This window comes from Patagioenas fasciata, chromosome 14 (assembly GCF_037038585.1).
Source record: "Patagioenas fasciata isolate bPatFas1 chromosome 14, bPatFas1.hap1, whole genome shotgun sequence".
NCBI classification, from domain to species: domain Eukaryota; kingdom Metazoa; phylum Chordata; class Aves; order Columbiformes; family Columbidae; genus Patagioenas; species Patagioenas fasciata.
This window is the reverse complement of record NC_092533.1, coordinates 7354054-7406380: the sequence shown is the minus strand read 5'-3', so window position 1 is coordinate 7406380 and position 52327 is coordinate 7354054. Positions and strand designations below refer to the sequence as shown.

The 52327-nt window shown below is 42.3% G+C and overlaps 1 protein-coding gene across 4 annotated transcripts; it reads right to left on the bottom strand.

Annotated features, from left to right (window-relative positions):
* Positions 1–6834: 6834 nt before the first annotated feature.
* On the bottom strand, positions 6835–51655 carry RNF130 (ring finger protein 130). 4 transcript variants are annotated; one of them, XM_065848796.2, is made up of 9 exons: positions 51442–51655; positions 51080–51364; positions 42752–42946; positions 29372–29622; positions 25949–26020; positions 25419–25501; positions 18542–18638; positions 17332–17536; positions 6835–7710 (listed from the first exon to the last, which is right to left on the bottom strand). In XM_065848796.2, the coding sequence occupies exons 1-9, from the start codon at positions 51512–51514 to the stop codon at positions 7601–7603; spliced, it is 1371 nt and encodes a 456-aa protein (XP_065704868.1). In that variant the 5' UTR covers positions 51515–51655; the 3' UTR covers positions 6835–7600. The 4 variants fall into 4 exon arrangements, with proteins under 4 accessions (XP_065704868.1, XP_065704866.1, XP_065704865.1 ...); XM_065848793.2 differs by lacking the exon at positions 6835–7710 and adding exons at positions 12210–12402; positions 15217–15310 and having other exon boundaries at positions 51080–51478; XM_065848794.2 differs by having other exon boundaries at positions 51080–51479.
* Between the last annotated feature and the right edge of the window lie 672 nt (positions 51656–52327).

Below are 52327 nucleotides of genomic sequence, written 5' to 3'. Positions count from 1 at the left end.
CAGATCTCCTGCGGGACCTGGTGGTGCTTTCACCTCCCCTTTGAGGAGACAGGAATTCATTTACCCTTTTTGCTGCGAAGCACACGCACTGCTGGGCACCACCAGCATCTCAGCCTTGGCGAGCCAGCCCGTGACCCCTGGGAGAGGGGCCCCGGCATCCCTCTCCTGGCATCCAGCTCCGTTTCGGTCCCTGTTTCATGGCTCCGGAGCCCATGCAGGGCTGGCGATCAAGTCTGCTGATGATCTCTGCAGCAAACAGGAGAGATGGAGATGTGGGTCCTTCTCATCTGTTGGCCATGAAGCAGCTTCCCAGTAATTTGAGTTGCTATTCTTGTTTTAATAACAATTAGAGAATCTCCCTGCAAACTCTGAAAGTGTTACAACAGCAAAAAACGTTGACATCTGCCATCTCTGGGCTTGTTGCCCAGGTCCCAGGAAGGCGGGAATGCCGTGTTTTCTTTAGGCTGTAAATCCTTTAACCCTGGGATGATCTATCTTCGGTGTTAGTGTTAGCCCTAATCCCGGTTGGAGCCTTTGTATACAACTGTAATATAAATATTTATTAGCTGGCTGAGCTTTCCAGGCTCTGCCTTCGCCCCGCTGCATGGCTCTGGGAAGGGTTTGAGCACCGGGAGAAGGTGCTGAAGGACCCTTCCCTGTGCCGCTACCTCTGCTCCTGCTTGCTGTGTGCCATCTTTCAGGCGGCAAACACTGTGGCAACATGGATTAGTGTCTCCTATGTATTCATAAGCCACTTTGAACCACGAGGCCCTTTTAATGGCCTGATATTTCTAGGCACTAGTACAGCAAAACACAACAATATTTAATGTAGAGTGAGAAAAATCCTCTCTGAAGATGGATCTTTTGACAATGTTCTTCCACATTGTCTTGTAAGATATATATAAGATATACTGGAGGGACTGGAGTCACTGGGTGATACTCTCGTCCTCTTGTATTTTGACACACCAAGCTCACAAACTCCATATTTTTAAATTGCTTTTTATTGAAATGTAGTACATTAGCGAACCCTAACTAACTGGTATACACTATTAACATATTGGCATATACCACATAACTACGATACAGTGTTGTACTTACATCAAAACATGTCAAGAAGTTCTGCTGCTGTGAAGCTACAATTCCCCGGGGGCTGGGGAGGTCTGGCTGCCGGGAGGCGCCGCAGCCCCCGCTGCCCTGTGTCCCCGCAGCGTCCCCATCACTCGGCCAGACCCTGGGAGCTGCTGGCGGTGTTGGGTTACGTGGTCTGCAGTCCACCTCGCAGCAAGCCAGTTCAAACAGACTTTGCGTTTTACACACACGCCTTTTTTTTTTTTTCCTTTTTGTCTTGTTATTTGCTGCCGTCTCCCAAACCCAAAGGCTGGGGTGTCCCCTCTCTGCTGGAACAAAATGATCCCGTTTTGGTGGATGCTGTGCATAGGTAGCCATGGCCTCGGGCAGGTGATCCCAAGTAGGCACGGTCATACAGGGAAGCTTTTAGTATTTAACATCCACTTGCAAAGTGCAGCAGGGCTGACCAGATAAGCAGAAGAGCGATGCTATTAATCAGTTTGCTCAGAAAGGTTATTCTGCTTTATAGGACTAGCATGACAGATCTTACCAGTGTTGGGAGTAAAGCCTACACATATGGGGTGGAAAAAGTCTACCTGCTGAGGTGCTGGCAACTGATTTTTTATTCCTTTTTTCCTGTAGTACCTTCCTGTGCACACACAATGGAGCCCGGGCGGGCGACAGGCTGGGACGCTGCAACGCTGGCTGCGATGCAGGAACCACACGGATCTACAAACAGAAGCTTGGCTTTAACGGCCCCAAACGTCCCATTAAACTTTCCTGGCTTGAAAGCAGAGAAGAGCGTCAACTTTATTTTCAAGCCCAGATTTTCCTATGCTGGAGCACGGGAGGGTTGTTGAGCTCTTTTCTTTAGTATCTCCCCTAATGCTGCCCGGGTATGTGCAAAGGCTGAGGGTAGACACAGGCTTTACTACCTGGCACAGCCAGAGGGTGTTACAGGCACGGCCGTGGTCGATCAAGAGCAAATTTAGGCATCAGATGCCATTACCACAACCCAGCAGAGCTGCTCTGTTGGGAATTAGCGGCTCTTGTTCCCCGAGGGGTTCTGGCCACTGAAGACCAAGTCAGAGCCAAGCAAAGATGAGCCTGGGAGCACAGGGGGAGCAGCAGAAAAAAAAGAGGCAAATGATGCAGCAAACACACACAGCTCTGGGTGAAGATTAAAAACCGTCCTGCTCCTGAGGGCTCAGCCACAGGAGCTGCAGGCAGTGCCAGCAGAAGAGGGAACAGCCCATGCCTGGCAGGACAGAGGGAGCCTCCATGTGCACGTCCAGCAGATTTTTAGGCTGTGAAACCCCAGCCGTATGACGCTAGCTCACGTTACACCTCAGCCTTGCAATGAAATCACTCTGAAGAGCCTCAACTTTCAGCAAAACCCTGTGTACTTCTTACTTTGCAGGAATATTAATACTTAATTACAACTCGTAAGGGAAAGGACTATTTTTCAGTAACACCTTCTACCATGCTCAGACACCCTGGACATTATTGGCATAAAAAGAACATATATTTAGACAGTATTGCACAACCTACACATCCATCTCTGTTCACCTGGGCACCTCCATGAGGCTAGTGGGCTGAGGACCGAAAGGATGCTCCGTGAAGGGATCCACAGAAGGAGCATCACACAGCAACAGCCCATGTCCCACCCAGCCTGCTCCACACTCCCACAGACCGTGATGCTGGTTTGGAGCGATGAGTGCCCTTCGAGGGGCCGGCTGGCACGGTGGTGGCACGGCGCTGGGGAAGATGCTGGAGGCCAGGTGGATGGCAGTGCCTGCACAATGGGGACCTTCGCCCAGCTCTTGAGAGGAGGAGGAAACCAGTAGTAATCAATGAGATGAAGGGCAGAGATTAATTGGGGAGGATAAAGAGTGTCTGGGAATGTTACAGGCTTTTAAAAAGAGTAGATGAACAAAAGGATCAAACAATAACATAGAGAAAAGTTGTCAATTAGTGCTGTTTTGAAAGACTGATATGAGCAGCTTTCACTGCTCTCCCGCCCCAAGCACCAAGAAAAACTGACGGGCCCCTGCCAGGTCGGGGTTTTGGCCAACAGGTTGGGACATCAGCGATGGGGGGTTACACAGCACCATGGCCCTGCACCAGGAGCACAATCCCATCCATGCTCTTGTCACTGCAGCCCATGAGGAAAGGGTTGGGGGTACGACATTTTCTCTTGATTATTTCAAAGACATTGGAAACAAAGTCGAAATGAGCACCAGCCTGCAGAAGTATAGTACACGTCTCCTGATTTTCCCTCAATCTGATTAATTGGAGCACCTCTCCCTCCGTCACCCACTCCCCCGCTCAGCGGATTGCACCCAGCGTGCCGGAGCACTGGCCGCCCTGACAGCAGCACCCTGTGCTGCACCAAGGCTGGGGCGCAAAGGAAAGAAATCAAACATATCTTTAAATATAACAACACATATGCAAGCTGTCACAGCACATCATTGCTCTTCTGCACGGCCCAGGTTGAAAAATTAGGTCACATATGGATGTGTAAGACAGGGTGAAAAAGGAGCGAAAGCTTCACTTGTGAAGTTCAAGGTGTCTCTGCCCTGAGCCCTCCTGCCCTCCTCTCCCCCACTGCAAGGGGGGCAGCAGCCCCTCTAGGTACCCCACCGTGCCTTGCTGTGCGCAGTGCCATGCTGCTTTCTTCATTGTAAGAACCACATGCATGACTATCAGCTACGCAAAAAAAATATACATGTTTTTAACAACTAAGTCAACTCACTCCCTGGAAGTCAGGCTGCAGAGCTCAACCCTGGTGCCTTCATCCCTCAGCTCACACCTATGACTGGGCCCTTATCTCAAACCTAAACCCGGCTGAGTCCTGGAGGCTCAGCCTGACCCTTGGCTCCTGCAGACCTCCCTCTGCTTTTCAGGAGCTGGTAAAGCTCTTGGCTCTCCCAAACCTTTGCATTGTTTTACATGAGTGTTTAAAGAAAACAAGATGTGTAAAAGTCTCATAACATGGTCCTAAACACATTCATTTAACTATTTGTGGTCTGTCTTTGGCTTATGTCGGATATCTGGCTATTCCTATAGCATCCTGAGGTGCCAGGGCAAGCATCCCAGAAGCAAGGGGACAATACAAGCAGATACCAACACAGGAGCTCACCAGAGGGAGGAATTGTGAGTGTCGTTAAGTAAATTTTAACATGCTTCAAATTTAATACTTAATATTAGTAATATAGGTAAAAAGCACACTTACAGTCTGTTTTTCTCTTTTTTTACTGGCAATTATCCTCTAAGAACACAAGCAAACCTTGATTTTACAAATATCTTACGGGAACATGCAAAACTTTCATTGAACAAGAGGCTGGGAAAGAGGAGGTGAAGTGCTGGGGTTTAAATAGTTTAGGGAAGCACTTGGAGATAAAAGCTTTTTTTTTTTTTAATATGTAGAAGTCATAAAATTAATGTTTTCTGTTAAAAAGCACTTATTTTAAACCTTAAAAATTATTTTCCAAGTTACTGGCACTTGCAGTTCTTGGTAGATTGCAGTATATTTTACTTCTGTGAAATGACTCAACCATCCACAGCACCACTGCAGCAGAACAAGAACAACGATGCTCAACAAGCTTTTTTTATATACTGATTAATATTAAAAGGAAAACCTCAAACTTACCAGCACAGCCCAGAAAAAATACCCACGTTGTTGTGCTGCCTCCTCCCCATCCTAAACATGACTAAGTACAAGAACGTCTGTGATAGCACGTCCCAGCACGCATGTAGGGATCAATTGTTTGAACGAGCTTTTAATGTCTCCAGTGTTGCAAGATTTTGTAAAGCCGGGATGTCAATTATAATCGTCAGCTCCCTTATCCAAGATGCTACATGAATCCGTTTTTAAATCACTATGCCAGACCCTGATCTCCACAGAGCCAACCCTTCCTTCCCCCATTAAAACCAAGATGTTAGGTCAGGAATAAGGAGCTTTAACAAAATATAAATGACATTAATTATTATTTTGTCTTTGGGGGCTTTGTACTTTGTAATGTTTGTCTTAATTTCCATTTGTTTTCTGGCTTTTCTGTATACTCTGGTACACAGCTGGTGCAAACGGTCTCAGCTGGAGCTGAGAAACCATCACTTTTGTTTTGGTGCCAAAACGGTGACGTTCCCAGTGGCCTTGGGGCAAATCCCCGTGTCAGGCTGAGGCAGCCCCTCCAAGAGGGGTCTGCTGGGAACATCCATGGCCTGGGCAGTGCTGCGAGGGGCTCGTCCCACCCAAAACCCACTGGCAGGGGCTCTGCACCCAGCTCTAGGCTCTCGTGGCTGTCCCGTGCTTGCTGGAGACACCCAGATGTTTTTGTATTTAACCATGAACAGCCAGGTGTTTGCCAGTTTGTTGTAACTGACTGCCCACCACGGATGAAAACAAGCCCTATAACATCCTGGAGAGATGGTGATTTTTCTCTTGGGCGCTTGTTTTCAGAAGTGCCCCGCTCTCACTCGTCTGCCCGCTGTGAGCTCGCACATGTAATTGCAAAACGGGGGTTGCTCAACCAGCCCTTCTGCCGCCTCCGAGCCTTGTACAGGCTTGAGCTCAGCTCAGCCAGGCTGGGTCTGGGAGCTCTGCCTGGGCTCGCTGGCGCTGCTGGGAGCTGCCCCCTTTGCACGTCTGCGAGGGGAGGAAGGACTGACCGCCACCTGCGCCCGCCACCAGCCGGCCTTTCTGCCACCAGCCGGCCTTTCTGCCACCTCCGCTTCTGCTTTGTAGGAGAAAGTGGGTGTTAAAATTGTGCTCTTAAAAAGTTCAGGGTTGAAGCATATTTCTAGAGTGAGCTGAACGGCAATGAAAGTGCATTTGGTAAGTATAAATGTGGGTATTACTTCACATCACCCACTCTCGAATTATCAGATTAAATAAAGCTGATGCACAGCAACAAAAGTCAAAGCACGCTCGGCAAAGAGGATCGTTATTTCCTCATTTTACAGAGCTGGGTTTTTCTTTTTCTCTTAAACATCCGTGTTAAAGACACGGCTGAACCACACTTCAGGTAAGGATATATGTCAAGCACACTGCTACACAATTAAAAAACATAATAAAGGAGGGGAAATTCCCCTGCTTGTAGCAAAAGCGGATGAAATTAAAGCACGGTAGGGTATGTCTTACCTTTCTTTTTGGCTTAACTGATTTCTCAAGATGCCTATACAGAAGGTGAAGCTTTGTTTCACATTACAAGGCCATAAATGCATTTCTACACCTACAGTAACTCAGACTGCAATGGAGAAAAATCCAAACATTCATTAAACAGCTATTCATTGTCCGCTAGGAAAAGGTGGAGCAGCAGCACTCGCTCCTCCACATCTGCTCATTTGAGGAACGCTGTGGACGACTTAACCCCAGCAGTTCCTCTCTCGCTCTCCCTTTCTGCATCACTCTTTCAGAAGCTTCCAAATCATATTCATTTCCCCACCGCTTTTGTCACATGCCGGTAAAAACTGACTTTTCCTGCGGAGTGTCAAAGCAGTTGCCGCTTTCCTTTCTTCTGCTGCTTTCTGCATTCCCATTATTGATGCCAGTGGGAAAGGGCACAGCTTAGAGAATGTGTTTGTTATTTAATTGTTGCAGATCTTGACGGGAGAACGGGATAAGCAGCTTACGTCTTTTCTTCTCTGTGTAATGCCAACATGCTGGCTTTTAAAAAACCTCAGTGAAAAATTTGGTGGATTCTTTTAACCCCACCCCCCAAGAAAAAGTTAAGTGAGAAAGAAAGCTGATTAGATTCCTGCATATTTCAAAAAGTCTTAACGGTTTTCAGGTAGATCAAGTGCTGGTTCTGTGAATGTCCCCTCTACGGAAAGAGACTTACTGGACTTGAGCACGCGGAAGGACCAAAAGTATATTCTGTGTATTCTTCTCCTGCTTCAGTTGAACCAGAGGAAAAAAAGCATCAAGTTCCTTGCAATCTTTCTGCAAATGCAGGTCCCCTCTGGAGCTTTAACGTCAGACTGGCTTGCTATTGTCCGGGTTACAGGGGTTGTAGGAAACTCAATGCACTTATAAAGGTCCCTTTCAGAAGGGGCTATTTCACAGTAAGGTTATGGATTGACCGAGATACACGAGTGCTTTTACCAGTCACTGGCCATCTCCTCTACAACCAGTTTCCTTTCCAACATTGCCCAACCATCTGGACAATTAAAAAACCGGAAACAGCAGACGCCTATGAGAGAGACGCCTTTGCAGTCCAACACAAACTCTTAGGACCACCGTTAAAACCTCTTCTGCTTCACCGCGGCGGGACCGACACAGCTCCCCATGCTGTTACTCAGCAACTTCCATCAGACAATCGTGCTTGCGCGCAACTCTTTGTCAGCTCAAAGATGCCACCCTCAGAAACCACCACAGCTGGTCTTCGTCTTTGCAATCGAGAAGGTGGGGTCGTGTTCTGGAAAAAGCAGCTCTTCTTCAGACAAAGGAGATCCATGGAAAGAGTACACAACAATAGGAATGAGAAATGAAAACAACGGAAAAAGGGCCAGGAAGGAGCACGGATTCCTTTCAGGTTTTGTTCTCGTCATACATGTCCAAGGCAGGCTCGATGGCTGAGAACTCGCTCTCGTAGACCAGGCTTCGAGGGGACAGAGAGTTGCGATGGAAGAAGTGACTGCCTACAAGAGGTAGAACAAAGTCTCGTTAGGAATACACGTGAACAACACAAGAACTGAGCAAAGCATCCTTGTACGCAGGTGCCGACCGCAAATACAGAAAAAAGTGCCACCTTTTAACTCAAACCAGCAACAGCCACATTAAATAGTTCACCTCTGTCCATGTGTTCCCCTGCCAGCTCAAAGCACCTGCTTTCCACATGTATGAACAATCCCACTTCAGACGGCTCTTTCAGATAGAACAGGTCAAGCCTGAGCAAGGCTGGGGCAGGCCGGAGCTTCGCACTCGGCACTTGCTGTTGATTTACAGCCTTGCAAATCTGGCACGTGCGTTCTCGAGACACCCAAAAACCTTTGGTGGGTGCCCAGGTCCCTGTGCCGTGCTCCAGCACAGGGCTGAAAGGAGCAGGCCGAGCCAGGATGTCACCAGGCATCGTCCCACCACTGCTGCCGAGAGTCTGACTCCTCCAGAGCTCAGCAACCTCCATCCCCCCAGAGTCACCTCCATATTTCCTTACACAGAACCAAAGGAGATCCAACTTTCTCCAAACTGGTAACACCCCAAACAAGCACCAAGAGGCTATTGATAGAGTGAGGAATGAAAGTCCATTTTTGTTCCTCGGTGGGAGTTCAACCTGGTGTTCCCGCAGCTCTCCAAGGCCACAGACGTGCTTTGCGAGGAGCCCAGCCCTGCTGGTGTACACACAGTTCTCTCTGAACGCATCTATCAGATCAGGCCCTCGGCCAAAACGTTTCATTACTCAGTTTCTCGATCCCAGCGGGGATTAGCTGGGAGCAAGGCAGCTCAGAACACAATACACCAGGCAGCCAAATTGGAGCCAGGTGAAAAGCTTCCAAGTTCATGGAGAAGGCACCCAGCAAACCAAGGTACCTCCAGTTTCAGGCATCAGTGGAGCAAGACACTTATGGGACCGCAGCTTTAGCCCTGGCAGGATTTAGATGCTTAAATCCTCCTTCTTCCTTTGCCAGATTTTGAGGCCAGCCTATGCCCTTCGGAAATCAAGAGCTTGACTTTAAGAGCTTGAAATAAAAGATACGAGGGAAGAAGAATTTAGCCGCTTCTGTCTGAAACACGTTTTCTCCTTCCCCACTCACCCAAAAGACAGAGACTCAGAGAAGAAAAAACGAATGTTATGGGTCAGGGTTGTTTGATTTTCAATGACCAAATCTCAGTCTGCTGTTGAAATAAGCCATGGATATTGAATGTTTCATCTCCCTTTCTTCTACCCGCTGAAATGTCACATACTGAACAGCCAATGCTGAAACAAAACAAAGAAGATTCTACAAGCTTGGTGTTGCTCTTGTTTTTATTACACAAAAGTCAAACAGGGGATTAGGAAGCAGACAGCCCAGGCAGTCATTTCCTCTGTGTGCGCCCAGACTTCCACTCCAGCAGATCCGAGGGAGAGATTTAATCAACAGGCAGACAGGTCATCTGATAAGAAATTTTAAAAATTAATCTGGAAAAAGGCACTATATATCCAACACCTCTACAATTCTTTACTGTGATGTTTTCTTGTTTCTTGGCAAAATAAATTCAAGCCACCCACCGCCAGGGAGCCTGCATGTTTCCATACAGACCCAAACCTCTTGGCTTTCGCACCACTCTTGGGACACATCATCCATTCTTCTTCTAGATGTCTCTCTCCCCAGGCATTCAGCATAGCCTGCCCAGCGCTAACACCCAAGTGCTCTCATAACTGGGTCTGAACCACTGCCCACAATTTACAGAAACAGAGTCAGCAGGGCATAGCGACCCAGCTACGCTCATCTTAATGCAGAAAATTGCTCGTGTTTGTTTAAAAACATGGCACCAGCCCATTTACTGAATAAATCTATTTTAAGGACAACTAGAAACATCCACAGTTCCAAATTCAGCTTGTGAATCTGTTCTTCCTATTTTGCACTTCCCAAGAAAGACCAAGATTTATCCCTTCGGTATGGAAAACAAATGGGAAGTCTGCATTCGGTTTTCATATATGAAAATGAATCCCTCAGTACTCTCTGCCAATGTTCTTCGTTATTATACTTACAAAGAACTTTTCCAATAACTTGTACTGAGTCTGAAAATAAACATACTACACTGGCACTGATCTCCACCCCTACCACAGGCACAACACCAAGGCCAAAAATCAGAGACAACAACAATGTCATAGCATTGCAGGTGCATCAGGACTAATTATCACCTGGTGCTCTTTCCACTGGCAAGTGTTTTAATGCCCTCAGCCTTTGATTAAGGCCACAATCGGTACCTCCACAGCTCCTCCGACACAAAAACTTAACATGGAAATCCAACCAGAGCATTTCCTAACTCAGACAATCTGTTCCAGACACCCTCTCAGTTATTAACAACAGAGCAGGATCATCTCATCAAGCATCTTTTCCTTGAAGCCAGCTGTGCAGCAAGGCACTGCTGCTCCCTCCTGAACTATACCCTGTTATACTCTCTCTAAAATATATATATATATATATAAAAATATAATATTTTATTGGCCAAGCCCTGGCTTCTTTTTCACTCATTCTTTATGTATGGGTATCTAAAAGCATGGTGGGCCACAAAAACTTTGAGAATTTCCTTCTTGTGTCTATCCAGAGTCAAAAAAGTGAGTTTCTGGGATGGTGCAGAATATTTCATTAACAGGACAAACTCGCACTGCTAGACTGACCTGTAATTAGCCTTGCAGATACTGTGTATTTTTGCTAACACTTTGTTGACACAATTGTTAGAGGCTCAAAAGAAAGATTAAAAAAGATGGCCCTGCGTTATTTACATCCCCTACAGAGGGAAATACACTAGAAGCTCTATCAACCATTTTGTTCCCAATATCAATCAACTGCTGCTGCTCTGTAGAAGCAACATGCACTGACCCGTTTGTGGTTCACATCTGGGTCACCAGGCTGCTCAGGCTGGCCCTGCACCTCCCTCCAACAGCTTTAAAAAGCACTTAGGGATTTTTGTTTCAGGAGACAAGCACAAACCCACCAAATTTACTATTGCTGTTGAGAGACGGGTGAAAAAAATGTCACCCTTTGTTTCATAGCCTGTACCCTAAATCATGCTCTAATCACATTCCTCCATTTCTGGCAACACCACTCGGTTGACAAACACGGTATTTTACACGGAGACCATTGTCAGACACGGGATGGTTGAGGCTTTCTTCTCGTCATGTGTAAATCCAATGGGGTTTTCCAGTCTTTTGAAATGCGCTTACTGCTTTATTGTTTTCATGTTTCTTTCAAAATTTCACAAGGACACGCTGAAAAATAATTCTATTAAATGTACTGAAGCTATCACATAATTCATTTCCTATTATAAAAGCTGCCTTCTCAGCTGAAGCCTGCTGGACAAGAATTAAGCAACTATTTTAATGTAGACTCTGGCTGTGTTCCTAAGTTCTAAAAGTGCCTATACATAAAAATAAAATTTAATTAAACCCCCTATTTCCCAGTACATAAAAAAGTAAATCTTACAGCAGAATTGTTTCTCTCTGTTGATTTAATTAAATTAGAAAACATTAAGTTTCAAACGTCTACATCTCGATAGGAGGACAGCAAAAACAACCAAACGCAGAACAGGTTTTAACTTCTATCAGTTATACTTTCATTACCGATTTGTTGCCTTCATCTCGCTAACTCAAGCATTAGCGTTTGGCTGTGAATCAGATCCGCATGTTTTAACCGAGTGTTGTGAAATTACTCACACGCTGCTTGCATAAGTGAACCTGCGTGAAGCAGCCGGAGCGAGGACGGTGCTGAGATGTTTTCCCTCTGCCTCCGCACCAGCAGCAAAGCCGCAGCAAGAAGGGACATGTTTGCATAGAGTTTCCACATCACTGTAAAGACCATTATCCATTTTTCATGGTCTGAATTTGAACAAAAACTACCCCCCCGTCACTAACATGAAAGCTTCACGGGGGGGAAAAAACACCTTCTCACTTGGTATTAGGAAGGAAGAAGTGGTTTAGAGCAGCTTCACTTCTATCAGAAGGAAGGGTGGGGTGAAAGCAAAAGTAAGAAGAGGTTTATGGTTTGTATGTCAAGAAAACAACATTGCAAACCTTCAGTAATGCCTGACCTACGACAAAAACCACAGTGCAGTCCTTCCAGTGCGACAGAGGAGCATTACAGGAGGAGAAACGCAGAAAATGTTTTGATTTCAAATGAACTCTCAGCTGGATTCAAGGTAAACCCGTTATATACTAGAATGCTCAGCCCAGCTTTTTTCCCTAACAAGCTGGTCTGGAGCGCTTGACCATAATACTCTCGGTAGTCATTCCAGCACCAGGTGGCATTGTGAGAATGGCACAGCATGAGATTGCCACTTGGTAGCTCGAGTGTCCCAGAATGAAAGGAGAAAAATACAGATTTGCAAAGATGAAATCATTCAAAGGAAAGAAAGCACTTTATAAAATTTACAAAAGCCTGTCCAACTTAAGTACTGACACAGAAAGTCGAAGAAGAAAAATAAAATTCTCCCAGAATAATATTTCATAATTAAAGTTTTTATTTCTTCACTTTTTCCTTAATACAAAGCTTCGGCATCAGCAAGTTTTATGAAAAAATAGAATGTACTAAATAATTGCTCGTGCTGCATGATCAATAAATGATGCATAAAAATAGGTGTCTCCATCCAAGGCAACCGGCCGGAAAGCGTTTCTTCAATACCATTCTGCTCTGTGGGGCAGACAAAAAGGAACAAAATATTTATATTAAAGGTAATACTGCCAATACTAAAAAACAAAAAAAAAAGCAAAACAACCTGTAAAAGTTAGTGAGAAATGACTACTCATACAGGGCCAGAGCATTAAAAGAGGTTTGTACATCATTCCTACAGGACCAGTAAAACATCCAGGACGGTCAGAGGTTTGAGGACTTTGAGGAAATTCCATCTGCTACTGAAAACTTTCTCTAAGTGGTGCTACTCAACACCTGGGCTTTTTGGACATTAAAACACAGTTATACAGTAATTTTTGACCATTCCCTAAGAAATAAAATGTGTTTCTTTTGTTTCTTTAGATCACTACCTAAATTATTTAATAGTAATAGTGCATGAATACTATGACACCAAGAGAAAAGCAGCTGGTTCCCTATTTTCTTATCACTTAGACAATGTTTACTTCTATCAAGAACTATTTAAAAATGCATATGTGTGTGTATATACATATGTACAAACATACGTATACAGTCAGATATATATATACACACACACACTCCAGAACTATTGCTCTAAATAAAATGTTTAAGGTGCGGGTATGACAGAGAAAAACAAAAGAATCAGGACATGTTTTTAGGTGAGTTTTAATGCAGAATATTTGGTACCTTTTACTTGCATCAACACATTATATGGCCTCATTCTTGCTACTTTTGTTTTCTGATAAGAAAAACCCCTCGGCTTCCTCTTGAAATGCTACCATAACAAACGTAGGGTATGCCAGCATTGCTTTTTATATACAGAACAGTATAAAAAGCAGGTATGCTGTTATGACATCTAATGGAAATCGCAGTGAGAGGGAGCTGCCACATATCTGGCATGACACTCAGCACAGGAAATGCTTTGTCTGGCACTGGGGAACATAAAGTGTCAACGAAAACAATAAATCTAAGCATTACTGTCACACGCACATTTTAAACTGTCTACAAGGGGTAGTTAAACCCAGCAGCACTTGTGGAAGCTGTTTAGATCTCAAAGGACTCAGCTGAAAAGCTGCTGAGGTTAAAGGCTAAGGTAGGTACCTCAGTTACCTAAATAAGTGATTTTTGGCAGCTCTGGTTTCTGTGGTTCCTACTTTTCTTAAGTTTGCCTCAAAGAATACACTTGTATACGCTCGCATTTCCATTCCTATTGCTGGGGAAGGAGTTCTCCTTACATCAGCATGCCCTGTGTTTGTGCTGGGGGAGCATCACTGTGAAAACACTTTGCTGCAGGCCCCATCCCTCTGCCAGCGCACAGAAGCTTCTTCTTCCAGTAAAAACAGACTCAGATCCCACTGAGCAGAAGACAACAAAAGAGAAGAGTTGCAAGGCGAGGCAGAAATGCAACTGCTATCAGTGCCCACATCTGGACGATACCACACGGGCTGCGGTTCCTTTGTCTTCTTCCTAATGATGTGGAAATGCCCAGAAATGCAGACGTTTCCCTTTCGCAACTCATCTTTCCCAAGCTATTTTTTGGTGTAGATTAACTCTATTCAGCTACAGCTATGTTGCCAAGTTGCTGATTGATTGTTGCAATTTCAAGATTTTGATAAATGGGGAAAAACAAATCAGGAGATTTGATAGGGCTATTTGAAGTACTAAAACTTTTCTTCATTACACACCCTTTGGAATTAGTATCTGAAAAGAGGAGGAAAGGGCGATTTGCCAATTAGTTGTGATTAAAGGCTCCTGACGGCCAAAACCTCTAAGAATGTATTATAGCTCCTCCTGTAGAAGATTAGCTTGAGACTGCCTAGAATTTTACACTGGAGACTATTAGACATGTTTCCATGTTATAGAGAAGGACACCTATACTTAGTTCATAAAGCTCCATTTTGAAGCTGCACCTGAGACTGCCTTTGAATCTCACCCCACTTTTGGTAAGAGATCAACACATTTAATAGAAACTCAGCTGTGTCAAGATGTTTGGAGACGAAGAAAGATGTTGACACTTTCCCTCCCCAAATAAATTATGATTAAATCATGAGCCCAGATGTTCCGTACACCTAAAATGAAAATAGGTAGATGCACCTAGTTAATGTATCCATGGAACAGATTTATATTTGCCTACACACAGAACTATTAAAAAACCATTGAAAGTCATGTGCTAGAGCCATTTCTTGTCCAGCCTGTCTGAAGAGAAAAACTGGAGTGTCTACAAAAATTAAGAAAATGTGGATGTCTAAGCACTGCTTTGACTGCAATTCTTAAGCACACGCAATAAGAGGATAGATCAGTCCGCTCTGTTCACTTGAGACGAAACACTAGTGTAGTCATTGCTTTCATCTCTCCCTCTCCTATAAGCAAAAAGTTAGTTTTCTATTTAAAGACCATTTTTTCTCAGCTGAAAGTGTGCCAAACAGAGAGATTTTATCTTTTTCTTTAAATTTTTAATATGAAGTTTGACCAAGAAATTGAGGCGAAAACTCTCAAAAGCAACTGATGATGGTAAATTCTGGCTCTGCCAGGCAAGTTTTGAACATGGGGATTTAATGGCAAAAAATCTAGTATTTCCATAGACGGTTTATCAAGCACTGAATATAAATATTCTCTCTTGTTCTTGTTCCATATTGTCACTTGGCAAGGAGATTTCCTCAGACAATGCAGCTAAATGTAAATGAAGATCTTACCCTGGAACCTCCTGTTAGCAGAGATGCTTATATTTGAGAAAAGCATGAAAGGCATTTGACACTTTGAAAAACCCATTTTTCCCCCTTGTCTGTTCTCTCGGTATTTGTTCCCAATGTTGCCCATGACACACACCCACCAGCAACATATAGAATATTTACTTACTCATTTGCATTCAAGCTAGCTGTGGCTTTGATGATCATGTAGCAGAGTGTGAGGGCACTGAGGAGGCCAAAACTGGCAATAATAAACCATTCTTCTGTTGACAAAGGAAAGGGAGGAAATCACTCGTGGGAGAAGGCTTATGTCAAAGCGACGCCAATATTCCCCTCAGACACCACTGGCGGGAGGCAAGAGGCTTCTAAGCCATGAGTGGCACCAGGAGGTGAAGCAGAAGGTTAGGCCAGAGTTACTGCCGGGACAAGGCTAGCAAAGAAGAAGCGGAGAGAGGTGTGGAAGAAAAGCATGGCACAACAATATTTCCTGGCTGAGCCCAAGGGTTAGCGATAAAGGAAGATTGTTTAACGATGTCAAGTGAAATGCAGGAACAAGGGAGATGTAATGAAAACTCTGTCTGCCCCCAAGTTAGAAAAGGTTGTCGGAGCTAGTTTTAGATTTGCTGAGATGCAGCTCTTCACATAAACATTCCCAATATACAGTCACAATTTGTGTCTTTGCCCCCTTCCTCCTGAATAAATGCTATAGTGTTACTTTAAAAAAACCCAACCAAACAAAAAAATAGGATCACTTTTCAACAGTAAAACATAACTAGAGTTTTCCATTTAATAGATGGGAATACAACATGGAAAAATAATTTTAACACTGTTGTATACATACAGACACATTAAAAAAATAAAAATAAGGAAGGCTATTAAAGAATGTTCACTATTCAAAGTTCTCCCTCCTCAAGACCAATTTGGCACATAGTAATGGATTGGAATACAAACACTTTTGCTGAATATAGCTTTTGGTTTAACTCTCATGCATCAAAAAATGCATGTGCCATCCATAAAATCCAAACATTTGAACAGCCCTTTCTAAAGCTTTATTTTATAAACACTGTCAGAATGAACTGTTCCTGATTATTTCTTGCTCTACCCTGGCATCTCGTCTGTGCAAGAGCAGTGTGACAGTAAAAATACCTTCTGCAAAAGCAAGTACTGAGAAGTTCCAGTTAAACTACAGTTTTCCCACCCATGACACAAAGCAGCGCACCGACAGACTTGGTCTCTGTTCAGCAGAGCCAAATACAAGACGAATTGGATGTCAAACACTGCGTGACAAAGCGAGTTACTGGTTTTGTAAAGAGCCTAGATTTTGTATGCGGATTTTTCCCTTTTTCCATTTCCGCATGTGAACTATGAGTTTCATAAGATTATTTTTAATGAGACATTTAATTTGCTACAGCGTCTAAAGAAACACTCTAATGGACAGTATCAGTTATACTGCCTCTTATACATACATGAGCGGCAAACAGTGTCACTAAGTTCAAAATCTAGATCATAGACGCACGTAAGCAGAACAGGAGAAAATTAGAGTGTTGTACTGCATGGGTTCTATTTTTGCAATTCAGCCAGAAAAACAACCATTCATGCGTCAAATTCAGACTGTACAGCATATCAAAAAATGATCTAATTCCACACATACTGTATTCATTACAGTGCTATTATACACTAAAAACGTCAAGTAAAATCCAGCGAGTAGAAACTTCTCACGGTATTCTTACGGATAAGAGCTTGCAAGCAGTGCAGGAACAGTTTTCTGATGTCATAAAGCACTTGGACAACACTGAAATGTTGTTACATCAAATACTTCTTTTTAATTCACAAATTTTGTACAAAAAACCGTCCGCTAAGAGACGTCAGAATTTCAGCAGTAACGTTCTCAGGGGAACAAACGTCTGCAAAAATAATAATCCACTAAAATACTTATGTTTGTATAAATTATTACATGTGAAGTATTCTGAAAGGGTTTTGGCAACCCAGGTTCTCGTAGTGGTTACCAAATTCAGGAGGGTTATTCTGTTGCTATTTTAGCTCATCCAGTGTTCTTTGCGTGCAGACCTACCCGGATATACTGTTAATAATGGAAGTGTTGGCACTGTCATACCTTGAGTTATGGGTTCCAGCATGGAACGTGTGCCTCTTACAGAGCCACTGGGGTCACCCTGTCCCTGCAGGGACGCCCATCACTGCAGCCCCACAGCACGGAGCTGCAGCAAAGTGAGTGTCACGCTCCAGGAAAACCACAGAACGCTGCTAGAAGCCAAAGAAAACTTACTTGTCACAGCGATGTTGATCTCCCCTGACCTCGGCGTCAGCTCCCCATCCTGTGGCAGCTGTGACATCCCGGAGGTGCGCAGGGGCTCCAGGCTGAGAGAACTGTCGTTGGCAAAGTCGCCCAGGGCTGATCGCCGGCTGGCGGGCTGGCCCCTGGTGAGCCTCTCCATGTCAAAGGCTACGTTATCTGTACATGGCACATTCGGCTGGAAAAACAAGCGATTCTGCTTTAAAAGGCCAAATATTCTACGTGTAACAAGGCTGTGAGTTGAGTGAAGCCACACACACACTAATTCAGCCGCTGCGGCTGTCCTCAGATCACACAAACGAGCAAGTTCTATCTGAAGTTGCTCCTTCGGTCCACCTTGAAGAGGCGGAGAAGGAAGCAGAAAAAAGGATTAAGATTCAAGGAATGGACTCAAATATGCTTGTATCACAGCCTATACCTGCATGGTCTACTACCAGGAGCAACGATGACATGGACAGAATTCTACTGTATCCTCCTCTAAAACTCCAGGTATGTAATTAACTGCAAAAATAGGTCACCCACAATGTATCTGCCACTATATCTTAGAAAACATGCAAATTTGAAACTGACACAGCTAAAAGTGGAGGCCTGATTACTCTCACTGGCTTGACTCAAAAGCTGCTTTACACAGTATTTTTATATGCTCTTCTCTTTCCTACTTATTTATTTCTTCTGAAAAGAGCATTGTTCCCACCTCACAATTTTTTTCTCATATGGGAAAGATGGAAAAATCCGCACTTCTGTCCCTTTGTGAACTGGTCAGCAAAAGCAATGCTCGGGGATCCCGTGAGCTGCTTGAGGAAAACTTCCTTGGCTTTTAGCACGTGAACAAATTTAAGAGTGTCTGTGGGAGACCACAACAAGAACAAGAGATTTACAGAGTAAATATAACTAGGGAGGGTTGAAAGAGGTGAGAAAAGGGTAGATGATAGAGAACCTATTAGACTTCCAGTAGATAAGAAATTGTCATAAATAGAAATGTAACAATATATTCCCAATGACCGACTAGGGGAAAGAACAACAACAAATCAGCTTTATCAGCAGCAAAGAAATTGGTAAAAACACCCAAACCCTTTCTGACTACGGGCACTGGAACACCCTTCTCCTTTCTCCTCTGCCATTATTCATCGTGTTCTGAGTCTCAGACATGGGAGGAAGAAGAGCTCACACTACTGCAACTTACCACAATTCCCAGCGCCTTCAAAATGTTCAGTTTACACATTGGACACGTACAGTGCTCACTAAGCCACGGATCCACACAGGCTTTGTGGAAAACATGCCTACAAAAACAGACAAGGCACACAGATAATTTGCAAACAATTCTATTTTACACAATGAGAACTACTTTAATAAACTTCTAGATGGCTTCTTTTTTAATTAAATCAGCAGGAAAAAAAAATAATCAAAACCTCCTGCTTGTTGTTGCAACACTTTACTCACAGTTCAACTAGGGAGAAAGACTTAAAGGAAGATTCCTGCCCTGCCGCCCCCCTCCCCTTTTATTCTGGTGTAAGTTTGCACATGGACAGAAAAACTATGGTAACAAAGCCCCCACCACAACCTTGTGCAAAGTCTTCTCTCAGTTCCTTTGTAGAACCTGGTCATAAATGGGGTAGGAAGAGCACAGATCCACCAGCAGTCAGTTTTATTCAAAAGTCAGCACAACCAAATCAAACACGCTTCTGTTTGATTTTGAAAGGGCTTTTATAATTATGACATCAGAAAGTTTTTTCTACAGTCAGTATTTCTTGATTCAGGAAGGAAAATCTGTCCACCATGATAAGATAATCGTATGAGAAGGCAAACTGGGCTTCTACTTGAAGAGCAGAGAACTCTGCAATAGCGAGCAGTCTGAGTTGCCACCTACATTGCATACAAAGTCTTAGTCACATACATGAATTTAAATGTAAGTGTTGGGATTGATATAAACCAATATAAGAGAGAAGGGCTATACAGAGGCAAAAAACCCCTTATCTAACTTAAAAGAATTAAAGGAAATGTCTTCTTGGCTTTTCAAAAGGTAAAGAACTTTTCAGCGCATCATTGTGGCAGAAATGGGCATCCCCAAACTTTCTACACAATACAGCTTCAGCAAATACTCATAATAACCTAGTCTGAATAACTGCCTATGATAAGAACTCAGATCTTTTATTTCCAGTGGTATTGCCTGCAAAGCAAAAAGCAGTAAGTGCAGGCACAGCCGAACCCCACAGACTGGTGATCAGGACAGAGATCAGCAATTACAAGGGCTGCTTAGCCAGTCAAGAGCCGTGCTCCGAAACCAGCAGGTGAGGGAGAACGCGGAGTTCTTGCCGTCTATTTGAGGCACCAGCACGGTCTGCAGGAGGTCACGCATGTCCCCATAAAGTCACGACACTGTCCGTCCTCTCCTTTCTCAGGTTGTACTCACTGCTCTGTGCCTCAATAAGCTTATCACAGGGTTCGGGACTTTGCTCCCTGTCTCTTGGGATTTTAAAAGCAGAGACCTAATGAGGCATGTTACCAGACAATTATCTTTTAAATGTCTGTAAAGTGACTGGAGAAAAAGGCCTCATGAATTTGTTTAAAAACGTGGAAAAAGACAGTATATAATTGTTTTGCCTAAGGCTACTAAGACTGTTGGCAGGACTAACGTATATCAACATAATTAGGTTCCAGTAAGCTACAACTATGTATCCTACCTCCATTAAAGATGTGTAGACTTACAGAGTATGATATAGGCAAAGTTCATTTGCTCCTGCAGTTGCCTATCTATATCCCAGATACTGCAGGAACAGAAATACACAGAATCTCAGCTAGTCACTTTGCTGGATTAAGCCTCTTAGTAATATGGCAATCATGAAAAATAGGATATATATATTCATTACTGCTCAAACAACTGCCAAAATACTAACTCATTTCTATCATTATTAAATCTTAATGCATTCCCTTCATTACTCATAAGACTACAGGAATCAAATGTTTAGAAATCCTGGGTGACAGGAACTGGTTTGAAATCTTCTGAAACACACAGAGATGCTATTTTTCTGTGTTAGGCAAATTATGGCTTTTTGTTGTTTGCATTTCCTTTTAAGATTCTGAAGTCTGTTTTTTAGAGTAGGACAAATCTGAAAATCTAATATTTTGAGAAAGAGCCGTCATCAAGATTCCACAGGAGCATGAAAACAGCTTTAATATGTTGTTATCAGCTAATCAGTGCTGTAGAAGCACTCAGAGCAAGTGAAGCAGGCAACTGATACAGATGCCAACATGCATCTGCTAAATACGACTTATTTTAAAGTCATTAACAGTTTGATATAGTTCAAATGCACCAAAACAGCTCAACCATTTTTGTCGCCTCTTGATTCTTTACTTTTAGTTCCAAAACCTTCAAGAATGTTTATTAATGTGTTGCAAAAAAGTGCAGTTCCCCAAAGGTTATTTATTGACTTAGACCAGCGTGGCTCTGCCTACTATGTACGCAGTTTGTTTACTCCTTAAAAAGCTCGCTGATACCATCACTGTGGCTCAGGCTCTGTCTGGATTTCTCTGCTTGCAAGACTTAAAAAGGAGTTATACAGCAATAAAGATAGTAAACACATGAATTATTCTAAAAACTCAGTCTGACAAAGCAAGTCTTTTCATTTCCTACTATCATAAACTTTCTCCATCCTCATATTTCTGTCACTTGTTCTCCAAGCCCATAAATCCAAAGAGCTCCTAGCGAACTGCTCTAGGTCACAGCGGCTGGCGACGTTCCCCAGGAGCCAGCGCCAGGGACGCAGCTGTGACACAGCCGTGGGGCTGGAGGAGTCGCAGCCAGGCTGCTGGTGCTGAAGGAGGCTCCGTGCGGGCAGAACTCCAAGCAGGTGACCTGCAGGTATTTTTCCACTCTGTCAGCACACCCAAGCCAGTTGCCCTCCAGCTTGCTATAACCGCCATAATGACAACTCTGTTGTACAACACAGCTTCTTCGCAGCGTTTCACACTCAAATCTCTTTCCATGGTGTTAACGCCTCTGAATCTGCATGTCATGCAAGGAGAAGGTTTTGAACGGGAATACAAGTGCTGTTCCCCAAGAGCTCGCTGCATTTCCCTGCTCTCAGTGCAGCATCCCACCAAAGGGACCGGATCAAAGTAGCATTTTCGGCCTGCGTGCTTTCCACAAATACAGAATATTGCTGGGGGAAAAGAGAGAGAGCCCTCGCGAGCAGGTAGCAGAGAAAACGGGGTGGTACAGAGGTACTGCAGTAAGCAGAAAGGATGGCATTGAGATATGGTGTTAATCTGCTCTTAAGAAAAAAAAAAAAAAAGCAGTTATTTGCAGCAGCACAGAATCAAACTGATGGAAATCTGGCTTAGTTGCTTTTGTCACTTTCCCCCTTCTTGCCCAGTACAGGAATTATGAAGAATTTGACTTATAAGTCATATATTTCAACATATTCAGTACCTGAATTCTCTTCCTGCCTTGTAAATTCCTTCTTTCCCAGGCCATCTTTCTGCCCTTTCCAATGTCAGTCTGTGCTTGTCTCTAACCTGCCACTTGGCTCTTCCCTTATTTCTCACCAGTCCTTCACACTACCCCCCCGGATCACTTTTCACCCTGTGCCCCTTCAGCTCTGAGATGCAGCAATGTGACGGTAAAATAAAACTATCTGAATAAAGAAAATCGTCCATGAGGTTTGTCTTTTACTGGAATCCTTCTGACATTTGCTTACGCTGCCTTTTTTTTTAACTTACATAATGAAATTCACAAAAGACAGAGACATTCCTCAGGCTTGTGAGCCTGGGACAGACAGACTCATCCCTCTGTGCACTGAAAGCTACAGATATGTCCCTAGGCTGCTGGTACTGGACATAATTCTCTCTCTGATGAATGATAGAATGACAGAAATTCAACGGCATTGATTATAATATTTTTCATTTTCTCTTTTTAAAAAGAAAAACTTTCCGTCAAACATATGGTGTTTTGTGAAGGGGTTTCGTTAGAAGGAGATATGTTGTTGAATTAGTCCGGCCCAAAGGAATCTCAAGGCCACTTCAAGAAGCTGAGAACAGAATCTGCTGTGAGAAAGAGGGGCGTTTCTTCATTAACAGGGCCTCAGCATGGCGTGAGTCGTCGGACCTATCATCAGTGGGGCTCCAGCGTGTGGACTGCCCGTGATACTCATTTAGCGAATCCATGCTTGGAGTGTGGATTCGTGATTAGAGAATAGTTGCGTATATAAGGAGACATGTTTCTGTAATAAATGGCTTTGGCGTGATTCACATTGAATCGGAGTGCTGAGTCCTTTATCGTTCCAACAGTGTTTCACTACAGTTGCAGGTGCAGCTTGCTCAGGTGATGGTGGGTTTTGCCTGCTGCGTGCCTGCCCAGACCAGAGTCCTCTCTACTGAGGCAAAGAGTGACAGACAACACTTAACTGCAGAGACCAACTGTGGCACCGAAGGGAAATGCTACTTTTAAATTGATGAAAGCAGCAGGGATGTCATATGTCAGTGATTCCTGCCGTCTAATGATTACAGCTTCCTCAACAGGCACTGTAAGAAATATAATACTTCTAGCCCTTCATTTGCTTCCTCTTGGTTGAGCCATTTTCTCCATGGTTTTCTTGCAATTTATTTTCTCATCTGCCTTAGAGACTCTCCTGTAGGGTTTTGTGTGTCTGTGTTTTTTTTTGAACTAACTTTGCATGTTGCACTAAAATGAGAGGTTGAAGTATCAGGAAAAAAAAGGGATTAAACCTCCAAAACAAGATCTGGGGAAAAGAATCTCAGATGCTGAAGACTGATAAAAAAAATATCACATGCAATTTGAAATCTACTGGCTGGTTCTTCATCTACAAACACAAAAACGTCTTGTGGAAGGCATTCATCTCCATGTTTCCGCCTGGCCAAGGTGGTTTTGCACTCAACTCAAAGCTGAACTGCAGCAGATGAAAAGCAAGATATAAAAAAAGAGAAGTAGAGAGCGAACATTAAAGTTGTCATACAGCCTTCGGCAGGAATGTAATTTGAACCTTCACTGACCTTATATTCTTGTGAAAAACAGAACAGAGAAGGACCTACGCAAGAGCCTTGCTGTCTCCTTCACACGGGAGGTGCGTGGGGGTGGCAGCCAGGACAGCTTCATGCACCCTGAGAGCAGGGAGCTCCCTGTCCGCAGGACTGCGGCTCACAAAAGGTGTCTGAAGGAAACGGACTTACATTTTTCATTTTAATTAAAAGAAAAAATTACCATCTTGGTTAAATGGTCTGATCACATCTGCTCCTCATAGCAACATATCCATTGCTTGGACAGGGGCTGGTGTTTAACCAGGGAAGTTGACTTTTAGTCCCAAATTTGGGGGAGAGGATGTTTTCCTACCTGATGAAGACTCATTCTGTCTTTGTTGGCAAGGACCTCCCCCTGATCAGGGAAAAGCACAAAGGAGTGGGACTTGTGAAGTTCCATTCCACATCCCTGAGCCTCTCAGCACTACCCTGATCTACACAAGTGAAGCTTTCTTAAGAGACAATTTACAAAAAATCAGCTTAATGGTTCAAAATTGTTGGGTAGTTTCCAGGAGTTTGTCCCCTAATTTCTGAATAATCTTCTACATAACAAATCAAAGACTAGGGCTTAATTCACATATGTGAGCTTCACTTGAGAGTACAATACAGCACATAAATCTCTGGAATCTTTAATTAACATTTGGGAGTATATCATAATGGGTAAGGGGACATAACCTTTGAGTAGAAATTACCAACTGTAGAAAATAAATGCATACACATCCACATGATCAAGAGGTCCCAGATCTTCACAGATCTAAGACTAAGCTCTTCTATTCCCAAATATTTTAATGGGACTTTCTAAACAAATGTTTCTGGAGTATATCCAGTAAACAACAACACTGAAAATTTAAACCAGGTCATTGTTTCCCACAGTCCAAGAGGTAAAGAACACAGAGACAAGTAAACTGAATTAAACTTCTGGTTTCAGAAGTAGAATGCACACATATTTCTATCATTAAGATATAAAATAATACCATCTGGCTTTTATGATTATAGGAATTCATTATGGATTAGAAGAAAAATTTTCCAGGTATTCAGAGCAGCCTGCAGGAGGATTTAGAAGACAGATAATGAGCTCTTATGTGCTGCGGTGTGACTGAAGCTCAACTCTAGCACCATGACTTGTTGCTTCTCGAGTATCATGCAGAACACTATTTATATACCAAGCACAGGCCAAATTACCGGATCTTGGCTGCATATATACCGCGTAACTTACACGTATTTTTTCTGTCTGTGGATAAGGAGAAAGTTTTGCATTTCAGAATACAAGGGAAAGACGTCCTTGGTAATGCATAAGGCTACCAAAATTGACTGGTTCATGAAGACAAACCACCGGGTGGAAAAGCACTTACAAGCACCTCTCAAGAGAGCAAATATCCTGAGAAACAACTCAAGAATGGAAATTAAACGGAAACAAACTGAAAAGCTGTAAACGTCAAGAGAATGGCATAAAAGGAGGAGGAAGTTGTTACACTTTAAGCACCAAAGCGGAATATCCAGCAAGTACGGATTTTCAGGCACAAGCCAACACCACGTGGCACTGGGGAGACCAACGACAGATGATATAACTGCACAGCGGCTGAGCCATGTCAGAGGAGGTGTGAAGGCTGGAAAGACCCTTTTTCTGCTTCCTACACCGTTCCAGAAACCAACAGCCGATGCAGCACATCTACTGTGCAGAATGCTGCAGCTCTACCTGGCTCATTGTACTTCATTTTTTGTCCTCCCACTGCTCTGTCCTTAAATCTGCATCCCTCACCCCTTACAATCTTAATAGCCCCACTGCTGATATGCCCAAACTGCCCATCTTCACGATCGTAATCTTTTGTTTAATCTCCACTGTCCTAAAAGCACCAGACCCCACCTTCACACCTCCTAGTACCATAGTCTAAAATAAAGTGGCGGTTATTAGGACTGGAAACATCTAACAAACGCGTCTGTAGATTACAATGCACATATTACGTGATATGAAGCAAAGGAGCACAAAGAAACAGTAGTTTCCAAACAAAGCAACTTTACTAGCTTACTTGCAGGGTAAAATGCGAACAACATCGTTCTGCTTGTAACTCTCAATGCAGACAGCACAATGATCAAAGTCTGGGTCTGTTTCCTAAAATGAATAGAATGAAAATTCAAGTCAAGAGTTGAGGTCATGACAAACGTAGAAGTAGCTGTGACTGGTACATGAACCGCATTGTGCCAAGTGGCTGTTATTAAGAAGATATAAAACCAATGGCTGGATTATTATATTCTAATGCAATCAAGAAAGAAAAGTGTCTCATACATACAAAAACTCTCCCCTCGTTTGGAGCTGGTAAACGACCATTTGAAAGTAGTATTTAAGTAAGAAAAACTTCTTTGAAACGTACAGACTTAGAGCATATATTGGTATTGTAAATTACACACATTACTGCACCACAGGACAACGTAAGCCTCCAACAAGGAGGGCAAGGTCATAAATCACAAGGAGAAAAGGAAAACATAGTCCGCTCCCCGTCCCCCGGCAAAAATTACACATGATGCTCAAGTTTACTACATTGAAATATTATTACTATACCTTATCACCCTTCTTTACTGTCCTGGTTGTCAATTTACCGATGGCTTTCTTGGCAGCATCTCCAAGACGACGCTAGTAAAGTGACAAAGAAAAGAATACAAATTAACCCTGATCTCAAGCTTCATTACTATCTTTTATAATGACTTATTTGGGCTCAATGCTGACATTGTAACACACACTATGGCAGCACGCCAACACATAGGACAAAAAGCGTACACAGCAAAGCCCACAGTTAGAGATTTGTCAGGAAGGAAAAACAAACAACGCAAAACCAGTTCAGCCCACAAATGCCCAAAAGCGTGGGCATAAACCTCATGGACTGTATACAATCTCACAGAAGTGATCCAACATTTGTGTGACAAAACTAATCAAACCCAGCTGAAGCAACACGCCCTCCCAACAGTTTGTTATATTCTGTTCATATTGCTTTTTATTCAGTGTGCTGTAATAGAATCCTTGTTCTTTCCTTAAGCTTGAATCTCCCCCCGCCCCGCCCCAAGCAGGCTGATCTTATTCTGAGACTTAAGAGAAAAAATAAACAAAAATGGGTCATGAAATCTAAATAAGCCAATACAGACTTTAATAAAACTGAAAGCAGCACTGGTTTGAAGATGAACCTCGGTGTGAACGTAGAGGCCAGGCTATTTTTTTGTTGACACTGTTTTTATGACCACTATTGCTGGATGGAAGGAGCCATTTCTGCAATTGGAACACCCAACACCGGCTGTTTGCCAGCCGGGCCACGGGATCCCACAGATCCTCTCTCCTTGTTTCAGGAACCCAAGACATCACATTAGGTTTATATTGACTGGAAAAAGGGAAGTTCATGTATTTCATCTTTCACCTCCCCCTTGTACCAAGTACCATGCCTTTGAAAGAGATGGGCTGTTTCTGAGAATGTGAATTACACCTGTCAAAACCTTCCATACAACTTTAAAAAAGCGTGCATTTTTTGCACCCACTTTCTATACAGTTGAAAAACAAACCCTTCATAAGGTGTACCCCCCATATCATACACTTCCTCTGCACACAAACTGAAATTAAGAAGGCTGCTTTTATTTGAGGAACACAAAGACCTCAGAAGTTCACCACAACCAGCTGCACCCCCGTTATTCTACAATTACATAAGCAACATTTTTTATGGTTTTTACGGAAGAACAGCTCTTATTTTATACTTTTTGAGAATGGATTTGAAACAAATCAAATACTTGGTGCGAGCTACTGAAACATAACCACGTAGGAAATGCAGCAACAGAAACAGAACTAGGATGGGGAAATGATATGCTTCCTGAAGTCAGAAATCATGCGAGAAATTGGTCAATCTAAGCAAATCTAAGTTGCAGGTCAAACATATTGGCCTGAGTACTTAATAACACAGAACACAGCAGCACGCTGCTGGAACAGATCATCACGGCGCAACCAGGAGTGCGATTCCTAAGAAAGGAAAAAGGCTTAAAAGGCATTTGACTTAAATGCTCAACACTACTGACTAAGTAATTGTGGGCAGTATTTATATTTAGTTGTAACGCACATGGTTGTATATGCGCTACAAGAAATCTTAAAGATTATTTTCCTATTGGAAGAATAATATTTTAGCAAAACTCTTCCAAAATGTGTGTGTGTCCCCTTGCGTAAATAAATTTGCTAAACGATAACTTTTATCTCTTCCATTTAAGAGATCAGTCTCCCTCATTTTCTAATTTTAAGAAATACTTTCTGTGCTAACATTGGAAATGCTCAGGATTTGGTGTTTTGATAAGTTAGGGCACAGGCATACAGCATATGTTGGCTTTTAAAACAGACGTGTCTTGATGGAAAAGGCCACCACCACATGCAAAAGAGTTTGGTACCTCTGGCGGAAGAGCGCGGGGGTAGGGATGTGAAATAGCAGTATCTACTTGCACTATCTACAGCACAGTTTCGATTTTTTTCTGTTTTTTTTTTTTTTTTTTTTAAAGGTGTGCCTTGACATAACTTAAAAACAAGATCATATCCTAAACCGAGTTATTTCATCACTAACAGTACAGCCATCTCTCTGTGAAAGCTCTCAAAGATCTTTAAAAATAAGCTGTAGCTGTCACCACCTTCTTATTAAAGTTTAATAAGCTCAGCTTTTTAAACCACATAAAATTTTCATCAAGTTTCTCCTGACCTTTGTGAAAATCTAAAGAAAGAAAAAAGGTCATAAGAGCCCTTTCCCCATGGAGCAACTGTTTTGAAATGCGGACATTTGGCAGAAGCCTAGAACCATGTAGGGGATGCAGGAGGCACAATTCAGTATTCCACAGACATTCATTGAGTAACAGTTCTATTTAAACTTTCGCCATCCCAAGAGACCACACCAAGTACTGGCTACAGTGTGGTCATTTCAGAACGACATCCTTAGGAACATCTACAGGATGCCCATGGGACCTGCAGCATCAGACGCTATTTATAGAAATGAAAAAGGAAATCCTTTGTCACAACGGAGGCTTTATAAGTTTGCATTTGTTTCAGGCTTGATGAAACATCAAAGTGTTGCCTCTCAGTGAGCTCCTGTGTATTAGCCGTAATTCGGGGGAAAAGCGGGTACGGCAACAGGGGTTCGCAGTTTTGTAAGTCAGCCTCGAGCGAGACACAAAGGCAGAGGGAGCACAGTGGATTTCCCGAGGTTTACTGACCCTTCTCAGTAAAAGCCAAGGCACACTGGGGAGGCAGCGGGTCATTAAGTCCACACTAATAAATCATTTACTTCTAAAGTTTAATCCGTATTTGAGTTGATGGCTTGATTTAGTCAGGATCTGACTTAATTCAGTTCTTAGACAAATTAAGAGTTCAAAAAGGATGTAAGAAAGGTATATTAGACAAAATTTTACTTAAAATATATGACCAGGAAAATTAGGCAGTCCGTACCAAGGGTGATTTTGAATAAGTTAATCCAGATCACTAAGCAGCATTACACCTTAGTTTTCTTACCCTAACATTCATGACAGATTGTAGTTTGGAAATAGCTCTGTACAACTTCTGAATTACCAACTATTACTGAAGTTATCCTTAAGAGCATGAACAAATAATAACACTAGCTCTGTGTTTCCCTACACTACACAAATTGATTCACGATTTAACTTTCCTCCCCACTCCCAACATTTATACAGGCCAGCATAAAATCTGCCTGCCTCTTGGACTTACACTCCTCAAAACCCAAATACTTCACCTCAGTTCCATTTTTTCTGGTCATGTAATAAGATCTACTGGTGCTGCTTAGGATGAAAACATTTTCCTGTATAAAAATCTTTGCCTGGCAACATACTGCACCTCCGAATAAAGAGGTTCTGAACACTGGTATTGATGGACATTCCTTAGACATGGTTTGCTCTCTGTTGACTACTGTATACAGAAATATCACCTGCAGACCTTACAGGGGAAAAAAAGGAGTCCCCTTACCTGATTCCTGTCACGTGCACTTGTGTACCTGATCTTCTGGATGAAGTAAAATATTAACCATGCTGAAGAAATGATCATCAATACTATGAATGATATTGACACAAAGACTAGAGAGCCTCGGCTGAAGTTTTTAGGAGGAACACGGGACCCCACTGCTATTGCCATCAGGACAGAGATATTCTTTTCCAAGTAATGCAGGATTTCCTTAACCTTTGATTCTGTAATCATGACAGCAACGATGTCTCCAGTTCCTATAAAAAGAGAAAAAGATTTAATTTACATTTTAAATTAACATGGCCTTCCACTCACAAGATTTTCCAAATGCAAAGCCATTTGACAACTTACAGATTTTAATCTAAGACACATAGAACAGGCTACTGGGCACTGAACTCACGGCTTGTCTTTTAAACCCACATTTTCAAATTAGGGCATTACCATGCAAACTGTCTGCAGCTCCTCACACACTCACAGATCTGTGCTGGTGGTTACACAAGACCTCCCACATTTTAATTATTGCGTGCGGTCTGAATCGGCTTTCAAAAGTACATTTGATCCAAATTTGAAGCTGTGAATACCTAAAAAGGCAACTCACAGAAAAACATTTGGAAGATGAGTTCAGTGACACTGCTGGAGTGGCCTCAGCATTCACGGTGCTGTAGAGCAATGCAAGTTCCCCAATGTGGTTGTGTGGCTTTGATGTGCCACAACGAAAGTTGTCAAGCACCTGTAAATCACAATTCCAGCATAGAAGCAACAAAGCCAAACTTCTACCTACATCACTTCAGTCAGAAGTGAAAGTGAAGTGAGTCTGGCTGCAAAGTAGAAGAGAAAAAAAACCCCAAACTTGGCAGAAGTTTGAGCCCTAATTTTATCGCCCGTACAAAGACACGTGTGATAGGATCGCAAAGAGGCTGTCAGCTTCATCAGCTCCATTTTGAATGTGTAGCCCATCTGGTTTTTGTAATGTCTTGCCTCTAGACTACCTCCTGTCCCAAAGGGAAAATTACTGGTACAAGGAAAAGAAGGGAATAAAACCACAAAATATACTGAAAAAGAACAAAATCACCTGCAGAGCGAAGAACATCTATGTTTTAAAAGCAGAGGGCCCATAAAAAAGAGGATCTCGAATTCAAGGTAATTCTGTTCCAAGTTCAAAGAAAACAAAGTTTATAGGAAAAACAAAGACAGAAAGAAAAAAGCCTTGTAAGCGTCACTCTTATTCATCCAGATCTATTTGCTTCCTATATTAAAACCCCTTTCAAGACCTATTTTGAAAATGCTTGTAAAGTCTGCTCATCCATTTGCTCCATCTGTTTGCTCCAATTCACATTCCCTCGGAGGGGAACTGTAGAATAAAGTGACTTCGGCACCGAGATTTTGGATTTAGAGTGGATTTAAGTTACAGAGAACCCAGCATGACAGCAAAGAGAGAACGAGGTCCCATTTTAACACAACGAATTTGTTCAGAATCTTTCAATCAAAATCTGATTTTTAAGTAGTTATTTTATCCACAAAATGATGCAGAAGACCCAAAAGAACAGCGTTTTTGAAACCCGGGGCACAATAAGTCAGGGTGATAGACTGAGACTGCTACATAATTTTCCGAAATGGAGGCTTTAGTAGAGTTGTTTAACAGTCCTAAATGTTATCTCATTACTCTTTCCACTCACCATGCCAAATAATAACTTTTACAGTCATTATCCTCAGTTTTCAGAGCAAGTTCCCCAAGACTGGTGTTGTAGATTGTGCTGACAGAACTGCTCAGAAGAATCAAAGCTGATAATCTCGGAAATTAAGATTCACACAATAATTAAAAAAAAAATATATTGCACAGCCTCAAAATTGTCTTCCCCAAGAAATGTCAACTTTTCATTATTTAAAATCAAAATGGTAAAGAAGATCATGTCTCATCCCAGTAACACAGGTCTAAGTAGGAAAAAAACGCTCAATGTTTCCTTCCAAATGAGTATTTTGGAAATGAGTGTCACAGTAACTCAAAAGCTTTGAAGAGCAACCAAAACCCAACACAATTTACAGATACAACTTTTTAAATCACCAGTGGATCACAGATTCACACAAGGTCCACTTTAGTCCAGCTCTCCAGAGACACTTCAGTTCAAGATATACCGAGTTTGGTTTCATGCAAACTAACCAAGGTATTTAACAGGCAGCAAAGCTCAGAAGCAGAGTGAAAATCCACCACTTGCTTGATTTTTAGAGGAAATCCACTTGGATTCCTATTTGTCCAGCTGAGAAGAGATTCCCTGGCCAGACTTGCAGCACTTAATTTCAGGACAAGAACCACTTTTCCTGCACGACTCTGCACGCAGATGCAGCACAGGCTCTTGCAAACCCCAAACCCTCACTCAAGAGCAGATAATCTATGCTGCTTGACACTTTCCCTGGGCTTCACTTACCTTCTTCGTGTCTAGTTCAGACAGTGAAGAAAGGCAGGGAAGGGTGTGGGTGACTGTATTCCCCAGGGCATGTGTTCTGTGTAACATCCCCAGTAGGTATTTATTTGCACCGAGGAATTATGTTAGTATCAAAGTATCAGCCAGAAGCACTCAGTGCAGCATTTGGACAGGATTCACAGTTATCAGCAAAGCAGAGCTGACTCAGATCTTCTGATACTAGTCCACTTCTGTCTGAATCAAAAACTGAGGTTTCTACCTATTTATTCCCTGCTGCCCAGGGAATGTGACAAAGCCGACAGTCTGTCATGTGCTTTATATAAAGCCCAGCACAAAGGGAACCTCTGGCATCACTGCAAAGTGATTTGAATTCCAAATGATTCAACTGGGAACAGCCAAACTGCTACTGCTGCTTCTGACCCTGCGAGAGCCAAGGAGAACTGCAGAAAAGAAAAATATATTGTGCCTGCTTAACATACTGAAGCTCAGTGGAAACTGGGACTTAGTTCATCTGTATTTTTGTCAGGGGCATCACCCTAAATAATTTTAGCAAGAGCTCCATGTTTGAGAACAATTGGGGGCAGGAGGAGACACTGACTCATTTATTTTAAGCACCTTGAAACCTTGCATTTCAGAAACCTAAGCAGAAAAAAGTAAGTCCCCAGGTGAACACAGAAAGACTAACAGTGTTTGTAAGAGTTCAATATGGTCTTACCACATAATCTCATGAAAAGCAATACTCTCCTCTGCCCAGAACACAGTATCCAGAGAAAAGAAGCTGGAATGCCAACTAAAGCCAATGAACTACACGCTCAACTGTAGATGACAAGCTAGGACAGATGGTAGGCATGAGATAAATATTGACGCCTGTAAATATAAATCATGTAATTGCTATCATCCAAGCAGAGAACAGCTCTTTCTAGCTTGCAATTTTACCATGTACATGTTTAATTAGGATAGTTATGCAACCCTATGTATGAAAAGGGATGAAGTTGCAATTAATCATAAAATCTGTGTGATATTACTTTGGGAGGGGAGAAGAGAGAAAGACTTAAAAGCTGAGAAGACACTAAAAAGATGGGAAAACAAGCAACATCCAGAATTTTCCTGTAGAACTCCTAAGGAAACTGCTTTGCGCTCTCACAAATCTCTCCATCTCTCTTAGCAATTCTAAAAGAGAACATTTAGTAAGTCAGTAGCAAGTCATTTCCAAGAAAAATTACTAATCTCATTACACACAAATAATGGTTTCATTTTGTGTTTTTGTTGATTCTTGACTACCAAATGTTTGTCTGAAGCTCAAAACACAGCTATGGCCAGGATGCCGAGCTGAGGACAGGCAAGGTTCAAAGAGCCGACTTCAGACACTTTCCATCCTTCCACCATCCCTTGGAGGATGCAGGAACAGCAGCCTAGCAAAATGCAGCTGCCAAACAGCTGAATTTTCTTTTTGCCCCTGGGCTTGTGAACAGCCCGAGCAGCTGTTTGATGCGTATTCAAGGAGAAGGATGGTGAGACAATTCCTCCTGGGCAGCCAAGCAACCTGGCACCGACCTGCGGCTCCTGCTGCAATGCTTCAACCACCTTCCTGCACATGTGGAGGGCAACTCGAGATCCCATCTGGAGCATGGACCACCTGCAAGAGGCACTGAACCATTCTGATTTGATGTAAAAAGGTCTGCAGAGAACTGAGAATTTAAGTCAGATACTCATAAAAAAGGTCAGCACTATTCTAATGGCTGATATTTTCAGCTCAAGTCCTTGTAATTTCTTAAGTCTTTGATAGGCTCTGCTGATGCTGCAGACAAAGCACGAAGCAGATAGACTGCACTCATTTCATGCTTGTGAAAGAATATATAGTTCTCCCCTTACATAGCAGACAACATTTAATTGTAACTGAATCCTTTCATGACTTCATTTTGAAAAACCTAAACTTAACACATAATTATCTGAATAATTCTGCTGGGGGAAATCTCAGAGAACTTCCCTAAAAAAGCTGAGAAAATCCCCACCTTCCTAACAAAGATAAAGAAGGGTCCAGACAGACATCTGTAGGCTGGATTAAGGGCGTGATTCAGACACTGAAATACCACTGCCTATGTGACTGCAACAATCAGAACACCATAATGATCATGTAATTGGAAATAAAACTGCCCGTCTTGACAAACCAGACTTCCCTATTCTTCTATTAAAATCCCACAACTGCATGCCAAGAATTTCTGAACACGTTATTTCAAAAATAAAAATACGGTAACACACACTATTCAGTATCCAGGAAAGGGATCAGTCCTATTACCGTGAGCGACGGATTTCTTGGAATAACAATCAATAATGAAACCACTCCTTCAGAATTTGGGAGCTCACAAAACATTAACAAAGAAAATAGGAAAGCACTAATGAAGTGCTATAGTTATACATAAAGTTTCGAGAGACCAATCACGAGTAGAAACACCAGAAGATGTTTGAGTTGAAGGGAGCAGAAGCAAGAATTAGCCCTACAAGGAAAGGGATTGAGCTCCAGAGGATACAATCTGTGCAACCCACAAGGTGAGGTGAAGAAAAGGGAAAAGGGACATGGAGCTGCATGCAGAGCTGCACTGCTAGAAAAGGCGAGCTCAGGGAGCACAGCTTTTAAATATGAATTCTTAAAAACATTGGAGAAAAATACGCAAAATATCCAAATACCTTAGAATTTCAGTCTGATACAAAACAGAGAAATTCATGGTGAAGAATAAGTCTTACACTCTAACCCAGGCTTTTGGAAAAGCAGACACCAAGAAGAGCAGCCGTGGCATATTTTCAGAGTGATTAAAACAGGTCTAGCCACACACATTTTTATTTTGATCTAATCAGAAAGTAAACAAGAGCACATCCAAGCTGTCAACACACGCGTGCAGTCTCAAGAGTAAAATATGCTGCTGGGAGGTCCCAAATCAAACATTTCTGAAAACAGAAAAACCCCATAATGTTTGTCAGTTATTTAGTTCTAAGAGAGGCAAAAATTTAACGCTGAGAATATACATCAATTTTTAAATGAGACCAGATAGCATTTAAAAACATTTGTTTTCCTATTGACTTTATAATATTGAAAATGTAGAATTCTTGTCTGTATGTAAACATTTACTTTAGGATGCCTATTTTATGTAGTGTCAGACACTAGAACAGATGTTACGACACCACCATGAGAAAATTGTAGAGAACAGCAGAGTATGAACCTGTTACCTAAAAGTTACTGTCACAGGTTGCATCAGTTAAATACAACCAGTGGAACAAGCAGCTATCTCAAAACATGGAGCAGACATCTGCAGCAATCACAAGCTTCTGTTACACGAACCTATGCAAAACAACCTGGAAAAAAAAAAAATAAAAGGCTTTTGAGGTTAAAACTTGAATTCTGATTGCCTACAGCCCAAAGAGGACAAAGCAGAAGATATCCCACATTAGTGAGGAACAGGCTTCTATGAATTACAACAGAAACACAGTCAATTTACAGCTGAACAACACTCAAAACTCTTCTTTGCAGTAAGAAGAGATTTAACAGATTTTACCTTGCCCTCTAAATATGATCACATACACTTTAGTGTTTTGCAATGTAGCATGCATTGCTGTACTGCTAACAGCCATGTGATGGATGCTCACAACGTTCTGCTCCTTTAAGAAAAACAGGCGTATGGTTGAGGCATATGATTAGAAAACCAGAAACAGCAAGAGTGTCTTTCCAAAGATGGGTGTGACAAAATTAACCTCAAAATAAATATTTGAGCCTAATCAGATGATTGCTGTGCTAGCCTGTAGCACAAAATTAAGTCTATAGGTGATAAATAGTTATCTTATATGCAAAAATGATCTTTCCAATGCCTGCCCTCCTTCACCGAACAAGAAATAATGCTTCACTATCATGTTCTTGCCTTATTTTTGATCAGCTTTATAATCTGCTACAAGCAAGAGTTCTTCAAAGGAGAGCTGGGCAGCAAAATCAGTCGAGGAAACTGTTGGGCCATATTCAGATGACAACTGCTGACACAACCCCATTGCTCTGCTCCAACACACAGGGAGAAATCTCTACAAGATCAGAGTCCCAGCTAATCCTCCTGCTCCATTCTCAAGCCCAAGTCCTGCTGACACTGAGATGGTGGAACTGAGCCTCTGGATTGCCTCACGCTTGCCGAGGTCCTGCTGTCCCTCTGCTATGCCCAGCGCACTCCCCTCAAGAAAACCAACACTTCACAGTCTCTCAAAGACACAATATTAGTATGTACGGAAGAGGTGATGGACTCCAGCTTCACTGCAAGATTATTTTCTCTCCACCAACCTCACCCAGAGAGCTCCTTTTCATCTTCTCTCCTAAGTCAGATGACAACTAAGGTCTGTTAGAAAAATTAAGATCCTCCTATTAAGCCACAAGATGCACCTACTTCTCTAAGCATCCCCCAAGCTCCTGAATCTCTGCCCCATGTCGATTTTTGAAAGCAATAAGATGCTTTGATGCTTCTGATGGGCACCAGGAGGACAGAGTCACCGCTGGGCTGAGAAAGGGGAGCACCAGATGCAGAATTTATCCATCCCTGGAACCACAACTGCAGCGGCGCCCACTTTTGACTGCCTGGACCATTCTACTTCTATTGCGTTTTCCCTTTCTGTAGAAGGATGTTTATCTTCTGGGAATTATATATTTTTATATATATTATCAATGCGTGTGACTTTTTGGGTTCGTCACATTAGAGAAAAACAAGCCCAGGTAAGGGAGAAGCAGACAGAAGTTGCAATGATTTTACAGACATTTCACATGTTTTTCTCTTTAGTGACGCTTCTTTGTATCCGCTTGCACTGCAACTTTTTTGAGAAGGAAACGGAAATTCCACTTAATGCCGGAAGAGTAAAAAAAGCTTGGTACAAAGGAATTTATCATCCCCTTTCCACAATCCGTGTGCGGACTTTTTCTTTCACTCACATGGTTTTACAAGACATTTAACTATGTATTATGGTGAGTAAACTGCATCTGCAGTCCTTGAATGGATACTTTTACTGTTACAGTATTAGCATGCTAACAAAGTAGACCAAATTTTATATCCAAGCTCTGAAGAAATGCAAATCAATACAAATCAGAAGGGTCACATTACGTTTTAACTAGGGAATTGGTGTAATCCTAACACAACACACTACTGAAAAAAAGTCCCTTGTGTCACAATTTCATGTATTTCCAAAATAAATAAGTCTATTTTCAAAATGTAATTCTGCTTATTTGAAAACAACCCTTCTCCACTTGTACTTCTGAACAATGTTCAAAACCTGTTATCTTAGATCTGGATTTAACACCCAATCACTGATTACAAGCATCATGTTATTGATCAGTATATTAATGTAGTACAGACCTTACTGATCGAATTCACCAATTTAATTCACATTCAAATTTTGATAACTAAAACTCTCCATCATCTTGCATTCTGTAGTGTGGCCAGGCGCTCACAGGTGGCTTCCACTTTGCTGTTTCTGGAGAGCAGTTTGTATTCCAACTAATGAAACTTGGAGCTAAAAACCCAGGGATTTCTAAGACGGGTAATCGGTCACATTCACATATTTTCTTCTCTCTACAGACAACTTCCATGCAGATCCATCCATCTGGACAGTCATTTCAAGCAAATTCAGCAAAGCACGAAAGAGAAATGGCAAGAGAGTCTTACCCAAGGGCACTACAAAACATTTTCAGAGCTTCATAAATAGCATGTTCAGAGATTAATATCACAAATCTGACTCTAACAAATCCATAGATTTGGGGAATTACTTTGCTGCTGGAGCTCAGACTTTGCATAAGAAAAGGAATATAATTACTTACAGTCACTAACAGTCTCGTGGGCCTTTTCACAGTCACAGAACTAATTACCCTTTCAGCTGGCTAAGGAAAAATGAGCCTAACTGCTGCTATTTCGGTTGTGGGTGAGGCACATACCACGCAGAAAGACTGTAAGAAGTTCTGCAGGCACTGAGGCTACGTTAGCTTTCTCAAGGGGTTTCCCTGGCTCGTCTTGAATAGACAAGTGTTTCCTTATGGTCCAGAACCTGTGTTTCAAACACACTCCTCTACATGTCTTGTCAGGTGTCTGACATCTCCATCTACTCTACGACACATTTTCTTGATGGATACAAGAAATGCAGTAGGAAACAGGATTAACCATAATGCTGTTGTCACTTGTTCCCCACATCATCAATTATCAACATTCTTAGGTACATGGTTTAGAGGTGAACATGACACTGCTAAGTTAACGGTTGGACTCGATCTTAAAGGTCTTTTCTAACCAAAACAGTTCTCTGATTCTATATTTAGCAAATATAAACAACAAACAATATAAAACGATCAAAGATATGCAAACTACGGTTAGACTATTGATTGTTTTGCCTTTTTTTTAAGCTCCAACTTTGATGACTCATCTCTTCTTCATTTTCACTAATACTGCATGGGTAGATTAATAATAATCATAACAACAATATTGTAATATACAATAAAATTAGCTTCAAGCTGTGGATTAAAAGTAGGTCTCTGTAATCCAGAGAAAGTTTTGCAGCAGATTTGGTGTAGACCTGAAGTATCTGTCAGCATGCATTTTGTGCAAAATAATCTGCACTGCACCCTGCCATCGCTTTCATGCATCAGTTCAGCTCACAGTTACATAAAGAGACATTAGTACAGAACAGGCGGCTGAGGAAGAGCCACCGCTCACAGTGACGGTGCCGCAACATGGGCAAGGGGCATTTCGAGTGCCGGATCTCTGCACCCACCTCAAACTGGGGCAAGAATCACCATTAGACAGCAACCACTCCGAATCACTTCCAGTCCCTCTGCCTCTGACCCAGTGACCTAAAATAACCCACAGTGAACACACTCAGTTTTATCGCTGTTCAAAGCAAGTACAGACCTCACTTCCTGGACTTGGAGGCTTGTTAAGCGAATACATCGGAATTCCTCCCTTGGGAAGGACTCTGCTCCTGGGAGGCAGAATTGGGCAGCTCTCCCACAGCAGGGACGTCACCTCCTGCCCACGTCCTTTCTTGCAGAGAACGAAAGCATCGTTGCTTCAGAGGTGCAGCAAAGATTGATCCTGATGTCTGCAGCTTGTTCTAAAGACTTCAAAAGATTTACCCATATTGGGTAAATCCTCTGAGAAAGGTATTATATCAGAAGTTGTTTAGATATTTTGGGAAATTTCTTCAGCACTGATAATAGTAATTATTGCAATCCAGCAACTTCATTGTGACACTCTCTATATTTGTTCATCTTCTCCTGTTTATATTTTTTCCATGAATTGTGACTACGAAATTTTGACTTGAGAGGCATTTTGGCCTATATTCTTTTCTATTAATCCAAATAAAGTCTAGATGATAATGGAGAAGGTCAATATAACATCTAACTATTTTGTAATTGACAGGACTGTCTCCACCAGATACAAACAAAAAAAGAATTAGAACACTATTTTACATGCATTTCCTTCCTATTCCCATAATTGATTATAAAGGAGACAGCTACTACATATTTTCTCTACCACACAGGCTCTTTTTTACATTAGACAGTATTTGTTCTGCTTTAACAGAAGTAGCAAGCAAAACCACTCATAAAACTGTCTTCCTGCCAGTGATATCATAGTCTAACATAACCTATGCTGGGAAAGACGTCCTTCACTTCAGCTGATAGAGGACATCTATGATACTCTGTAAAATAAGTTTATTTTACATGCACACAGTAATACATACAAGGATATACATAGATTAAATAATATTGCAAATAACATTAACAGAAATATATATACATATATTTTAAAAGTTCAGCAACTCCTTAAGGTCAATACCTACCTAAAAACTCAACTTGAATCAAAGAGGCAGAGACTTAGACTTAGCAGAGACTTAGACTAACTACCACACAAGAAAAAGCAAATTCTGATATTAGCAACAGAAGCTGTTCATCTGATGTGGTGATGATGTACTGATTCAAGAGTGACAGTTGTTATCGAGCCACCAGAAGGAATTTTGTTCATATTCAACATATTACTCTGCAGAACATAACTTCCATAAGATTAACATTTTCAAAGGTGTGTTCAAGCATAAAATAACTTTAATAAAATACTAATCCCATAGGTGAGAACTGCTTACTGAGCTCTTTTCCTAAGGAATCACCTCTCTGCAGGTGGGCAACACACATAAATCTGTATGTTCTACTTATTTTTAGTACAGACGTTGCCTGAGCAGGTGATTGGAATTCATGCAAATACCCAAGCAGGAAAGCAGGCAGTTCAGAGTGTGCGCAATCACCCGTTACCACTTTCCTCTCTGCTTCACCAGGACGACAGAATGTTCATAAGACTTGGCACACAGCAGTACAAAATATATGTTACAGTGATATAAAATGACACAAGGCCTATTTTCACCTGCCTACAGAAAGAAAACATAGAGCCATGAACCTGGTCATTATAATACAGTTGCAAAATTGTTTTGTGAAGAATACATTTTTAAAAGAAAAGAGGAATACTGCATAGCACTAGATATCATATGGAAGAAATACCAATTTGGTGACTCGCCTTCATTTTCACCCTATATCACCACTATTTAACACACATTTAAGTGAAACAGCAGTAGAACAGCTATCAAATACACAGGGTCAACTCCTCCGGATCCTCAGGGATAGCAAATACTAAAGACAATATCTAATCACCAGATGATGTGGACGTTCACCACCTAAAAACCGTTCCGGCAGTGATATGGTTGACAAGGCAGAAAAAAAAGAAGACCAGAGAGTGCCCTGAATGTTTGAACAATGGTTTGGGACCAATATTAAATTCAGTGAGAATTATTCCAAGTGGGGAAGGCTGGATCCTAAACCTGACACCAAAGGACTAATCTACACCTCAGCTACACACACTTGCAGCTCCTACCTCGAGCAAACAGGAAGTTATTTGTGGGAAGCTCTGCAAAGCGCAGATTGCTGAAGAGATCCCTTGCATTACCATAATGCAACCAAAACGAAAGCTGTGGAGTGACACTCCTCTTCATTACAGTGTGATGCTAGGGTGGCACTTCAGTTCTAGATAATTACTTTTAGTCTGTCACACAGTTTGAACACTCCAAGTCCAATATTAATTTTGAGATAGCACCTATTTCACCATCCCCGGCGGTGTTTAAAAGGCGTTTAGATGAGGTTCTTAGCGACATGGTTTAGTGCTAGAATCAGCTTAGGTTATAGTTGGACTCGATAATCCTGAGGGTCTCTTCCAACCAAAATGGTTCTACGATTCTATGATACCAAACCGGTGATTCTATGCCACCAAACCAGTGACAGAGATTCCAGTATACAAGGGACTGAGTACATGCAGCTAAACCCCAGTATCTAAAATATCCAAAAATAAAACATTCATCATCTCCAGTAACTACATTTTTTTCAAAGCTTGCCATGAGTAAGAGTAAATATTTGGAAGTCACCATACTGAAGACAGTATTAGCTTTTTCTCCAAATATCATGTATTCCAACAGTTGCCTGGCTAACTTACAAGATACCGTTTTACCCACAGCAGCTCTCACATTGTATAACTCGAGACATTATTTCAACCTACGAGAACCACTGGACCAAAGGCTGGTCTTCAGAGCTGAAACACTGGATGAACTAGGATTTCCTAACAAGATAGACACCACCTATTGCTATGAAAGCACCCGCCAAAACTAACAGCATTACGAGAAAGAAGGTAGAGAGAGAAGTGGCAAAGAACACAAAAGGAAGATGGTAAAAAGCATTTCACTAGAATATGGGACTTTTTGCCTGCAGTTTACTTGCAAAAATGCCTAAGGAAGGTACCTAAGATAAAAATGGATTCTCGACAGGCTTTGAATTGCTACGTAGGGGTCAAAATCTCCATGGAAAATTCCTGTGGTATATAGAATTGGGAAGGTCAAACCCCACCAAACCCAAGGAAGCCACAAGACATTTCCCTTGTAAACAAAATGGAAAAAGAAGCAACCATAGCACTTCAGTAAAAGAATTCAATTCTAATTGTGTGACAATATGCAAAGCAACAATTAGGAAATTCCAGTTTCCAAGCAACCCCCTATGTTTAAAGAAAAAGGATTGAAAATATCCTCGAAAAAAACCCAACCGAACAAACAAAACCAACAGCCAGCAGTACAGCATCAAATATAGAAATATGCCTTTTCTGATTAAGCTAAATAATTCCAAATTGAGAAAAACTTCTGGCAAAAGGAAAAAAAGTAGTTGTCAGAATTGTGAAAACCATTTTTAACCAAGGACAATTTTAATGTATGAGGTTCCCACCAGCTAAAGTAACTCACTCTTAACAGCAAAATTTTACACAGATAGCCCTGATAAAGTAGAAATCCAGAATTTCATTGTTACTCTAGACCAGCAATAGTCCAATTCTAGACAACTAACAGATGTAACTAGTCTCCAAATCACCAAGTTTTGAATGCCACACAGGCATCAACAGACACATCATAGAAAGAGAACCCCCTGTAAACCATCATTAAAAAAAGCATGCAAGCTCAGATTGCAACGTAACTGTTAACATTTGAAAGTCACTACCGTAACAGCCAGTTGAAGACATGCTACTATAAAAATTCTTCAAGTACAGATGCTTTCTAAAATTCTAGACTTTCCATTATGTGTTAGCTTTTCTTCTTTGCAAAGGCTTGAAACAGATTGCTCCCAAGAACTTACAGACATTTCCTCACACCAAAATGCCCATATTCCCACCGCAAAGTGCTCCTCTTTGGATGAAATGTACGCTAAAGGAAAATAACTTTTCAGAATTACTGGCTTATTTCACTGTATTGCATATATGCAAACATCATTATAGACAAGAATATTTCAAATAGCATCACCTGTGCCCTGCCAAGAGCTCTTTAGCAATAGCTTACATGGCAAAAGAGTACTGGGCAACAAGAATTATAGTGAAAGAGACTACGTTTTATTTACCTTGATGAGTCATCGTGACAGGTTCCTCACTGGATATATTGTTGTAAATGACCACGGCTGTGGCATTATGTGAGGCTGCTCGCAGGATTTTCTCTCTGAAGGTACAGTTTCCTCGCTGTAGTAAAGCGATCCACTGCTTGGTGTTGGGTGGAACTTGGAAACGTGTTCGAGGGTCACAGCCCAGGCGATCTGCAACTGAAACACGAAATACTTTTACACAGGTGGCAATCTGTTTAAACAGGCAAAAAAGACTACAAGTTTGCTATATTGCTTAACTGCTTTGCACTACGAAGCCACCATCCTCTTGTTAGTAAAGCCTAAAGCTAACTGTATTCTTATGAAAAGAAGTCTTAAACCTCCCCCATATCTCACACACCAAAAGCTGTGACTATATGCCCAAGAATTAGGCTCACTAACACAAGCTATTTTTAACTCTAGGGCAGCTAGAACAACGAATTCACATTCAAATCAATACCTGCCTAGAGGCTGAAAAACATTAAAATATGGTTCATACGCTATAGGCATTTACAAAACAGCTGTTCATCAGTAATTTTTTTTCCTAACGCAGTCATAAATATCACTGCAGTGGGAAGTCCAACTAAACAAAGGAGACTGTGGGAACAAGATTTCAGAGTTATCTGCCATGTGCAGGCTACTGTAAAAAAGAACTGTATTAAAAGCTGCTCTAGTAAAACCCCAGCAGCCAACACCAGCTTTTTACACATGCATGTTTTGCCTACAAGGAATCGCATTCAAATTCATAGAGAAACAAACGGTTTTGCAAACACGATGCACTTGGGTTGTCAGGTATTGATGGTATAAAGGAACAGTACCAGAAATGGCAAGTGCCGGATGTCTGGGTTCAACAGCGCGCAGAGCTCTTTTGTCCTTTCTGACGCTGTAACGCACCCTGAACAACCCAAACCCACACAGAACTACGCACAGAAGGCACAAAATGCAATGCAGACGATAACTTCAACGTACAGCAGCTGAAACTGAAAGACATTTCTGTTTACACAACTGGAAACACTAATACATTGGTCATATCAAAGGATTTTAGAAATTTAGCAACTTCTAATGCAAATAGATTTACCCTTTCAAATGCCAGGAGTTTGGCTACTAAAAATTTGTTGGGATAAACAGCGATTTTTTCAAGGCGTAAAAAACCCCAATTTATTTGCATAATAGCTCTAAAAGCTATAGATCCTAAGAGCAATTCAAATTAAGTGTCCCATAAAATTTTTCTTTTAAAGAACTGAGTTCTACAGCATGGACTACAGGATTTCAGCAAAAGGTCTACCTCAAAAAAAATAGCCAGTTTAACTTATTAGAGAGTTGCTGGAAACAAAAGATCTTTTTAAGCTTATCATCTCAAAAAGAGAAAAGAAATGTTTCGCTCCCCTAAAGAAAACTATTGCCGATGAGTCTATACTGTGGCAGTGGTACAGGAAGTCATTACATCTCTTAATTTGGACAAGAAGTGCCTCTCCCTGTTCCCCTGGAAGGAGGGTGGGGAGTCAGATATAAGCACATCCTTTTCACAATTGTTTTTCAAGGCTGTTATTTGCCTTTTCAGACATGAGGGGCTATTTGCTGTATTTTTGTGTTTTTGTTTTACAGAGGGATCAGGGAAAAATCAGAAATATAGATGCCTGAAGTCAAATTTTATAGAGTATTTTCTTCTGTCACCCTGACACTATTAATCAGATCCCTTTGGAAACTGCTGACCACACAAGTTGTTCTGGAGAGCTGGTGGCAGCCGTCATGAGCAGCAATGACCAACTTCTGCAGCGTGTCTTTGCAGCCTTAAATTCCAGAGAACAGTCCATTTTTTTTAAGGGAATTACAGTCCTTTTTAAAAATGTGATAGAACTGTAACATGGCACAAGCAACCAGCCTTATGTCCTCCATTAAGATAAAAGCAGTTTATTGTTTAACACACGCTTCCCCCTTGCTCAGAGCATTTCCACTTAAAAACGCAGAGGGGTGCAAGCAGCAGCAGAATATGGTAGGAAGTTTCTCAAGCCTTGAAAGCTAAAAATGCCATCCTTCTCCAGTGAAATCAGGCTCAAGAACCTCAGGTGTACCATATCATTTGGAAAACAGAATTCAATAAATGGCCACAATTCCACAGAAGCTCATCAAGCTGCCCAAATTAACTCTGAAAGTAGACACTATGGCCAACAGAAATGTACTTAAAATATATGGGATGGGTGAAGAGCAGTAATCCTATGGATTATGTACAGTTTGCTTCAGTACTATCATGTTCACAACTAAAATGCTAAGTGAAAACTAAAATGGCCACAAAAAATAGGGCAATGGGCTATTTGAATTGAAAAAAAATCACAAAAGCAATGAAAGGCAAAAGGCACATTGAAAAGGGAGGCAGCATTCTCAAAAGACTTCTATATAATTCAGTTTTATAACAATTTACATAGGCACCTTTTAAATTTGTATGGACTTGAAATTTTCAGCTTAAAAACCGATAGAGAAGTCATAAGAGGTAACAGAAACTGCATCTGTGGGAAAAGTAGTGCAAAATTTTCTACCACAGTAGAGATCAAAGTATCTCTCAGCTGCGGACAGAGCTATGAGACGTTTCTGGACAGAGCAACAGGATTAGGAAACAAGATATTAGAGATAAAAGCTTTCCAGATATAGACCAACAAACACCGCTTAAATGCATACAACGTGTTAATGCTGACAAGGTGGATTCAGTATGTCCTGATGAATATTTAACAGCTGACAATATCGTTTCAGCAGTATTTAAGTAATACAAAAACATTAAAGAAAATCTGTTTGGTTTAGATAAACCTGAACTGAGTAAGTATAAGTCACTTGAGATTTAATAAAGAGTCACAACCCACTGTTCTTTACATTAGCAGCCTATTTACACTACACAAATGTAAAGTAACCTTTTCACTTTTAACTACATAAAATCCAGGAACAATAGTGGAAAGTCTTAGTTTTTCTGCTCATCTTTTCAACAGACTTAATACACTCAAAAACTTCAAGTCTTACAATCACGGTCACCCTTCTGGCACAGAGAGCTGGCTGAAATATAACATCTGCTATACACTGAACGTACCCAGCACATCACTTGGCTTTGTAAGGGGCATAGATAAATGAGCAGCATAAGCAAGAATCGCCATCAATAGCTCTCCATTATCATGCCATTTATGCTCCACTGTCCGAAGTCCAATTAGGATCTAATAGACTAGGGCTTGCAAGTATTACCTGGATGATGTCCATGCCAGAATGAAAAGCAACTTCACATTAAATTAAAGCTATTCTAAACCAAATCATTGCACATAAAAAGATATGATCAGAAGTCACTCAAGTAATTTTATAATTTCAGAAGACATAAGCATACAGCAAGCCATCTGTTTCCTTATTAAAAAATAAAAGGTCTAATATCTTGATATTGATTGCATCTCAGCTAACCCTCTACTCCCTGAGGCAAGCACCAGTTGCCAGAGCTGGTCTGTCTCAGTTACACACAGAGAAACCATTTTAAAGTCTGACCTTCAATCACTGTAATACAATAGGTGGAGAGACCCCATCAATATCTTGAGAGGCAGGAGATCAAGAGGCTCTTTGGGAAAGAAACCAGCAGAGGGGACAAGGCAGTCCCAGGCAGCTGCGCCCCAAACCCTGCCCTCCCTTGGGCAGCACTGCCCAGGCACACCCCGCTGCCCAAACAGCCCCAGCCTTGTGCAACATCATCCTGTGATAAAGCTTCCAGAAAAGGAATTCAGCTGGGAAGTTCACAGAAACAACACAGCAGCACTGATTTCCTTCTTATTTCAAGGAAGGGTACTAGTTATTTGCTATCTCATTAGGGTTTAATACATACTATATATATATATTTTTTTTTTTCTTTCAATGAGTTACTAGTGTTATTATCAATATAGACCTTATTCAAACCAGTTATAACTTCCGCTTCTTAAAAGTCATGCCAATGAGTTATGTACAGCAACATTTTCTTTTCAAGAACTATTTCAGGTGACTGCTGCGACTAAAGCTGGCTTTAACACTAAAAGAAACTCTTTGAGCAAGAGATAATCTTGTTCAGGGGAGATGTTAAACAAAAGAAGATCACCAAAGCTTAGAAAAGTCCCGCTAATAGTTAAGATTTAATCTTATTTGCTCAGTAAGTATACTACAATTATGACTATAAACTTCAATATATATAACCTCCACTTTTGTTATCAATTAATGACTACTAATTAAACTGGATATTGAGACCAATGGTAAAGGATGGATGCATGCACAAGGTTTTTCTCCCACTACTCTTACATTTATTGATATATTTGCTTGTTGCATTTTCCTAAAGCTTACTGCTTTGGATTCTGGCCCAGAAAGAAACACTGAATTCTGTCTGAATATCACCTAAAGCTCTACAGTTACAAGGAAACTGTCATTTTAAACCTTCTGCTACGACGTGTTCACGCAGCATGTTTATGAAGTGTCAGATGCTACAAAACGCTATAGTTAAGAGTTCCATGCACAAGATACACCTCCGTTCCTAACATTGTGCCAATATTGTGTCTGCCCCACTTCCGCCTTTTTCTAACATACGTTTTTCCTCAAATTCTCCTTCTCCTTGCCCAGCCACAACCCTACTAACCCCTTCAGCTGACATCTCCCCTTTCCATGAGTTCTTTCTCCAACACAACCATCACCTCCCACAGCCCTTCAAACTCCACCCTTTGCCACTCACCCTTGGTCTTGACCTATTTCAGTGAGTCTTTATGTTTTCAACTGGGCTATGAATTTGCTCCTACTTCACTCCCTGTCAGTCCCATCAGTCCTCATCTCCATGTCCAGACCCAGGAGCAGTAATCCAGGCTCAACACTTACAGAAGAGTCCTGTTCACCACAGAGAACATTTTTGAGAGAACTAAGCCATAAAGCACTGCAGTTTGTACCAAGAACCATTAAAGTGAGTTTTCGATGGCTTCCATCTTGGTTTGTCCCAGCAAGGGGAATATGCCCAACACCTGAAGGTCAGCAGCACAGCTGGTGTCAGGCACCTAATACCAGAGACACCTACAAGTGGAGGTCACCAGAGTGGATGGTGGGTTGATTGCTTATGTGATGCACATACAGACACTGCCACAGGTGCCCATGCAGCTACTGTGGGAAGTCTGGGCTGAAATTACTGTTATTTGTGACTTTGTGGAACTGGAATAGAGGATTGAATGGACGTCCTCAGTAACCTCACCAAAGAGATGACAAATCTGAACCGAACTATCGGAAAAGCTGCATCAGGCTGTGAAGATGCATTTCACTATTATCCTCCCATGAGGAACAAGACAAGCAGTTTTTGATCATCTGTAAGCATTTATATCCAGAAGCTGTTTGAAACATTCCTCTAATAAGAAATTATTTAAGTCATGACAAAAGATCAATAAGCTAAAGGAAGAAAGAAAAGGAACTAGAAGTGGAAGAATGGAAGAGAGACAATGGAGAAACTCCGCTGGTACTGTGCATTTAATGTGCTTGGAAAGTTCTGCGTACACAGGTGCTGTATTTACACCCAGCACCTGAGTGTGAGCAGCAGCTGCTGGAGCTGCACTTCCCCAAGCAGTCATGCAATTACTGCTGTATCATTTCCAGGGGAACATTGCTTTTGAAAGCTAGAATTAGTTTCATATGGGTCTAGAAAAAGAACAGGGCAAGAGTTTTAATACATGTGTTAACAAGGTTGAATTGGATTGAAGAAATTCTGCTAAAGAAACAGAAGTTATTGAATATATCATTCTTCGCTGACATTTAAAGGATGGGTAATCACATGGGACTGCCAGCTTCAGAAAATATATAAAATATTTGGCATATTCAAGAACACAAGTTAAAAAAAAAACCCAATGCAGAGCACAACACTTAAAGTCACGGGTTGTGCTATTACAGATCGCGTATGTTCAGCAGCAGATCATTGGTCCTAAATCTTGAATTAGTAAATTATTTTCCTGCAGGTAATGCATAAAGGATCTTAATGCAGCATACTGTGACACTAAGGACATTTCAGCTCTAAAACACAAATGCCCCAGCCTACTCATGTTGATGGAAATTTCAATGGATGGCTCAAGAATGGGCAAATGTTTGACATTAAAGCAGTTTCAGAGTCAAGGTATTTTCAGACATAGTTGCTAACAGCTGTAGAGTCCTTTTCTTCTCAGGATACATGAGAAGTGGGGTAGAGCATTTACTGCTCCAAAGGCAGAGGCCAGTGCCAGCTACTCGTGTCAAGAGCTTTTGGAAAAAAATATCTTGCAAACAAGTCCTACAACAATATTAACAGGCGGATTAAAAGACACTAGAGCAATTACTTCCAGCAAGACAGCATCATCTTTCATCAAATCTAGATATAAAATAGCAAAGACTATGAACATAAGTGTTCCAGAAAACCATAAATATTCCAGTCTTCCCTACTACATGAAATATTTTTAAGCCATATGAAGTGTGCCCGTGCAAAATTAAAATAAAATGCATACTATATAGCAGCCTGCATAGAAAATTCAGAAGACCTTCAAAGGAAGACAACTGCTGCTTTAACAGGCTGTTGAGGAACAGAAGGACAACTCTCAATCTCCTCAACTACTGAAGGCAAAGTTTCAATGACTGTACCATGTCAAAACTGCAGAAATTAAGGTCTGCAATTTCATGATTCCTGATGGGCTTTCTCACTGAAGTTATTCATTATACAATACTTAGCAGTAAGGTATAAAAATGCTGTTTATGCACTGCTCAGAATTTTATTTAGCTCTTTTCTCATTATTAGCTTCCAGTGAAAATGCTGTCAGACTCCCTCAACATTTTAATTACACTTCAATGAAGATCGTACCAAAAGAAAGCACAAAATGTTACAGCAGCAGGTTAAAAAGTAATATATTTTTTTCTTGACAAATAACGAAGCTACTAAACAAAATCAGCATTTTGATACCTTATATATATATTAAAAGACAGTGTGTTTTAAAACCTTAAAAATACCACTTGCAGTAACAGTGTTCATGTGCCTCACGGTCTCAGGACAGCCTCCTGATTTCATTTGGAGGTTGGGGAGTGTGTGTTTAAGTGAGGAACACCAGGAAGCAAAAGAAGGAAAACCTGAGCATATTTGACAACAGCTGACTCTGAGAGCATGGGGCAGGTAGGACTTGAAGTACAAATCAAAATCATTTTACAGTAGTTGTGTTCAAAGATTTCTGCTTTCTCACCCTTCAACCCAAAATATGCTATATTAATATATTCTAATTAATACTTCACAAAGCTAATGAAATCAAGGTTCAATGAGACTGACAAACATCTGCTGATGCACAGCCTGCTTCACACACCCTAGAAACTTAAAGCAGGCTGCCTAGGCAGGGTGCATTTTGTTTTGAAGACACATCGAAGTATTTTCTTAATCTTAAGACTTCGTAAATTCTCAAAAGCTTTTAATAATAACAGTAATTCTGCATTATCAGTTATTTTTAAAATCTCCAAATATTGACCATTCAGAGTTTAGTTTTAACTGACTACATCATTTCACTTAATGCATTATTCACAGGGTTACTGTCCAGGAGACAGGTTGGGACCACTGTGATCCATCAAGTGGTTCATTTCTTAAAGGCGGAAGTTTATATAATGTCAAGAAGGGTTTTTCCAAATAATATGCTACTTAACCCACATCATTATGGTTGAAGTGATTGGTTTAATTCCTGGCAAAAATCAAGATAACACTCTCACTTGTTTAAATTAGTGCTCTCTATAAACCCCAGCATTTCTTGGGAAACAATCAATGGACAGCAGCTTCACTTAAACATAAAACTTATTTGGAAGGACTACACAGTGTTCAGTACTGCAAACAACCGAATTTTGGACTGGCCATGAGTGTAACAGCTTGATAGTCCTTTCAGTCTTGATGAACAGCTTAAACAGCATCTTTAAGAAAGGTACACTGAACAATCACCACTTCATCCAGCTGCAAAAGCCATCCAGATGTGTATCTATCACAGTGAGACAGCTGTGCAGCTCTTCTGAGATTCATGGAATTGCTGTAGCCAAATACTGTTAACCATCGCTACCGACCCCCCGTAATTAGTTTAGAAATAACAACCTCATCCCTCAGTATGACTAACCTACAGGGATCCATGCTGGAAAACACATTATGCTTTGCAGAGCTGTTACGAAGGCCAGCACTCTTGGATCACGGAATTTTTTTTCTTACTATTATTTTCCCCTGGGCAAGTCCTCCCTCTTCTTTTGTCAGAACTCTCTAGGAAGAAGTTTGCAGAGCTCAGACAAAGGCCAAAACCCACCCGACGGCCGCGAAGGGCGCGTTACCTCCGTTGATGGGCACGGGAGCCACCAGCAGGCCCTTGACCTCCACCTTGGGGGAATCCTGCCCGTAGCGGCCGCGGTCGATCCTCAGCAGTGTGGGGCCGCCCCGCTCGGGACTCAGCACCGTCACGTTGATCAGCGCGGTGTAGTACGCCTGGCTGGCGTTGTCGGCGCCGGCCGGCCGGAGCCGGCAGTGCCAGAGCAGCAACAGCAGCAGGACGGAGGAGCCGCCGTTCCGGTACCGGCCAGCCCACCACCAGCTCATCTTCGCCTCCGGGCGAGCCGCCGGCCCTCACCGGTCGCCTCCTCCGCCGCTCCCCACGCTCGCTCGCTGCAGCACCGAGCCCCGCACGCCCGCGGGTGTTTTATCCCATCTGACAGCCCGGGAGCGCAGAAAGACCAAAAGCAGGCGGAGGGGGGAGGAGAGCACGGGCTCATGCCATGGGAGGAGCCAGGGCAGGCATGGCAGGTCCCAGCCGAGTCCGATCCGCCGGCCGCGGCCCCGGGGGGAAGCTGCTCGGCGCGAGCCCCGCTCCGCCGGCCCCTCAGGGCGCCGCGTTCATGCCGCCCGCCCGCCGCCGCGGGGGAGCCCCGGCCGCCCGCCTCTGCCCGGGCCGGCCGAGCTGAGGGGAGGAGGTGGGGGCGGCGCCGCGGCCCCCTTTTCGCACAGCCCCGCGCCGACACCGAGGAGGCCGCCGGGAGGAGCCGCCGCTGCCGCCTCAGTCGCGCTCACACACGGTCGCGGGGCTCGCCGCACCGCCTGGCTTCTCGGGCTTCGCCGCTGCCTTAGTGCGGCGGACAGCGCATCCCGCTGCCCAGGCCGGCGGCCGCAGCCGGTGACCGCCGCTCCATGCTCGGCTCGTCCCGAGGCCCCCACGCCTTCCCGCAGCCGCGCCACTGACCGCCGGCTCCGCGCCCGGCACCTCCACTGCAGCCCGGCGCTGCCCGCACTGCGCAGGCGCGCCCCGCCCCGCCCAGCGCCACGAGGGCGAGAGGCGGGTCCGGAGGGGCGAGAGCCACGCCCACATTGAGGAGGAGCCAAGAGAGGGGCGGAGTCCTGATGTATGACGTCACCGCAGGCGCGGTGACGTCAGGAAGGCGGCCATGGTGGGGGTGTGGGGCTGTAAGGGAGACTTGGCTCTGGCGACCCGCGGTTCTTCAAGGCGCGCGGTGTAGGGACACATGCGGCTCGTCAGTGTCTGGAATCTCCAGATCAGGAGCAATGACCATCAAAAAGAGACGAGAGATGGT

Excerpts from the sequence above, each read along its gene's own strand:
- RNF130 (XM_065848796.2), bottom strand. The coding sequence starts at position 51,514 with ATGAGCCCGTGCTCTCCTCCCCCCTCCGCCTGCTTTTGGTCTTTCTGC. Across the intron at positions 51,365-51,441 it reads CGGGCTGTCAGATGGGATAA|CGGCGGCTCGCCCGGAGGCG; the intron begins AACACCCGCGGG and ends ACCGGTGAGGGC. Across the intron at positions 29,623-42,751 it reads TGTCACGATGACTCATCAAG|GAACTGGAGACATCGTTGCT; the intron begins GTAAATAAAACG and ends CTCTTTTTATAG.